We start from the raw sequence: 60,948 nt of genomic DNA on the forward strand, positions 1-60,948 counted from the left end.
TGTCAATTCCAGAGCTGCTCATTTGAACCAAAGTCTCTTGGCCCACAATCCTGTCATTCTCTTCAGAGTCGATCATGCCCCTGCTCGATTGCACTTAAAGTTCAAGGTTTGCATAAAAGTGTTAAGCAACTACAGTTTGGATCTGTAAGCATACAACACTTGTTTGTGATGTTTTGAAACTTTTGGCAGAAGAAAAATGAAAAACAGTTTGTGAATTTTTGACAATTTGAAATGCTTCCTGGTCCCACACTCAGTCCCAGCTTGTTTAATGAGGCTGCTCCTGCCCTGCCAATTTATTTTGTTTTATTTCAAAAATATACTTTATTCATAAAATAATTAGATGGTCTGTACAGTTGGTCATGCCATACATATGTAAACATTTACATACAGAGATCAGAATTTATCATTTTGTACATTTTTCTGTACATTTTTGAATCATATGCCCATATAATTAGCTGAGACGTCAGCAGAGCCCAAATGACTGCATGGGCCCCCTGTTCTTCTTTAGGCAGGCAGACGTTACACGGTGGTCTTTCCCCACCGCGCCTTGGCGGCAGCTGCCCCAAGCTTCAGCGCGTCCCTCAACACATAGTCCTGGACCTTGGAATGTGCCAGTCTGCAACATTCAGTCGGGGTCAACTCCTTCAGCTGGAAGATCAGAGGTTTCGGACCGCCCAGAGAGCGTCCTTCAGCAAGTTGATGATCCTCCAGGCACAGTTGATGTTTGTCTCGGTGTGCGTCCCGGGGAACAGGCCGTAGAGCACGGAGTCCCGCGTCACGGCGCTGTTCGGGACGAACCTCGACAAACACCACTGCATTCCTCTCCAGACTTCCTCTGCGTAGGCACATTCCAGAAGGAGGTGTGTGACAGTCTCGTCCCCCCAGCAGCCGCTTCGAGGGCAGCGTGCGGCGCGGCTGAGGGTCCAGGCGTGCATAAAGGATCTCACAGGCAGAGCCCTTCTCACCACCAGCCAAGCCATGTCTTGGTGCTTGTTGGAAAGTTCTGGCGATGAGGCATTCTGCCAAATGGCTTTGACAGTCTGCTCAGGGAACCGCTCGATAGGATCCGCCCTCTCCTTTTCCCGAAGGGTCTCAAAGACACTACGTGCTGACCACTTCCTGATGGACTTGTGGTGAAAGGTGTTTTTCTTCATAAACTTCTCCACAAAGGACAAGTGACACGGAACGGTCCAACTACTCGGAGCGTTCCGCGGCAGCGAGGCCAGGCCCATCCTTCGCAACACCGGGGACAGGTAGAACCTCAGTACGAAGTGACACTTGGTGTTTGCGTACCGGGGATCCACACACAGCTTGATGCAGCCACACACATCTGCCCAGTTTCTGCCTCACTTTGCTGATACACTCCTCCCAGGTCTTGGCGCACGCCCCAGCCCCCCCGAACCAAATACCCAGCACCTTCAGGTGGTCGGTCCTGACGGGGAAGGGGATCGAGGATTGGTCGGCCCAGTTCCCGAAGAGCATGGCCTCGTTCTTGCCTCGGTTTACCTTGGCCCCCGAGGCCCGTTCGAACCGGTCACAAATGCACATGAGTCTGCTCACGGACAGCGGATCCGAGCAGAAAACGGCGACGTCATCCATGTACAGGGAGGCCTTAACCTGCAGGCCCCCACTGCCAGGAATAGTCACCCCTCTCAGGCTCGCATCCTTCCTGATGGACTCGGCAAATGGCTCTATGCAGCACACAAACAAGGCAGGAGAGAGAGGGCAGCCCTGCCTGACTCCAGATCTGACTGGGAAGCTATCTGATTCCCACCCATTGATTGAGACTGCACTGACAATGTTGGTGTAGAGCAGTCTGATCCAATTACAGATTCCCTCCCCAAAGCCCATTTTGGAGAGAACATCTCTCATATACCTGTGTGATATCCTGTCAAAGGCTTTCTCCTGGTCCAGGCTGCTCAGGCAGGTGTCCAACCCTCTGTCCTGCACGTAGGCGATCGTATCCCTGAGGAGTGCGAGACTCTCAGCGATCTTCCTGCCCGGCACAGCACAGGTTTGGTCAGGGTGAATCACCGACCCCAGAGCAGACCTGACCCGGTTGGCAATTACCTTTGACAGAATTTTGTAATCCGCATTCAACAGTGAGATTGGTCTCCAATTTTTGAGTTCCTCCCTCTCCCCCTTCCGCTTGTAGATGAGGGTGATGATGCCTTTCCTCATGGATTCACTCATGGTACCTGCCCGAAGCATACTGACATACACCTCCAGCAGGTCCTGGCCAATCAAGTCCCACAGAGCGGAATAGAGCTCGACCGGTAAGCCGTCGCTTCCGGGAGTTTTATGCTTTTCGAAGGACTCGAGGGCCTTGGTCAGCTCATCCAGAGATAGCGGCTGGTACAGCCTCTCCCGTGTTCTGTCGTCTAAGACCTCCGTGATAGAGGACAGGAACGACTGGGAGGCCGCGCTGTCAATTGGCTTCTAGTCATACAGACTGGCGTAGAAGGATTTACTGATCCTCATGACGTCAGCCTGAGATGACGTTAGCGAGCCATCTTCTTCCTTCAGGCTGCTGAGCACAGAGCTCTCTTTGTGCACCTTCTGGAAGAAGAAACGTGAGCACGTCTCGTCCTGCTCCACCGAGCGGACCCTGGACCGGAAGATTATCTTGGAGGCCTCTGAGGCAAAGAGCGAGGCTTGCTAGCCCTTCACCTCCTTGAGGTCCTCCGTGACATCCACCTCCATCGTCTGCAGCAGGAGCAGGTTCTGCATACTTTCCTGGAGCTGGGACAGTTTTCCCCGGTTCTCTCTCGTCTCCTGAACACCTTTGAGGATGAAGAGTCTCTTGATGTTCCCTTTTACTGTTTCCCACCAGTCCGCTGGGGACTCAAAGAGGGGCTTCACGGTTCTCCAACCTGCATAGTCCCTCTTGAGCTCCTCAATGTTTCCCGGGGTCAACAGCTTTGTGTTCATCTTCCACGTTCCCTTACCAGCCCGCTGCTCGTCTGTAGGTGACATTCGGCCAGCAGGAGGCAGTGGTCAGAGAAGAACACCGGCTTGACGTCGGTGGATCTGACCGAGAGCGTTCGGGACACAAACAGGTAATCTATCCTTGAACGGATAGACCCGTCTGCCCGTGACCAGGTGTATCTACGCTGCGCTCCGTCTGCAGGGGCGCTGAAGACATTGTGCAGCTTGGCATCTTTTACCGTGTCCATCAGGGCTCTGGATGTGGCGTCCAGTTTACTGTCCCCCCCGCCGGATCGTCCATCTGCATCAATGATACAGTTGAAGTCTCCGGCCAGACTGACTGGCCTGGACGTAGCCAGCAACAGTGGGAGCTGCTGCAGGACGGCCAACCGTTCACTCTTACACACTGGGGCGTACACATTAATCAGTCTCAGGGGAGCATTCCTGTACATGACATCGGCGACGAGGAGACGCCCGCCCATCACCTCCTTAACCTCGGAGATGGTGAAATTGCCTCCTCTCAACAGGATACCCAGGCCGGAGGCGCGGCTATCGTTGCCCCCCGACCAAACTGACGACCCATGGGCCCACAACTTCGACCATCTCCTGTAGCTGCTGAGGTGCGGTATCCCACACTCCTGCAGGAACAGGACGTCGGCTTTAACGTTGGCCAGGAAGGCCATCGTAGAAACACATCGTGTAGCCGATTTGATGCTACGCACATTGATGCTGGCAATTTTAAACCCCATTTTAACAGTTTACGAGGTTAACAGTGTCCATTTGCTGCTGGTCGTGCCCCTCTGGGGTAGCTGTGTGCACCCCCGTGGTGACGGCAAACTGCTGGATCTTCCCAGGGCTGAGGTAGCTGTCCGGCTCCACGCTGGAGCCATTTCCCTGTTCTGGTGTCTTCGGGTCGGGCCCAGGCTCCGCATGGTCCAGTTCTCCATCTGACAGCGGGGCTGTCACAGGACCGCTGCTCCCAGTTACCTGGAGCTGTGGGCCGGTGGGTACCTCTTGGTTCTCACCGGGTGGGGGGAGGCCTTTACCCATCCCCTCAGAGGGATGGTCTTTTCCTGCTTGGGCGGTGCTGCCCTCCTTTTTCCCCACGGCGCTCTGTCCCTTCCTCTGGTGACGACCCTCCTTGCGCCCGTCCTCACCGTCGGAAGAGCTGCCTGTATCCTCGCCGTGTAGGTGTCGCTTCCCCCTTCGCTGGGTGGCTCTGGGAGGTTTCCTCTTCCTGCTTTTCACGGTAATCCAATCCTCTGCCTCCTTTGATCCCTTCTCTTCCATTTCCTCCGTCTGTCCTGAAGGAGCTTGGATCGGCTGCTGCACCTCCCCGCTGTCTGCCGTCTGCTCCCCTACAGCCTGCCCTTCCTTCTGGGTGCCTCCAGACACCGTTCCCGTGCTGTTTTGTGGTACCTTGCTGGTCTTACTCGGTCCACGGCTCGTGTTGCCACCTCCGGCCATCTGTGCGTAGGTGGCGGCCCCTCGTCTTGGGCAGGCCTTGTACATGTGGCCCGCCTCTCCGCACAGATTACAGTTCTTGGCCTCCTTACATTCCTTGGTCGGGTGGCCTTCCTGCTTACAGTTTCGGCAGATGGTCACCTTACAATCCGCCGCCATGTGGCCTGACCTCCCGCAGGTTCGGCACACTTTTGGCTGCCCTGCGTATGTCAGGTAACCTCTGCTTCATCCGATGGCAAAGCTGGAGGGTGGGTGGAGGATGTTCCCACTGGCATCGACCCCCAAGGTTACCCTGACCTGTCATTTGCTGGTCCAGATCCCGAAAGAATCGACCACATCGGTACTCTCTCCCTCGACCTGGACATATCTTCTCAAGAAGGTCAGGACTTGGTGAGTGTGGTGGAGGAGGATGGCCCACTTTGCCTCGGTCTTGGGAGAAGCACTATCGACTCAGACTTGCTGAGTCACCTCCATCATGGATCCCTGAGCCTGGGCTGAGTTAAACATGGAGTCTCCTTCTCCTCCCCGCAGTGTTTACAAGACTTTAGATCAGGAATGATGAAGCTGTTTGGTTTCTCCCAATCGATGTGAAAATTAAAATTCTCCATTGGAACCATTTCCCATTTGCTCGGAGCTTCTCTGATCTCGGGGTTTCTACATCCTGCTGTCAGGAGACCTGGACACAAATCCCATCAGAGTCTCCCAGACTGTGCTGCCTTCAATGTGTAAAAGATCAGGCTGGCTGTATAACAGGCGGCTGGTCAAACATCCCCCATTTCAAACTCTCCCCAAGAGACTCACATTCACCCCAGACACAGAGAGAGAGAGAGAGAGAGAATGGAAAGCTGAATTCTGTACTTACCGGGAGAGACCCGGGAAAAACACAGGGAGATGGAGAGAAGGATCAGCAACATTTTGGGAATCCACTCTCCCTATTCCCATCAGGGATTGGGAATAAAACATTCAGGGTGAGGGAATGGGATCAACTGCTGTTAGAGTCTATAAGAACAAACCACCTTCTCCCCGCCACTCCATGTCAATGCTGAGCTGCAGATCATTTCCTCAACTTCAAGCTGCAGAAGCAGAGAGTCAATGATTGGTCCCAGTCTCAGTAAAATACCCAATAAAGAGATGAACAGATTTCTGTCACCAGTTCCCAGGATGGTCACACTCAGACAGGTTGGGTTACCCTCAGGGAAACAGCTCAGTCATCACCAGGCAGGCGTGTGCTCCCTCCCAGGTGGGGAACACTTCAGCGGGCAGGGACATTCAGCTTCAGATCTTCCGGTGACCATCCTCCAATGCAGACTTCAGGACAGGCAATAACACAAAGTGGCCGAGAAGAGGCTGATAGTGAAGTTACGGAACCGGGATAAGGGAAGGGAGATAGGCAGATACACATAGAGTGTTCAGTGTGCACCCATACACAGCTCACTCAGGACTGTAGAAAGATGTACACACACGGGTAATAGGTACAATGTCAGATACATGGAGAAGTTGGACTGCAGGGTCTGTTTCCGTGCTGTACATCTCTATGACTCTATGCCCGAGGGACTCTCCTGATGTACCGTCACCTCCCCCAGTTGGAAGGACTGAGCCATATGTTTACTGTGAGAGGGGGATCCCAGGGTCCTAGTGCTGTCCTGATACTCCTTGAGCTGGTGGGGGAGGCCTCTTCTCACCCCCAGCCTTACTGGCTCAGAGCCTGAACCTCAGCCTGGCTGTGCTGGGACCGGGTCATCATTTAGCACTTGTTCCATTTTTCTGCTTCTGCAGCTTCACATCAAACAATGGATCAAATTTCTCAACAAATAGGATGCAGTCTCCAAAGATTGTTGTATTACTGGTTTTTCCAGTTTGTAAACAGAAGCTGTTTCCCCATCAGAGTGTTTAATTCCCAGTCCCTGATTGGAATAGGGACAGTGTATTCCCAGAATGTTGTGATCCTTTCCTTTACCTGCCTGTATTTTTCCTGAGTCTCTCCCGATGAGTACAGAATTCAGCTTTCCATTCTCTCTCTGTGAACTGGGAGATTAAAAGGCCATTCGTGAATCATAGAATCCCTACAGATAATCCACCCAACATACACATCCCTGCACATGTTAGCCAAAAAATAAACCCTGTACACTGGGCAATTGAGCATGGCCAATCCACCCAGGGTGCACCTGTTCGACTGCGGCAGGAAACTGGAGCACCCGGAGGAACCCCATGCAGACTCAGGGAAACTACACACAGACTGTCGCCCAAGGCTGGAATCAAACTCAGGTCCCTGGGGCTGTGAGGCAGAAGTGCTAACCACTGAAGCATGGTGCCACCCTGGGTCATGGGTCACAGGTCAGTATCAGTCACTGCTAACCCTCTGCTGGCTGGGAATCCCTTGGACCCTGGTGTTCTTCCTGGTACTGAGTCTAATTCAGGACACAGTCACAGGGGAGACACTCAGACCCTGGGAGGGGGGAGTGTGGAAGGGGGAGTGCAGAGAGAGAAACACCCAGGCTCACCCCCAGGGTCAAGGTTCTGGGTCATGTGGCAATGCGAATTGGGCTATTCTACCAGGAAAGGAAGCACCTGATGGGATTTATAAAACATTAAACAGTCTGGAAAAGGGAAATCTGAGATTGGTTTTAAACGACACCGAGAGATTCAGAACAGGAGGACACAGTTACAGTGAGAGAGATTCTTCACCCAGTCAGTGATCAATGAGCTAAACCTGACAGAGAGTTTAATGTGAGGGAACATGGAGTGGATTAATTACAGAGAGTCAGGTTGCCTGTGGGCTATTGTGAAAAGGATTTATTTCAGAATTGATTGAAACTTTTAATTACAGTGAATCCGGTTGGTACAGGTACAGAGAACCGGGGGGGGGGGGGGGGGGGTGGGAATTGATGATGAGAATCAGGTACAGAGATCCCAGTGTTGGGGGGGGGGGGGAGTTGATGGTGAGGGTCAGGTATTGAGAGCCCAGTGAGGAATGGGGGGGAGATTAATGTGAGAGTCAGGTACAGAGAACCCAGTGGGGGGGGTGATCGACGATGAGAGTCAGGTACAGAGAACCCAGTGTCGGGTGGGGGTGGGGTGGAAACAGACTGTTCACTGGCCAATAACCATCTTGTGAGAACATATTTCCCCATTAAACCTCATGGCACACCCCCAAGCCCCTCCCCTCCTGTGGGATGTGAACAGATCGAGCAGATGAAGACTGTGTGTCCATGAGGTACTGTGGGTCATCAACACCAGCAGAACTGCCATCCAATACAAACTGTAACCTCATGGCTCACCCCAACCCCCAGTCTCTCATTACCACCAAGCCAGGGGACCAACCCCGGTTCAATGCGGAATGTGGGAGGGATCACAGGAGCAGGACCAAGGAGAGATGAAAAATGATGTCTTTTTTATTCACTGCAGGGATGTGGGAATCACTGGCTGCTGGAATTTATTTCCCGTCCCTAACGGTCCTTGAGAAGGTGGGGGTGAGGTACCTTCCTGAACAGCAGCAGCTCATGTGGTGGTGGGAGACCCACAATGTCATTAGGGAGGGAATTCCAGGATTTTGACCCAGTGACAGTGAAGGAAGTGCAATACATTTCCAAGTCAGGATGGTGAATGGCTTGGAGGGGAACTTGTAAGTGATGGTGTTGGTCAGTGAAGTGACAGATCAGGACTGATTGTGCAGTAAACAGCAGAGGGAGCAGAGTCAGAACTTAGTGTTTCCACAACCGATAGATAAGATCGAAGCTCTGCTGTCCTGTCACATCCAGGTGTGAACATTGAACAACTCCCTGGAGGAGAAAGAGGCTTCTCATTCTGGAATGATACTTTGGTCACGGGATTCCTCCTCCAGAGACAATAACCATGTATCACACCTCCCCCAGTTTTTGTATTGATTCTGTTTGTGTGGGATGTGGGTGTCTCTGACTGGCCAGCATTTATTACCCGTCCCTAGTTGCCCTTGAGAAGGTGGTGGTGATCTGCCTTCTTGAACTGCTGCTGTCTACCTCCTGTGGGTTGAGCCACAATGCCATTAGGGAGGGAAATCCAGGATTTTGGCCAGCAACAGTGAAGGAATGGTGACATATTTCTGAGTCAGGATGGTGAGTGACTTGGAGGGAACATGAAGGTGGTGGTGTTCCCATTTATCTGCTGACCTTGACCTTCCAGATGGAGGTGGTTGTGGGTTTGGAAGGCACTGTTTAAGGATCTTTGATGAATTTCCGTAGATAGCAAACACTGCTGTAACTGAGTGTCAGTGATGGAGGGACTGGGTGTTGGTGGATACAGTGCCAATCAGTTGGGTTGCTAGGTCCTGGATGGTATCAAGCTTCTTCAGTGTTGAGATGGCTGTACTCATCCAGGCAAGCAGGGAGTATTCCATCACACTCCTGACCTGTATCTTGTAGTTGGTGGACAGGCTTTGGGAAATCAGGAGACGTGTTACTTGCTGCAGTATCTCTAGCCTCTGACCTGCTCTTGACGACACTGCATTTATGTGGTGAGTCCAACTGAGTTTCTGATCAATGATAACTCACAGGCTGTTGACAGTGGGGGGATTCATTGATGGTAACACCATTGAATGCCAAGGAGTGGTGGTGAGATTGTCTCTTGTTGGTGATGGTTATAACTTGGCATTTGTGTGGCGCAAATGTTACTTGCCACTTGTCAGCCCAAGCCTGGATATTGTCCAGACCTTGTTGCATTTGAACATGGACTGCTTCAGTGTCTGAGGAGTTGCAAATAGTGCTGAACATTGTGCAATCACTGGCAAACATCCCCATTTCTGACCTTATGATGGAGGGAAGGTCATTGATGAAGCAGCTGAAGACGGTTGGGCCTTGGACAATACCCTGAGGGACTCCTGCAGAGCTTTCCTGGAGCTGAGGTGACTGACCTCCAACAACCAAGACCACCTTCCTCTGTGTCAGGTATGACTCTATCCACTGGAGAGTTTTCCCCCAATATCCATTGATTCCAGTTCTGCTCGAGTTCCATGATGCCACACTCGGTCGAATGCAGCCTTGATGTCAGGGGCTGTCACTCCCACCTCCCCTCTGGAATTCAACTCTTGTCCATGTTCGAACCAAGGCTGTATTGAGGTCAGGAGCTGAGTGACCCTGGCAGAGCCCAAACTGGGCGTCACTGAGCAGGTTATTGTTGAGCAAGTGCTGCTTGATAGCACTGTTAATGACACCTTCCATCACTTTACTGATGATCGAGAGGAGACTGATGGGGCAGATTGGGTTTGTCCTGCTTTTTGTGTCTAAGATATACCTGGGCAATTTTCTACATTGTTGGGTAGATGCCAGTGTTGTAACTGGACTGGAACAGTTTGGATAGGGGAGTGGCAAGTTCTCGAGCACAAGCCTTCAGTACTATTGCCTGAATGTTGTCAGGGCCTGAAGCCTTTGCAGTACCCAGTGTCTTCAACTGTTTCTTGATATCACGTGGAGTGAATTGAATTGGCTGAAGACTGGTATCTGTAATGCTGGGGACCACTGGAGGAGGCTGAGATGACACTTCTGACTGAAGATTGCTGTGAAACCTTCAGGCCTATCTTTCACACTGATGTAATGGGCTGTATCATCAGTGAGAGTGGGAATATTTGTGGAGCCTCCAGTGAGTTGGCTGGATGTGGCAGGACTGCAGAGCTGAGATCAGGTCTGTTGGTTGTGGGATAACTTAGCTCTGTCTGTCACTTGCAGCTTATGTTGTGTGACATGCAAGTCATCCTGTTTGGTGGCTTCACCAGGTTGACACCTCATCTTCAGGTATGTCTGGTGCTGCTCCTGGCATGCCCTCCTGCACTCCCCATTGAACCAGGGTTGATCCCCTGTCTTGGTGTTAATGGTTCAGTGGGGGCTATGCCAGGCCATGAGGTTACAGATTGTGCTGGAGTATGGTTCTGCTGCTGTTGGTGGCCCACAGTGCCTCATGGATACCCAGGCTTGAGCTGCTAGATCTGATTCAAGTCTGTTCCATTTAGCACAGTGATAGTGCCACACAATACGATGGAGGTTATTCCCAATGTGACAGTGGGACTTTGCCTCCACAAGGACAGTGCGATGGTCACTCTCACTGAGACTGTCATGGACATTTGCACCTGCAGCTGCCAGATTGGAAAGATGGAATCAAGTATGTTTTTCCCTCTTGTTGGTTCCCTCACCACCTGCTGCAGACCCAGTCTAGTAGCTATGTCCTTTTGTACAAGTCTGATGTTGGTCATCAAACCCACCACACACACACACACACTCACATCCTCAGGGAATATCGATGGAATGGAAGCGATGTCCAGAATCTCCATCAGGTTCTGACACAATCTCCATTCCCTCACACTTGCGTGTTCCCACTCTCTGGGAATGGACTTTCCCTGATTGTTTTGACGAGTATGGAGTTATCATCTGGGATTTGGATTTTACAATAGAGACAGATGGATATGGTTTTAACTCCCCAGTTCACACTGATTAGATTAGATTACATTACTTACAGTGCGGAAACAGGACTTCAGCCCAACAAGTCCACACCGACCCGCCACCCATCCAGACGCATTCCCCTACATTTACCCCTCCACCTAACACTACAGGCAATTTAGTATGGCCCATTTACCTAACCTGCTCATTTTTGGACTGTGGGTGGAAACCCATGCAGACACGGGGAGAATGTGCAAACTCAGCACAGACAGTCGCCTGATGCAGGAATTGAACCCGGGTCTCTGGCGCTGTGAGGCAGCAGTGTTAACCAGTGTGCCACCGTGCCACCCAAATTGAACTCTGCAACTGCCACAAGCTGCTGCTGTGTAAATGAATATAATCGTTCTCGTGAAATCATTAATAAAAATATCACAATCAATAAGTCTATATATAACTTTTAATGATTACAAATGACACATATTGGTGTTTGTAGTTAAACAATGGTGATAAGTAGTGATAGATTTTAGTATTCAACAATAACTCAGATTTATAATATTTATATATTTATCTAAGAATTAGAATATGTAAAACTGATATTTATGTACAGAAATTTGCATAACATTTGAAATTTCTTAACGTCAGATGCAAAATCAATTTCTTTCAATATAAAAACTGTCTCCGAGTTCCCTCAGGACGTTGCTTCATTTCAGATGAGAAAGTGTGAGGGAGGAACCATCTGTGAAGATCCCTCTGACGGTGGCACTGCTCACATTTCTGAGACGGGATGGAAACACGACTTGAGAAGGTCTCACTTGAAGAACCAGGATCCAAACCTGGGGATCTGGGATCCACTGCTCAATCTGTGGAAACACATTCCCAGAAAAATTGATCTCAGTCCTGAAGGAATTGAGTGTGAACAATGAGCTGTAATTCTGTGTGTCTGCTGTGACATGGAAGGATAGACAATGGTGTCCATGTTCACACTGGAACAGGAGAATCCTGTTATTCCGCAATGAGGCTCCGGGAATATCCTGTACTGGGGCCCAGGAAACCCACAAGGTCAGGAATGGACAGACAGGAGGCAATCACTTCAGGTTGGGAAGGGGAGGGGAATTAGTCTGACAGGGTTTACCAGTGACTGGGAGGGTGGGACAGTGTCAGCAGGGGAGGGGAATTAGTCTGACAGGGTTTAACTGTGACTGAGAGGGTGGGACAGGGTCAGGGGGGGTGGGAGGGGAAATGGTTTGACAGGGTTTAACAGTGACTGTGAGGGTGGGACAGGGTCAGGAGGGGAGGGGAATTAGTCTGATAGGGTTTAACAGTGTATGGGAGGGTGGGACAGGGTCAGGAGGGATGTGAAAATGTTCCAAATAAATCGAGAGAATCTAAATCTAATAAATTTCAGTCAGAGAAAAGTTGACATGTCACTTACCGAATCATGAAGAAGCTGCACCAGAGATATCAGAAGCTGAGAAAATAAAAACAGAATGTGAGAAGTTATATCAAATATAAAATGAGACAGTGTGAGATATTCTCTATCACTCACTGGACCCAGGATTTAATCGCCCTCAGCTCTAACTAACCAGACTCTCCGAGCACCCCCAGTGGGAATTAAGTGTGAGTGAGTGGAGGGAGGGGCAGTGGGGGAAGAGAATGGAGGGTGACAGTTCGAAGGAGAGACACTGGGGACATGGAGTAGAGAAACAGGACGATAAGAGAGTGTTGGCTGAGAAACAGCATTGTGAGGAGACGGACCCATCACCCTGAGCAACACCCTGGCAAATATAACTCTACACTCTCATAGGGGCAGCACGGATGGCTCAGTGGTTAGCACTGTTGCCTCACTGCACCAGGGACCCGGGTACAATTCCCACCTCGGGTGACTGTGCGGAGTTTGCACACTCTCCCCGTGTCTGTGTGGGTTTCCTCTGGGTGCTCCAGTTTCTGCCCACAATCCAAAGGTGTGCAGGTCAGGTGAATTGGCCATGCTACATTGCACATAGTGTTAGGTGTGTTCGTCAGGGGTAAATATAGGGTTGGGGAATGGGTCTGGGTGGGTTACCCTTTGGAGGGTCTGTGTGGACTTGTTGGCCTGAAGGGCCTGTTTCCACACTGTAGGGAATCTACTCTACACTTCCCATTACCTTATCCATCATTCCCAACACTCTGTCCCCTCAGCCACTTACTGGGAGCTGTTGTGTAGGTCCCATTTGGTGAATCTGCAGAAACAAAATAAATGTCCATTAGGATGGGGAATAATCCATTCTCAGAGAGTGAGAACACAACAAGTGAGGGAATGGAGATTGATGTGGGGGTGTTGGTATTGGACTCGTGTGAACACAGTCAGAAATCACACACGGCCCCAAGTTACAGTCCAACAGGTTTGTTTGAAATCACAAGCTTTCTGAGCATAGCCCCTTCCTCAGGTGAAGTGAGAGAGAAGCTCACAGACACCGAATTTATCAGCAGGGAGATCAATGGGCAGAGAGATCAAAAGATCATCCAAATGGGGTGAGTGGAGTCTCTGCAGGTGATCACAAATGTCAGATGGTGGGAGGAAAGTGTCAACAGCTGGATAACAAGAGAAGGGATGATCCAGAATCCCATTAAATGGGGCAGAGAGATCATTCCAAAACATTAAAAATACGGTGGGACTGGAGACAAACCAAATGCCTGGAATAACATGATCGGTATCAGAGTCACACGCCGAGGGTCAAACCAAAGTAATAAGTCATCCAAAACTGCACAAACTCATTAAGGGAGAGAGAGCTTCAAAATTTATCAAGGAGATGGTGCCCAAACAAGGCAGGAAGGAAGGTTTTACAGGGATTGTGTCAGAAATCCTCATTTCCACACTCCCGTCCATCCTTACACTTAATGGAGATGCAGAAAATCCCTTCCATTCCATTAATATTCAGTCAGTGAGGATCTGATTGGGTGCAGTGGGTCTAATGATCAATATTAGACCTGTTCTGGGCTGATCACATAAAGGAAGATCAGACAGGGAACGAGCCGTGTTTATACGTGTGGATCTGTGTGTGGGAATTCAATCAGTTCCATTCCCCACAGTGCCCTGTACTCCCAGTACTGGAGATCCCCCACACTCACTCTGTCCCCTCAGTTCCACATTCCCCTCTCTCTGATTCTTACCTCTCCGTGACCATTTCCAGATGATTATTCCGACTATCCCGACAATAACAGCCAATAGAATGACCATTGATGCAATGAGACTTCCAAGTTGGGAATGCAGCCAATTGCTTTTCAGATTTTCTGAAACACATTGGAAATATATCAGGATTCTCTCTGTTCCTGGATTTATTTCTAGCTCTGTGTTGATTGGGAACAATTATAACTGCTCCGGGCTGTTGGGAATTGTTGGGATTGGTTGAAATGCTGGTTTGACCCTCTCCCGATTTCACTCTCCAGTGAAGTCACCAAGGATCCCATTGATAGGGGTATAAACATCGTGTTGTGCCTGTCCTGGGGGTTACCTCCCCAGACAGTTCAGTTCCCATTCTCCCCAATATCTCTGTGTCCTGTCCTTATTAGTGCTGGTGGGGTAGATCGGCCTTGGGTGAGGTGAAGGAGTGAGTGAATGGTTGGAGGGGTGTCGTTCGGTGTCCCAGAAAGGCACTTCCTCAGTGGTTGGGCAAGGGGCAGTTTGGGAACTCACTGGTGAGTGTTGGGGATGTTGAGTACCAATGGAATGGGGTTTGGGTGCCACAGTGGGCTGGTGAGGGGGCCTTGTTAGGGATCCAGTTGTGGAGTTCTGTGTTGTGTCCCAGTTGTCTGTCCAGGGTGATGCACTGCGAGTCTGACAGACGTCTGGAGGCGGTGAGCTGGTGTTGGTGCTGGGGAGAGTTCAAGTAATGGTTGCAGAGTATCAGGTCATAGGTTTGAGGGGATGGAGTCAAAGAGTTAAAGAGTCACACAACAAGTGTGCGTGTTCTGTCCAACTTGCCCACGCTGACCAGATATCCTCGTCAGTGTGTGAATGGAGGGATCAGCAGTACGTTTGGAGATGGTCGGTTTTCTAGTTCTCTGGTGTTAGGGACCACACCAGGCCCCCTCAAAATATCTGAAGAAGGTAATCTAGATCTGAACCGTTTCTTCTTTTAAAACTGGATGGGAAGTGCAGTGTTCCAGATGCAATGCAAGTGTTCAAACAACTCAATGTTAAGCAAAACACAATTTATTTAAACGCTGTAATTAAAATACAAACAAAAGAAAAAGGAATTTTGAATAACTTAACGATTGAAAAATGTAACTGAACATAGTACCTATTACTAATTAACTGTTGCAATATTGTAACATCCTATAAACACCTTGGCAAAAAGGTAAATTCAGACACAGATTCTTACATGCAGTTCTCCAATCCAGGAGAAACAATATCAAGAAGAAAATGCAGACAGTAGTAGCCAGGTGACATTCACTGAACCTGCCAACTCTTTTGAGACCCCAAAGGCTTCTGACGTAACTGATAAAAACCAAACTGAGAAATCTGGATCTGTGAGAGCTGGCCACGCCCATTCAGACTGCTTCTATTGTTCCAGTTTAAAAAAAAACTTCAAGACCTCACAACTTGTTTACCTCAGTCATGATCAGCAGCGAGTTTGGTGCCTCTGCCTTACAACCTCTCTTCAAAACAAAAACTAGGACACCAACAACCTTTTAAAGTGACAGCATCATCACACTAGGAGTTAAAGAAGCTTCCAATCCCTAACCTCAGAACCTGAGATCTTTCCAGAGGGTTCCAGGTACGGTTTGAAACTTCCCAGACAAATCCCATTCAGTGAGTCAGGAATTCTGAGGGGTCCAGACCCTCCTCTCTCAAGGTGTGTCCAGTCTCTGACTGTCTGGCTGCTGGACAATCTGGGCCCATGTCTGGTGCTGAAGCCTGGAATACAAGCAAATCTTCTTGTAATTCTGGTGAGATTATTCCGGAGTGAAATCGATGAGGACTTCACCAATAACAGGGCTGTGGGAATCTGGAATCCCCAAAAGGTGCTGGAAGTTTGGGATTCGGAGACCCTTTCAAACTTAGAATTGAAATCTTTAACGCAACTGAGACCAACATGACATATCAACGCAGAGAACAAGATGGGTAGTTGCAAACAAGGAAGTGAAAAAGTGTCCTCTAAATAGTTTCATCTGTCACATGTATATATATATACACACACACACACAGACACAGACACAGGCACACAGACACAGGCACAGACACACACACACACTCTCCAGTCCCTTACCCCACTGATAGAGCTTGCTCTCTGCCAGGCTGCTGTGTTCAATGTGACAGGAGTATTGCTCCTCATCCCCAGCATTGATCTCAATCTCTTTCTGGATCTGATGGGTCCCATCGTGGTTCGGTCGAACCCCCGAGGATTGGGTCTCAGACATGACCTCTCCATTCCTTAGCCAGGTCACCTCGATGTCTGCAGGATCAAACCCAGTGACCAGGCAGGAGAGAGTGAGCGGCTTTTCCTGACGGCTGGGCTCCCTCCTGGAGATGAACACTTCAGGCTGAACTGTGATGGGAAAGGGTGAAACCACAAACAATAGACAGACACTGAATGGAATGGGAGAACGGTTTCATAGATCAGTGAGGTTAGATCCGAACATGGAACAAAACTGAAATACATACCTTTCCTTGTGAAATATTCCTTTCCAACTTCCAGATATCTGTTTAAATGTTCAACAGATGTTTTTTGCAGATATGATTCCCAATAGTAGTTCCAGGATTGATCCGAATTCCATTTCTCTTTATTGATCACTGCAAAGTGATTTGCGGCAACCCATCTCATTCTGTCTGGCTCTAAACTAATGTGGTCCTTTCCATCAAATCCAAATCTCATCGATCTCTTCACAGAGCCATCTTCACTGACCTCAACAGAATGTATCCATTGGAGAGGGTGAATTCCTGTCAGTGACCAGACAGGGATCAATCATCAATAAATAATAGATAATCACACACTGTCTGATCAGAGGGAAAGGGGATCAAATATCAGATGGAAATAGGGGATGAGGGTCACAGTCTGATCAGAGGGGAAAGGGTTCCAATCTCAAGTTAAAGTTGCAGAATTAGTTGACAGTCCTCATTTCACTTTACATTCCAAGGTCAGTGCTGGGGGATAGACTGAGTGGAGTGACCCAGGGGTCAGTGCTGGGAGATGGACTGAGTGGACAGACCCAGGGGTCAGTGCTGGGAGATGGACTGAGTGGACAGACCCAGGGGTCAGTGCTGGGAGATGGACTGAGTGGAGTGACCTGGGGGATAATGTGGACAATTGACGGTGAGATTTTACCTGAAGTCTGGTTTGTCCTTTTCATGATCGATTTCAGATTCCCCTTTGCCAGCCCGGTGTGTGTGATCGCCTGATCTGTAGCATCATCCCAGAATTTCACACTGAGTGAATCAGCCAGGAACTGCTGCCTAGGAACACAGCGACGGGTATCACTGTCAAAGTAACCTGTTTGTATTCCGTTGACCATCGCAACAACAGTGATTTTAGGGAAATCTTGTTCTCCTGAGACAATTGTATATTTTATTGTTCGTGAGTTAGTCTCTGTAATATAAACAGTTCGAGGAGCTGGTTATCAAACTGCAGAACAAGCACTGGAAGGAAAACTGGGAGGGAGAGGAACTAGCAAACAAAACAGAATGTGGCTGGTGGGGGCGAGGAAGAGAGACTTGGGGGATTAAGAGAGCCAGACTGGGGAGGGATGGAGACAGGGGAGGGACAGAGACAGGGGAGGGACAGAGACTGGGGAGGGACAGAGACAGGGAAGGGACGGAGACAGACGAGGGACGGAGACAGACGAGGGACGGAGACTAGCATTGGAAAATAAATACTGGGGATGGGGGAGAGAGAGACACACTGCGGAGGAACTGGGAAATGAGGAAGAGAGACTGTACAGCATGGAGGAGGGACACTGAGGAGTGAGGAGAGAATGTGGAGGGTTTGGAAATGAGATAAGGAAGGTCAGAGGTGAAGAGAGAACATTGGGATGAGGACAAAAGAGACTGGGACCTGGAAGAATAGAATGGGAGGGGTTACAGATCGAGAAGGGCGAGAGGCAGGCGTAGAAGGCAAAGATATTGCAGGGGAGGGAAAGGGATTGGGAGGAGCAAAGGGACTGATGAGGGGATAAAGACTGTGAAGGAGGGGGAGAGAGAGATTACACAGGACAGAAAGAAACTGGGATGGGGAGCGGGGGGAGGGGTTGAGACCAGGGAGGGAAATGAGACTCTGGGGAAGGTTGGATAATAGATTGGGGAGGGGATGGGAAAGAGGCTGAGGTTAGGTGGAGAGAGAGAAAAAGAAAGAAGGAAAGAAGAAGGGAAGAAGAAGGGAAGAAGAAGGGAAGAAGAAGGGAAGAAGAGAGAGACACTGGGGAGGGGAAAGAGAGAGAGAGAGAGAGAACAGCGGGAAGGAAGAGAGAGAGATTGTTGGGAGAAAGCAAGAGACGAGGAAGTTTGCTCAATGATTTGGTTGATGTTTCCTAGTTCTGCCATTGGATGTTAAAAATGTCCAATTTCGCTTCATTTATCCCTGTCATTTAAACAGGAGCTGTGCCACATCATTTCATTCGGTATTCGAACTGGGGTTTGCTTCATTAATTGGGAGGCACTGGTGTTGGACTGGGGTGGACAAAGTTAAAAATCACACAACACCAGGTTCCAGTCCAATCGGTTTATTTGGAAGCACTAATTTTCGGAGAGCTGCTACTTCATCAGGTGATTGTGGAGAATAAGATTGTAGGACACAGAATTTACAGCAAAAGTTTACAGTGTGATATAACTGAAACCATATATTGAAAAAGACCTGGATTGTTTGTTATGTCTCACACACAGACAGACACACACAGACACTCCGACACACACATAACATACACACACGCACACCCACATGCACACATATACATATAAGTTTGTGGGTGAATTTGTACTTGCAGAATTACATTGTACTTTGCTCAAAAACTGCATGAATCCATGTAAGAGTTTGTAAATCCGTTTTTAGATTTGAATCATTCTGACCATTGTGGCACAGACATTCTCACACAGGGAGTTTACACCTTCAATACTTTATCTGGGCCGACATGACACCACTTGTTAAAATGCACTTGAGGATGTAACTTCTAAAAAAAATTAAAACAGTATTATCCCCTCAAGACTGATGACTAAACTTTGTGATCTCAGACTGAGCCCCACTCTCTGAAACTGACCTGTTTCCTGACCCACAGGCTATAATCAGTGAAGATTGGGGACAATATTTCATCCTCACTAACACTTAATTCTGGAGCCGCCCAGGGGTGTGTACTCTGTCCCCTACTGTACTTGTTGTATACCCATGACTGCGTCACCAAATACCAGACTAATGCCATTTACAAGTTCGCTGATGACACCACCACAGTCGGTCAAATCTCAGATGGCGACGATACAGACTACAGATGAAAGACCTGGAAAAACGGTGCACTGAGAATAACCAAGCTCTCAATGCCAGCAAAACCAAGGAACTCATTATTGACTTTGGGTGGGATGTTACTCATGCCCCCCCTACACATTAACAGCACAGAGCTGGAACGAGTGGAGAGTGTCAAGCTCCTGGGAATGGTCATCCACAACAAGCTTTCTTGGACTCTTCACATGGATGCATTGGTTACAATGGCCCAACAATGTCTCTTCTTCCTCAGGCAGCTGAGGAAATTTGGCATGACGCTCTGCCAACGTTTATAGGTGCGCCACTGAGAGCATTATATCTGGATGTATCACTACCTGGTATGGCAACTGTACCATTCAAAATCGGAGACGGTTACAGAGAGTGGTGAAGTCGGCCCGGACAATCATAAAGGCCAATCTCCCATCTATAGAATCCATCTACCAGGCCCGCTGTCAAGGAAAGGCCGCCAGCATTCTCAAAGATCCATCCCACCCTGGCAATGTTTTTCTACAACCCCTACCATCGGGGAGAAGGTACAGAAGCCTGAACACATGCACCAGCTGGTTTTGAAACCATTTCGACCCTAAGTTGTTAGAATACTGAATGGATTCACAAACTCTTAACATTCGCCTGTACCTGCGTTTTTGCTTTTGCTGCTGTTTACCTATTATTTACTTACCTGTGCTACTTAACTCTGTGATCTGCCTGTATTGCTCACAAGACAAAGCTTTTCGCTGTGCCTCAGTACATTTGGCAATAAATTCAATACAATTTTGCGGTCAGCCCTGAGCTGTTCAGTTCCCTGACAACCAATCACCTTGCTGTTGGCGGGCAGAGGAGCTCTGTCATTACAACTGGCCATGAGGCCACAAACCAATCAGCTTCACTTTAAACCACCCCTCAGCCCCAGTTTACTGGTGTACTGATCCGTATGTTATCATTCAGGTTTCCCTCATCGAATATGAGTTCCCTGATTGTGGCTGTTAACCTCATCCTATCAGGAAGCCCCAGCTGACAGATATAAACAGGAGGGTCAGGGGTTCTGTCCACTCGAGGAGCTGGCTCCGTGCTAGCTGAGTCACTGTCATGTGCTATGTACCTGTAAATAAAGGGTGACTCCCGTTTGAGGGGAGAAAGTGGAGTCCACACTCGTGTTCTGGAATTAAACATAGGAAATCAATACATAAGAAACAAACAAATGACAGGCAAATGTAGACATTGGACCATTTCAAACTGATGCTGGAAGCCTAGTGATGGGAGATAAGGAAATAGCAGGAGAACGTAACAAGTACTTTGCGTCAGTCTTCACAGTGGAAGATATGAGTAATATCCCAACAATTAAAGGGAGTCAGGGGACTGAGTGGAGTATGGTTGCCATCACAAAAGAGAAAGTGCTAGAAAAGCTAAAAGGTCTTAAAATTGATAAATCTCTTGGCTCCGATGGGCTACATCCTAGAGTTCAGTTTTGGTCCCCACACCTCAGGAAGGACATAATGGCACTGGAGTGTGTCCAGTGGAGATTCAGATGGATAATCCCTGGAATGGTAGGTCTAACATATGAGGAACGGCTGAGGATCCTGGGATTGTATTCATTGGACTTTAGAAGATTAAGGGGAAACTTAGAAACTTAGAGGATAATACATGGCTTGGAAAGGGTGGATGCTAGGAAATTGTTTCTGTTAGGCGAGGAGACTAGGACCCGTGGACACAGCCTTAGAATTAGAGGGGGTAAATTCAGAACAGAAATGCAGAGACATTTCTTCAGCTAGACAGTGGTAGGCCTGTGGAATTCATTGCTGCAGAGTGTAGTGGAGGCCAGGATGCTAAATGTCTTCAAGTCAGAGATTGATAAATTCTTGATGTCACAAGGAATTAAGGGCTACGGGGAGAGTGCTGGTAAGTGGAGTTGAAATGCCCATCAGCCATGATTGAATGGCGGAGTGGACTCGATGGGCCGAATGGCCTTACTTCCACTCCTATGTCTTATGGTCTTATGGAAATGAGAGAGGCATGGGAACAGATTTGGCTCGAGTAGATTGGGCGGGAAGGCTCAAAGGTAAGAGAGTGGATGAGCAGTGGCAGTTGTTTAAGGGGCTAGTAAAATTCCTCACAACTAAACTATATCCCAGTGAGTAAGAAAGGTGGTAAGGCGTGTGGTGGGGCGGGGTGGGGGGAAGGTGGGGTGGAGGGCAGGGGGTAGAAGGTCAAAAACTTCCATAGCTAAAAAAGGAAGTCAAGGACAATATAAAGTCAACAATGAAGGTCTACCATATTGCAAAGGCCAGTGGCAGGCAGGAAGCTTGGGAAACTATCAAACATAAGCAAAGGGATACTAAAAAATTAATAACAGGAGCTAAGGTAAATGAAGAAAGAAAATTTGCACAAAATATCAAAAAGGATAGCAAAAGCTTCTATAAGTATACAAAAGGGAAGAGAGCCGCTGATGTGAATGTTGGTCCCTTGGAAGGTGAAACTGGAGAGTTAATTGTGGGGACAACTGAAATGGCAGAGATGCCAAAGCAATGCTTTGCCCCAGTTTTCACAGTGAAGGACCATTCTTATTGGTTCGAGTCAGAGGCAATAGAAAGGGGAGAACGTAAAACAATCAGCATTGATCAGGAAAAGGTACTCGGCAAACTATTAGGATTGAGGGCAGACAAGTCTCCTGAGCCAGATGGCCGAGACTTGTATTAAAGGAAGTGATGGTGGAGATCATGGATCCATTCATTACAATATTCCAAAATTCCCTCGACATGGGAAAAGCTCCCATGGATTAGAAAAATACTAATCTTATTCAAAAATTATAGACCAGTTAGTTTAATATCTGTTGATGGAATCAATTATCAAGGAAGCAATATCAGGACAGGTGGCAAGTCAGAATGCGGTCCATCAGAGTCAGCATGGGTTTATGAAGGGCAAATCATGTTTGACTAATTTGCTGGGTGGCTTTGAAGATGTGAGAAGCAAAGTGGATACTGGGGATCCTTTAGGTGTAATGTATCTGGACTCTTGGCAGGTATTTGATAAGGTGCCGCACAAAAGGATAATTCATAAAGTTGGATCATATGGGATTATGGGTAATTTATTATCTTGGGCAGATGACTGGCTAATGGACAGAAGATAGAGAGTCGGGATAAATAGGGTTTTTTTGCCAGATGGCAAAAGGTTACGAGTGGGGTGCCACAGGGTTTGGTCCTTGGGCCCCAGTTTTTGACAATATACATTCACGACTTGGATATAGGGAAGGTTGCCAAAAATAGGTGGGATGGTAAATTGCAATAAGGAAATAGGAACCTTACAACAGATAGGGTAGGGGAGTCAGCCAAAATGTGGCAGATGGAGTTTAACCTGGATACGTGTGAGGTCATGCATTGGGGTCGAGCAATGGGAAGGTGACCTTTTATCTACATGGGCAGAGACTTGTGATGCTGAGGTACAGAGGGAGGTGGGTGTCCTCATTCATGAGGTACAGAAAGCTCGCATTCAGGTCCAGCAGATAGTAAAGCAAGTGAATGGAATGTTGTCTTTCCCAGCTCAGGGAATAGAATATAAAGGGAAGGCCGTATTGTTGCAGCTATACAAGGCATTAGTGAGACCGCACCTGGAGTATTGTGCACAGCTTTGGTTCCCTTATTTGAGGAAAGATGTAATGGCATTGGAGGCAGTTCCCAAGAGGGTTGGTGAGATTGATCCCAGAGATAAGGGGTTTGTCACATGAAGAGAAATTGACCAGTGTAGGCTGATACTGTCTGGAATTTCGAAAAATGAGGAGACTTCAAATTGGGTTGTCAAGATGATAAAAGTCACGGATAAAATGGATGGGGAATGGATGCTTCCCCTTGTGGGGCATCCTCGGACGGGAGGTTGTAGGATGAGAGGGAGCAAATTTCAAACAGAGTTGGGGAAAAGCGACTTCTCCCAAAGGGTTGTGAATCGGTGGGATTCATTCCCCCAAAGTACGGTGGATGCTGGGACAGTGAGTAAATTTAAGGAGGAGTGAGACAGATGTTTAATTGGTAATGGGGTGAAGGGATATGGGGAGAAGGCAGGAAAATGGGGGTGAGGAGCAGAACAGCCATGATAGAATGGCAGAGCAGACTTGATGGGCCGAATGACCTAATTCTGCTCCTAGATCTTATGAACATGTGACTTGGTGACAGGATACCAGCCTTGGTGGAGATATTTCAGCTGAAACCAACAGCTACACAAACAGGGTTCACAAAAGGTATCGAATTCCCTACTTCCAAAACATGCAGCCATCCTTGTAAATCCCTGCTGGAAAACAGGGCTTTCCCATTTCAGTCCACAATATTAAAAATCACAATAACAATACACCGTTTTTACACATTTCAAACTGAGGGCCATCCACACCACAGCTCACATTTTATTATTGACAGAGACAAAAAAACTGCAGGTGCTGGGAATCCAAACCAGAGAGGCAGGAGGCTGGAAGAACACAGCAAGCCAGGCAGCATGAGGAGGTGGAGAACTCGTCGTTTCGGTCTAACCCTTCTTCAGGACTGGGGGTGGGTGTGGAGGGAGCTGCAGATAAAGGGGGTGGCCCCTCTTGTCCTCACCTACCATCCTGCCAGTCTCCACATCCTTAAACACTTCTGCCAACTCCAACTAGACCCCACCACAAGAACATCTCCCCCTTCCCAAAGAACATCTTCCCCTTCCCACCCCTCTCTGTTTTCCACAAGGACCATTCCCTCCAACACTCCTTGCTTTGCACCACTCTCCCCACCAAACCCCCCCCTGAACTCTCAGATACCTCCCTGTGCAACCAGAAGAAATGCAAAACCTGCTCAACACACCCCTCACCTCAATCCAGGGCCACAAACCGTCCTTCCAGGTGAGACAGAGGTTCAACTGCCTCTCTTCCAACCTAGTTTACTGCATCAGGTGCTCCTCGTGTGGTCTACTCTACATCGGGGAGACCGAACGTTAGCTTAGGGAATGGTTCACCAAACGTAACAGATCATTTCAATTCCCCCAGCCGCTCCCTTTCCAACATGACCATCCTCCCAGTCACTGCCCATTTCAATTCCCCCAGCCGCTCCCTTTCCAACATGACCATCCTCCCAGTCACCACCCATTTCAATTCCCCCAACCACTCCCTTTCCAACATGACAATCCTTGGCCTCCTCCATTGCCAAAATGAGCCACAGCGCAAATTGGAGGAACGACATCTCATCTTCCACCTGGGCAGACACCAGCTCGGAGGACTTAACATCGAGGTCTCCAGATTTCAATAACCTTCCTCCCCATCCCCAGACTCACTTCCCAGCTCTCCCCTATCTCCCACTGGCCCCTGCCACCAACGGGATATGTACGTCCCATTCACCAACCAGGTCATATCCACTATCTGTCTTTACCTATCCCCACTTCACCATCCTTCCTCCACCTCCTCATTTATCTGCAGCTCCCCCTCAAATCGACCCCCAATCCTGAAGAAGGGCTATATGCAAAACCTCGACTTCTCTACCTCCTGCTGCTGCCTTGCTTGCTGTGTTCTTCCAGTCTCTTGCCGGTATATTTCACATTTTGTTATTGCCTTCCAAGAAAATGAACATATTTACTGTTAAGAAGGGTGTAGGTTTGCTCGCTGAGCTGTATGTTTGATACCCAGACGTTTCACTACCTGGCTAGGTAACATCATCAGTGGTGACCTCCAAGTGAAGCGAAGCTGTTGTCTCCTGTTTTCTATTTATATGTATGTCCTGGATGGGGTTCCTGGGGTTTGTGGTGATGTCATTTCCTGTTCGTTTCCTGAGGGGTTGATAGATGGTATCTCGATCTATGTGTTTGTTTATGGCATTGTGGTTGGAGTGCCAGGCCTCCAGGAATTCTCTGGCATGTCTTTGCTTAGCCTGTCCCAGGATAGATGTGTTGTCCCAGTCAAAATGGTGGTTTTTATATTCATCCATGTGTAGGGCTATGAGGGAGAGAGTGTCGTGTCTTTGTGGCTAGCTGGTGTTCGTGTATCCTGGTGGCTAATTTTCTTCCTGTTTGTCCTATGTAGTGTTTGTGGCAGTCCTTGCATGGAATTTTGTAGATGACGTTGGTTTTGTCCATGGGTTGTACTGGGTCTTTTAAGTTTGTTAGTTTTTGTTTGAGAGTGTTGGTGGGATTGTGTGCTACTAGGATTCCGAGGGGTCTTAGTAGTCTGGCTGTCATTTCTGGAACTTCTTTGATGGTTAGGGTTTCTGGCTGTGTTTGGTCTGCTTGTCGTGGTTTGTTCCTGAGGAATCTGCGGACTGTATTTTTTGAGGATCCGTTCTTCTTGAATACCTTGTATAGGTGGTACTCCTCTGTTTTCCGAAGTTCGTCTGTGCTGCAGCGTGTGGTGGCTCGTTGGAATAGTGTTCTGATACAGCTTTGTTTGTGTGTTGGGATGGTTGCTGGTGTAGTTAAGTATTTGGTCAGTGTCTGTCGGTTTTCTGTATACGCAGGTTTGTAGTTCTCTGTTGTCCTTTCTTTCGACTGTGACGTCCAGGAATGCGAGTTTGTTGTCGGTTTCTTCCTCCTTGGTGAACTTTATGCCTGTGAGGGTGTTGTTGATGATGTTAAATGTCTCTTCTATCTTGTTTCGTTTGTGATTACAAAGGTGTCATCTACGTAGCGGACAAAATGCCATGCAAGGACTGCCATAAACACTACGTAGGACAAACATGAACACCAGCTAGCCACAAAAAGACACGACCCTCTCTCCCTTGTAGCCCTACACACAGATAAGAAAACCCACCATTTCGACTGGGACAACACATCTATCCTGGGACAGGCTAAGCAAAGTCATGTCAGAGAATTCCTAGAGGCCTGGCACTCCAACCACAACGCCATAAACAAACATAGATCTAGATACCATCTATCAACCCCTCAGAAAATGAACAGGGAATGACATCACCACAAACCCCAGGAACCCCATCCAGGACATACATATAAATAGAAAGCAGGAGACAACTGCTTCGCTTCACTTGGAGGTCGCCACTGATGATGTTACCTAGCCAGGTCATGAAACGTCTGGATATCAAACCTACAGCTCAGCTTGAGCTACAAACCTTCACAAACCTTGCAAAACCTATGGGCGCAACACACTACAAATTGCCCGAAGATGGGAAGGGAATGCCATCCGAGAGAGTTCCACCCGCGAATATCTGTACTTCCTGTATGAATGTTTGAGAAAACAGGTACTGCCAAAATGTCTCCAATACAAACCGCCGATAAAAACACCTCAAGCCAGAGGTTTAACAGAATGAAACAGCTGCAGAATGCTCTGACAACTAATCAATGACGCCAAACACAGACTCCGAAAATACAACTGCGAAATTGCGCGCCAAAAACCGTTATTCAAACAAGCAACAAATCAAGAATGGCCAGACGCGGTAGAGCGAGCCATAAACACCAAACAACGACAAACACAGAGAAAGCAAAATCGGGACCTGAAGAAAAAACTTGACAAACTCACAAACAAAGACATAACCGAGAACACAGGGGCATGGATAAAGAACTTATCAGACCGGACCCTATCAGACACAGAAAAAGCTGTACTAGTAAAAGGACTAAATTTCAATTACCGAGACGCTGACAAGAAGGATTTCCTAGCGGCATTCGAAACCACATTGAAGGACAACAATCTCACAGAAGAAACACAACAAACGATCAGATAGACAGTTGCACCTACTCTGAGCCGAACGAGGGAAGGAAACAAATTTAACACACAAGAAAAGAAAGCCCCAGAAAACCTCAAAAAGACAAAAACATCGTTATATTACCTGCAGACAAAGGTCAGCTCACAGTCATCCTGAACAGAAGGGACGACACAGAGAAAGCCAATGCACTACTCGCAGACACCAACACCTACCGACAGGTGGCACTAGACCCGACCCCACAACCAAGAAACAAAATTACATTTCTCCTAAGTACACAGTTCCGGACAATTAAACAAGACAGAATTCCAGAAAATGCAACCAGACGGGACCAACACTCCACAATTCTATGGACTACCAAAGATCCGTAAACCAGGAGCCCCCCTCAGACCTATAGTCTCACTACCCGGAACACCAACTTACAGACTGGCCAAAGAACTACACGCAAGACTGAAATACCTAGTAGAAGAGTCACAGCACTCCATCCACTCCACCCAGGAATTCCTAAAAATCATCAAAAACACCAAAGTAGAGGAAGACGATACACCATGTGGGTGGCACGGTGGCACAGTGGTTAGCACTGCTGCCTCACAGCGCCGGAGACCCGGGTTCAATTCCCGCCTCAGGCGACTGACTGTGTGGAGTTTGCACGTTCTCCCCGTGTCTGTGTGGGTTACCTCCGGGTGCTCCGGTTTCCTCCCACAGTCCAAAGATGTGCAGGCCAGGTGAACTGGCCATGCTAAATTGCCCGTAGTGTTAGGTAAGGGGTAAATGTAGGGGTATGGGTGGGTTGCGCTTCGGCGGGTCGGTGTGGACTTGTTGGGCCAAAGGGCCTGTTTCCACACTGTAATGTAATCTAATCTAAAAATATAATGATCTCATTCGATGTAACAGCACTGTTCACCTCCATCAACATCGACCTGGCAAAGGAAACACTTACCACACTTTTAGAAGAGACCATCACACACACACCAACCACCATCAATCATGTTACCAACGAAAACATCATGAAGCTAGTGGGCCTGTGCCTCACCACCCACTTCACCTTCAACAACATCATCTACAAACAAACCAACGGCATACCCATGGGATCTCCGCTAGCGGGATTCATAGCAGAAGCAGTAATGCAGAGACTAGAACAAACAGCCCTACCAACCATCAAACCAAAACTCTGGGTCCGCTACCTAGATGACACCTTTGTCATCACAAAACAAAACAAGATAGAAGTGACATTTAACATCATCAACAACACTCTCACAGGCAGAAAGTTCACCAAGGAGGAAGAAACCGACAACAAACTCGCATTCCTGGACGTCACAGTCGAAAGAAAGGACAACGGAGAACTACAAACCTGCGTATACAGAAAACCGACAAACACTGACCAAATACTTAACTACACCAGCAACCACCCCAACACACACAAACAAAGCTGTATCAGAACATTATTCCAACGAGCCACCACACGCTGCAGCACAGACGAATTTCGGAAAACAGAGGAGAACCACCTATACAACATATTCAAGAAGAACGGATCCTCAAAAAATACAGTCCGCAGATTCCTCAGGAACAAACCACGACAAGCAGACCAAACACAGCCAGAAACTCTAACCACCTTACCATACATCAAAGAAGTTTCAGAAATGACAGCCAGACGACTAAGACCCCTCGGAATCCTAGTAGCACACAAACCCCACCAACACTCTCAAACAAAAACTAACAAACTTAAAAGACCCAGTACAACCCATGGACAAAACCAACGTCATCTACAAAATTCCATGCAAGGACTGCCACAAACACGATGTAGGACAAACAGGAAGAAAGTTAGCCACCAGGATACACGAACACCAGCTAGCCACAAAGACACGACACTCTCTCCCTCATAGCCCTACACATGGATGAAAAAAACCACCAATTCGACTGGGACAACACATCTATCCTGGGACAGGCTAAGCAAAGACACGCCAGAGAATTCCTGGAGGCCTGGCACTCCAACCACAATGCCATAAACAAACACATAGATCGAGATACCATCTATCAACCCCTCAGGAAACGAACAGGAAATGACATCACCACAAACCCCAGGAACCCCATCCAGGACAAACATATAAATAGAAAACAGGAGACAACAGATTCGCTTTACTTGGAGGTCACCACTGATGATGTTACCGAGCCAGGTAATGAAACGTCTGGGTATCAAACCTACAGCTCAGCGTGCAAACCTACACCCTAAACCTTAACCTGAGCTACAAGCCTTGCACTGTTAAGAAGGTTTTAGATTAGGAACCTGGACACAAATCCCATCAGAGTCTTCCAGACTGTGCTGCCTTCAATGTGTAAAAGATCAGGCTGGCTGCATAACAGGCGGCTGATCAAACATCTCCCATTTCAAACTCTCCCCAAGAGATTCACATTAACCCCAGACACAGAGAGAGAGAGAGAGAGAGAGAGAGAATGGAAAGCTGAATTCTGTACTTAACGGGGAGACCCAGGAAAAACACAGGGAGATGGAGAGAAGGATCAGCAACATTCTGGGAATTCATTCTCCCTATTCCAATCAGGGATTGGAAATAAAAAGTGATAGGAAAATATCTGCTGTTCAAAAACTGAAAAATTAACAAAATAAACATTTTTGCCTATCCAGAATGCCATTTCCCGATCGACAAAGTAATTTGATCATTTGCTGAACTTGAAGTTGCCGAACCAGTCTCAGTCCCAGTCTCATTAAAAATCCAATAAAGAGGTGAACAGATTTCTGTCACCAGTTCCCAGGGAGATCAGACACAGACAGGTTGAGTTACTCGCTGTGAAACAGACACAGGGAAAACTGACCTTTCTCCCATTGGCAGGACACAGGGTGTGGGGTCTTTGTGGGATACCCTTCGGTGGGTCGGGGTGGACTTGTTGGGCCAAATGGCCTGTCCCCATACTGTAGGGAGTCTATGAATCCATGATTCTAAAAACCACCGTCTCATGTTCATATGAACTTGTACCAGAAGCTGAAAGAAAACAATTTCAAAATCTAATGAAAGAACTTGGTCAAAGTTTGAAAAAAATCAAACAAAGTAACATTGCGAAGTAGATAAGGGCATGAAAATAAATCAGACACATATCACAGTCTTGGAGAGACTACTTTGTTGGAGTTCAAGAATTCACTTTGTGAAGTATTGGTAACTCATGATGAAGAGCAGAGAGTTAAAACTGCGAAGAATTTCCTTGTGTTATAAAGTGGAGGTTGACCCCACCCCCCCATCCCCAAAGAGGAACACCTCACCTCAAAATCTGTAAAAGGGGGTGTGCAGAGTGGTGTACCTCAGCAACTTCAAGTGGTTCAATAAAATAAATCCCTGACACTCACTTTAAAATCAACTCGTTACCATTTATTTATCTCACTCGAACAGTGAACAAATTAACTAAACTATTAACAAGCAGAATTAATCCCGATTAACTTCTAACTATTCCCAATTACAGCAAGATTCTAATGGTATGCTGTTCCAACAAAGAACAGTCCCACTTATACATAAAAATATTTAGTCTCTCAAAATTACATCCATGTTACGTGCCTTCTGGAATGTTCTGTGCCTTCTCCAACAATTCTTCTGTCAGGAATATTAACTAGCTGTACCACTGGTACCATTTTTATTTTAATGGCACTTTCTCTAAGACATAAATGAGGCTGTGAGAGCCAGTGATTCTCTCTTAAGAGCTGAGGGCCGTTGGCTCTGCTGGAGGGCAGTTAGCTCTGGGGTCTTTATCCAACTGCCCCCTATCTTCATCTCCTTGATGACGTATCAATATTTCACACAATATTTCACACAATCGGTTGTTAAAATCATCAGACTTAAATTTAATAGATTTTTGGTATCTAAGTACCTGTTCAAATTAATTGTCTAAATTCAAAAGCCTGTTGTCTTGAAAAAATAACTGGTGTTTAGCCTGCTAACTGCATAGCCTTTCAATATAGTGTTTCAATTTGGGTGCTGTCTGTGGATTTGCAAACCTTCAAGCTGCTGTTCACAGACATCCATTTTGAATCTCTAAACATAGAAAAAGCACTAGATTTTTAAAGGGACCAAGCAATGCTTTCCCCCACCCACCCCTAGCCTTTTACAAATACCAAATTCTAACTTTCTACCTTCCAATCCACAAGTACTCTCTTCAACTCTGCAGCACTTGTGCGAGGAAAGTTTCCTCATGTTTACCAAGACGAGTAGGAAAAGAAATTAAGATTTTTAGAGAAATGGGAGCAAGTCTTTCTTTGCTAGGGAGAGATACAGAGATGTGTAATTAGAAAAAGTATTGCTAGAATACATGGAGTCCATGGTGAGAAACATAGTGTTCTTTCATGTACGGTGAAGTTAGAGGGTCTGATGAAAAGTGGTAGATGGAGTAACAGAGAAATTCTCGGTTCCAGAACAGTTCATTCTGGAATGATTCCTGAATGTGTGATAACAAGGTCACAAAGCCACAGGTTGAACAGAAGGAGAGAACAAAGAGAAAAGATAAGCAAGTTAAAATTCAATTATCAGAAACTATATTTGTTCAATTTGTTGAGAAAAAGCAAGAACAGTTGGAGAACAAAGCATACGTTTTCTAGCTCAGAGATGTTAGCGAAATTACAACAGAAAGTTGGAAAGATAACACAGTTTTACCGAAAAGGTGAATCTGCGCCTGTCCCACAATGTCACTCTCTTAAAAATGAAATGTTGATGAGGAAATGGAGACCATCACATATTCAAGTGGGTGAAAAATGGGCAGAAGCTCATCAAGTTGTATTACTGGTGTGTGATATAAAGGAGGTGTTGTGGGTAGCACCATGAGAATTACCAGTAGGAGGTCATTTGGAAGTAAGGAAAATAGAAGTTTATTTTTATTGGCCTGGACTGCAGAAAGATGTTCGGCGAAAGTGAGGACTGCAGATGCTGGAGATCAGAGGCAAGGTTACAGTGGTGCTGGAAAAGCACAGCAGGTCAGGCCGCATCCGTGGAGCAGGAAAATCCATGGTTCTGGCAAAAGCCCTTCAAAATGTTGTTGCATTTTGCCAGACATGTCAGGCATGTCAGGTAATTGGAAAACTCATTTATTGATCAAACCAACACCCTTAATACCTATTCCAGCATTTGATGAATCATTTACAAAAGTTTTAATTATTTGCAACAGACCCAACCCTAAAACAAAAAGTGGGGATCAGTATTTGTTGACCATAATGGATGTGTCTCTGAGATTTCCAGAGGCCATTCCAGAATGAGATAGCATGGCTGAAAGGAGTGGAGAAGAATTACTCAGTATTTTTCCCTCATTACAGACAACCCGTAGAAATGCAATTGGAACAAGGATCAAATTTTACATCAAAGTTATTCAAGGAAATTATGAAGAGCTCAGGCATCTAAATAATTTAAATCAATTGTGTACCATCCAGAAATGGGGGAGCATTAGAACAGTGACATCAAACTTTAAATTGTATTGAATTTATTGCCACATGTACCGAGGCACAGTGAAAAGCTTTGTCTTGTGAGCAATACAGGCAGATCACAGAGTTAAGTTGAATAGATAAGTAAATAATAGGTAAACCGCGGCAAAAACAAAAAAAAACAGTGACAGGCGAATGTTAAGAGTTTGTGAGTCCATTCAGTATTCCAACAGCAATAGGTTAGAAACTGTTTAGTAACCAGCTGGGCTGTGTGCAGGCTTCTCTACCTTCTCCCTGATGGTAGGGGGTTGTAGAGGAGGTTGTAGAAAAACATTGCTAGGGTGGGATGGATCTTTGAGAATGCTGGTTGCCTTTCCTTGACAACGGGCCTGGTAGATGGCTTCTGTAGATGGGAGGTTGGTCTTTATGATTGTCCGGGCTGAGTTCACCACTCTCTGTAACCGTCTCCGATCTTGAATCGTACAGTTGCCATACCAGGTAGTGATACATCCAGACAGAATACTCTTGAATAAAACAACTATAAAAGACGTGCATCATACCGAATTTCCTCAGTTGTCTGAGGAAGAAGAGACGTTGTTGGGCCTTTGTAACTAGTGTGTCCACATGAAGAGTCCAAGAAAATTTGTTGTTGATGGTCACTTCCAGGAGCTTGACACTCTCCACTCATTCCATCTCTGTGCTGTGAATGTGTATGGGGAGGGGGTTGGTGGGGGGCATGAGTAACATCACACTAACAGTCAATAATGAGTTCCTTGGTTTTGCCGGCATTGAGAGCTCGATTATTCTCAATGCACCATTTTCCAGGTCTTCCACTTCCCCATCAGTAGTCTGTTTCATTGCCATCTGAGATTCGGCCGACTGTGGTGGTGTCATCAGCGAGCTTGTAAATGGCATTAGTCTGGTATTTGGCGACACAGTTATGGGTATACAGTGAGTACAGTAGGGGATTGAGTAAGCACCCCTGGGGGCCTCCAGTGTTGAGTGTTAGTGAGGATGGAATATTGTCCCCAGTCTTCACTGAGTGTGGCCTGTGGGTCAAGGAACTAAGGATCCAGTTGCAGAGAATGGGGATTAGTCCAATATCAGTAAGTGTAGTCATCAGTCTCGAGGGGATAATAGTGTTGAGGCTGAACTGTAGTCAATGAGTAGGATTCTTATGTAGCTGTTCTTGGAGTCAAGATGTTCTAGGGATGAGTGAAGGGCAAGTGACATGGCATCTGACGTGGATCTGTTGGTCCAATGGGAAAATTGGAGTGGGTCAAGAGCAGTGGGGAGCCGAGAGAGGTTGTAGATGTCCGAGAAGACCTCCACCAGTTGATCTGCGCATGATCTGAGTGCACGGCCTGGTACTCTGGTCCCATCACTTTGCTTGGATTCACACGCAGGAAAACTGACCTGACCTCTGATGCAGCGACGGTTGGGATAGGTTCATCAGGACTTGTTGGAATAGGTGTTACCTCTCCACCAGAGGTCTGCTCAAAGTAAGCATAGAAGGTGTTGAGACGATCTGGGAGGGATGTGTCATCGTCTGCTATCTTGCACTGTCTCTTTTTCAAGCCTGTGATGTCATTCAGCCTTTGCCATAGTTGCCGGGTGTCTGTCTGGGTCTCGAGTTTGGATCAGTTTTGGTCCTTGGCTGTCTTCATGGCTCTGTGAAGGTCACACCTGGATTCCTTATATTTGAGTGGGTCTCCTGATGTGAGGCCTCACACCTGGTTTTTAGCAGGTTCTGTATGTCCTGATCCATCCAGGGTTTCCTGTTGGGGAACACCCGGATTTCAACACTATTTTGAGGGCATACAGTCAAGACCATCCAGGGGATTGTGTTATGAATAGACCAAATCCCCTCAAAATATTCCGAAGATAGTCTGGACACTAACTTTTTCTTATTTTAAAGCTCAACATGAGATGCTGCATTCCAGATGCAATTTGATTGGTCCATCTACCGGATTTAAAGCAGAACACACTTTATTCCCCCACTGTAGTCAAAATACAACAAAATAACAACTCTATTAAAAACATAACAGAATAATTGAAGCAATAACTATTAGTAATTATCTGTTCCAATAGAGTAATATCCCATAAATATATTCTTGGCAAATTGTAAATTCAGAAAACAGACTGACTCACATCCAACTGCAATAACAGGAGGAGAACCCCCAGCTTTTGGCTGTAACTGAGAGAGGGATAAATAGATTCCACATCTTCAAAACCCAACAGCAACTGTTGAAAGGTATAAAAAAATCCTGGTTCTGTGGGAGCCTGACCCCACAGGGTCATTCAGGCTGCTTCTATTATTCCAACTTATAAAAACCCCAAGGCCTCACAAGCTGTTTACACCCATGGTTCAGCTGGACTGCTCAGTACCTCTGCCTTAAAATCTCTCTTCAAATAAAAACCAGGGTAAAATCCACCACTTCATGCCACAGTGTCATCACAACTGGGAGAACAAAATTGGATTTGGATATTTTTTTCAATTTGGGATGTACCTAATGAATCAGCTAAATTTGAATTTGTATTCGGACATGAGGTGGGGGGACCATTTAAATTAATTCAGGAAATGTTGAAGAGTCAATATTGAAGAGACTAAGTATTAGGACAACGTGATAAATATTAGGGAGAAATTAAATAGAGTGGGTGAGTTGGCTGAACAGTGTGTAAACCCAGCACACCACGTAGTGATTCAGGAAGCAAACAAGTGCTCAGACATGTGTAGTTTTGCTAATGGGGATAAGGTGATAGTGTTCCTGTCAGTGGGAGGTGAACATTAAAAGGTAAGGGTTAGTTGGCTTTATAGAATCAAAAGGAAATTGAGTGAGGGGAATTATTTGATAAGAACGTCAGGTAGAAAGGAATCTGGGTGGGAATTTACTCGGAAGGTGTTTGAGAAGGAAGAAAAGTGAGATGAGAATGGATACTTGTTACAACTCAGAGGGAAGACCCAAATCCAAATGAGTCTGAATTTGATTTTCCTCAAATTAAATTGGACAATGAGGAAATTTGCACTAAATTACTGAGTTCCCTTCCAGAGGAAAATCAAACTGACCTGAAAGTCTGATTGCAATCACATAAAGATATAGCTGTATGTGAGATTAATCCAGGAAGTAGTCAAGTAATTGCTCATGGTGGAAATGTAGGAAATGCTTTTCCACTGAAGTAGCATTCTTGTAGACTTAATATTCTCAAATTTGTAAAAGTTCCAAAAGAGTTTGAAAACATGCTCAGCGATGACATAATTGAATGGAGCTCACGCACAGTGATGGTCCCAAAACCAGATGGTACCCAACAATTTTGTGTGGACTATCGAAAATACAACGCAGTGATGGAACCTGCTTTGTACCCTATGCCAACATTGAAAGATTACATTGAGAAGGTGGGACAAGCAACTTACATTTCTCAGCTTGAACTACTCAGAGGATACTGGCAGGTGACTTTAACTGAAAGAGTGAAGGCAATTTTGGCTTATATGACAGCGAGCAGCCTTTACCAGTTCAAAGTGATGTCTTTTGACACGAAAAATACCATATTTTGAAGACTAACTAAGAAGGCCATTTTGGGATTGTTCGATTGTGTGGTGTACTTGGATGATCTTGTCATTTTCAGACACATGTGGAAGGATCATTTGGAGTATCTCTCAGAATTGTTTCATCAACTTCCGAAGGCGTGCTTGGTGCTAAACCTGGTGAACAGTGAGTTCACAAAAATCCAAGTCATGTTCTTCCGGCATATCATTGGACAGATGGCCCGATAAGCTGTGAAAGGAAAGGGTAATGGGGAGCTTTCCATACAGTGGACAAAAAGAGGGCTGAGGAGTAGCAGATGGAGTTTAATTCAGATAAATGTGAGGTACTGCATTTTGGGAAAGCAAATCTGGGCAGGACGTATACACTGAATGGTAAGGTCCCAGGGAGTGTTGTTGAACAAAGAGACCTTGGAGTGCAGGTTCATAGCTTCTTGAAAGTAGAGTTGCAGGTAGATAGGATAGTGAAGAAGGCGTTTGGTATGCTTTCCTTTATTGGTCAGAATATTGAGTACAGGAGTTGGGAGGTCATGTTGCAGCTTTACAGGACATTGGTTAGGGCACTTTTGCAATATTGCATACAATGATGGTCTCCTTCCTTTCAGAAAGGTGTTGTGAAACTTGAAAGGCTTCAGAAAAGATGTATAAGGATGTTACCAGGGTTGGAGGACTTGAGCTATAGGGAGAGGCTGAACAGCCTGGGGCTGTTTTCCCTGAAGCGTCGGAAGCTGAGGGGTGACCTTATAGAGGTTTACAAAATTATGAGGGGCATGGATAGGATAAATAGACATGGGCTGGAGGAGTCCAGAACTAGAGGGCATAGGTTTAGGGTGAGAGGGGAAAGATATAAAAGAGATCTCAAGTGCAACATTTTCACATGGAGTATGTTACGTGTATGGATTGAGCTGCCAGAGGAAGTAGTGGAGGCTGGTACAATTGCATTTAAAAGGCATCAGGAAGGTTAAATGAACAGGATGGGTTTGGAGGGATATGGGCCAGGTGCTGGCAAGTGGGACTGGATGACGTTGAAATAACTGTCTGTTGGACCGAACTGTCTGTTTCTGTGCTGTACATCTCCATGACTCTATAACCGGTTTTTATCCAATGATTGAGATAGATTTTTCTTGGGAATGTGCTTCCACAAATTGAACAGTGGATCCCAGATCCACTAGGTCAGAATCCTGATTTCCCCAGGAGTGGCTCCATCCAGTGTCAGCAAGGTGATGGCTCTCACAGTCGAAGGGATCTTTAGGGCTGGTTTCCCTCACCCTTCCTCATCTTCAACAACTTGTTCCCAATGACAAACATCTGTGTTGCTTTGTGTCAGAGTCACTTTGAAACAGACATTATAATCTTACTGTTCACTCTGAACTTACCCAGAAAAGACCATCTTCAGGATTGGATCCTCAGACACTGGAACCACATGAGCTGAACATTGTCACCGTGATTCATGGTCCGAGTATCGATAGCTGGTAGCTCAGCTTTTAGATGGACTTTAGTGTCAGGATCTTGTTTAACCACCTGATCTCCATTGGCAGTGTGAGGTAGCTCAGGGGAAAGTGATTCCAGATCATAATGTGGTCTGAATACACGATCCACATTTCACAGACAGAGAGCAGGATCCTGTCAGTAGGTGGATTGCACAGAGTGAGAGAGAAAAGGCAGATAATGAAAGGGAGATGGACAGATATCGGTCAGTGTTAGATATGTCAGTGTGCACTCATCCACAGCTCACTCAGGAGTGTAGAAAGATATACACGGATGGAGATAAGTACAAAGGCAGAGACATCTGTTTGCCCCCACACACAACATACAGATGGACATACACACACAGATATAGATACAGTGTTGGATAAAGAAACCCAGTGATGGTTCATTATGTGGATGGAGTTGGTCCTTCATTGTGCAATAATGGGGACGTTAGGAAGGTAAAATTCCAGTCTACAACAGAGTGGTAACCAGACCTCATTAACCTCGAGCTCTTCAAGAACACTTCCACGACTGTTTGAAGGGATTGACACCATGAACCATTGACTTTTCAGACACGTAGGGTAAGATGGATCCTCCCCACAGCTCCTCCAGTTCCATCTGAGAGATTAAATGTGACCATCCTCTTTCCTGGTTGGAATCTCCAGGACCTGGTTGGTCAAGTGGTTAGTTGAGGAAAACCACATGAGAAGCTAATGAGAACAGGCTCTTGTTTTAAACAGGACTGAGTTTACTTCATGGTAACATCTCGGTCCAGGATACACTGGCGTTGGGGAGAGAGGGGGACATTGTTTTACAGACGATGAGGGAGATATCCATGCTTGGTCTCACCCCTTCAACATCCACAGCTGATCTCTTCACCCAAGTCCATGTGACATCATCATATTGGGCAGTGCTTAATGTACTCCTCAGCATTAACCCTTTCAGAGCCAAACCTCATTTACCAATAATATGTGAGACCCAGAATGGGGCATTTCATGTAAAGGGGTTTCAAGTGCCATAGATGCTGAATGAAGCAAGGTCTTTGTCTGCAGCCCTCCCACCTCATTACAGGAAGAGATTGATGACCTTATAAAACCCCTTGAGTGAGCTGTCTGATTAACGTGATGTGTATATTGTAAAATATAACCGACAATTTTAAATGTAGTGAGGCAGCTCAGAGAGCCACAGACTGCACTGAAAGGATGTGACTGACTTTGCACTTTGTGTCATGTAAATTGGATTCAATACGGAAATTTTTTTTACAAAGCAAATATGCAAATGAGAAAACAATTGTTTCCTATTTATATCATTAAACTGACTGTAAATGCTGATAATTGTGGTTAGTCATCAATAAATAATTGTTTGTTGTTGATTGAATTCATTGCTAATAATTTCACGAGATTTTCACTCAGCAGCTTGTGGGTCCTCGTATCAGCAGTTGTCGAGGGTCAGTTCAATGCGACCTGGGAGAGTTAAGGCCATTCATGGGTCACAGGTCAGTATCAGTCACTGCTAACCCTCTGCTGGCTGGAAATCCCATGGACCCTGGTGTTCTCCCTGGTACTGAGCCTAATTCAGGACACAGTCACAGGGGAGACACTCAGACCCTGGGGGAGGGAGGGGTGTGCAGAGAGAGAAATGAAGAGTGTGGTGTGGGGTCTTCATGGAGTGGATTAATGACAGAGAGTGGTGTGGGACGTTTAGTTCCAGAGGATCCAGTATGGGAGTTGATGGTGAGAGTCTGGTACAGAGAATCCAACATGGAGATTCAGCTGGTTCCCTGCAGTCATGGGAGAACCCATCTCCCCAGTGATCCTCATGGAGCATTCCATGTGCTGGAGGCAGACCCACAATGTCATTAGGGAGGAAGGGAATTCCAAGATTTGGAGCCAGTGACAGTGAAGGAATGGATGGTCAGGATGGTGAGTGGCTTTGAGGGAACTTGCAGATGATGGTGTTCCTCGGTGAAGCTACAGAACAGGACGAGGTGTGCAGAAACAACAAGAGCAGCAGAGACAGAGCTCAGTGATTCCACAACCAACAGATCAGATCTGCTGTCCTACCACATCCAGTCATGATCATTCAACAACTCAATGTAGGAGGAGGAGGCTCCACTTGGGTTTCTGGATTCCTGCTCCAGGGACAATCCCGATGTACCGCCACCTCCCCCAGTTGGAAGGAGTGAGCCATATGTTTACTGTGAGAGGGGGATCCCAGGGTCCTAGTGCTGTCTTGATTCTCCAGAGCTGGTGGGGGAGGCCTCTTCTCAGCCCCAGCCTTACTGGCTCAGAGCCTGAACCTCAGCCTGGCTGTGCTGGAGCTTCCCCGTCACTGGGACCAGGTCATCACTTAGCACTTGTTCCATTTTTCTGCTTCTGCAGCTTCACATCAAACAATGGATCAAATTTCTCAACAAATAGGGTGCAGTCTCCAAAGATTGTTGTATTATCGGTTTTTCCAGTTTGTAAACAGAAGCTGTTTCCCCTCAGAGTGTTTAATTCCCAGTCCCTGATTGGAATAGGGACAATGTATTCCCAGAATGTTGTGATCCTTTCCTTTACCTCCCTGTGTTTTTCCTGAGTCTCTCCCGATGAGTACAGAATTCAGCTTTCCATTCTGTCTCTGGGAACTGGGAGATTAAAGGCCATTCATGAGTCATAGAATCCCTACAGTGTGGAAACAGGCTATTCGGCCCATTGAGTCAACACCGACCCTCTCAAGATTTTCCCACCCAGACCCACCACTCTATTCCATCCCGTAAACCTGCATGTTCCATAGATAATCCACATGCACATCCCTGGACAGTGTGGGCAATTGAGCATGACCAATCCACCCAAGGTGCACCTGTCCGACTGTGGCAGGAAACTGGAGCACCCGGAGAAACCCAATGCAGACTCAGGGAAACTCCACACAGTCGCCCAAGGCTGGAATCAAACTCTGGTCTCTGGTGCTGTGAGGCAGAAGTGCTAACCACTGAGGTATGGTGTCACCCTGGGTCATGGGTCACAGGTCAGTATCAGTCACTGCTAACCCTCTGCTGGCTGGGAATCCCATGGACATTGGTGTTCTTCCTGGTACTGAGTCTAATTCAGAACACAGTCACAGGGGAGACACTCAGACCCTGGGGGAGGGGAGTGGGGAAGGGGGGAGTGCAGAGAGAGAAACACCCAGGCTCACCCCCAGGGTCAAAATTCTGGGTCATGTGGCAAAGAGAATTGGGCTATTCTACCAGGAAAGGAAGCACCTGATGGGATTTATAAAACATTAAACAGTCTGGAAAAGGGAAATCTGAGATTGGTTTTAAACTAAACCGAGAGATTCAGAACAGGAGGACACAGTTACAGTGAGAGAGATTCTTCACCCAGTCAGTGATCAATGAGCTAAACCTGACAGAGAGTTTAATGTGAGGGAACATGGAGTGGATTAATTACAGAGAGTCAGGTTGCCTGTGGGCTTTTGTGAAAAGGATTTATTTCAGAATTGATTGAAACTTTTAATTACAGTGAATCCGGTTGGTACAGGTACAGAGAACCCGGGGGGGGGGGGGGGGGGGGGGGGCGGTCGGGGGGCATTGATGGTGAGAGTCAGGTACAGAGAACCCGGGTGGGGGGGGATTGATGTTGAGAATCAGGTACAGAGATCCCAGTGTGAGGGTTGGTGGGGGGGGGGGAGTTGATGGTGAGGGTCAGGTACTGAGAGCCCAGTGTGGTGGGGGGGGGAGGGGGGATTGATGGTCAGAGTCAGGTACAGAGAACCCAGTGTGGGGTGGGGAGGGGGGATTGATGGTCAGAGTCAGGTACAGAGAACCCGGGGTGGGGGAGAGGGGGGATTGATGGTGAGGGTCAGGTACAGAGAACCCAGTGGGGGCCGGGTGGTTACAGCCCGTTCACTGCACCCTGCTCCTACCAATAACCATCAGATGGGAACACATTTCCCCATTAAACCTCATGGCACAGCCCCAAGCCCCTCCCCTCCTGTGGGATGTGAACAGATCGAGCAGATGAAGACTGTGTGTCCATGAGGTACTGTGGGTCATCAACACCAGCAGAACTGCCATCCAATACAAACTGTAACCTCATGGCTCACCCCAACCCCCAGTCTCTCATTACCACCAAGCCAGGGGACCAACCCTGGTTCAATGAGGAATGTGGGAGGGATCACAGGAGCAGGACTAAGCAGAGCTGAAAAATGATGTCTTTTTTATTCACTGGAGAGACGTGGGAATCACTGGCTCCTGGAATTTATTTCCCGTCCCTAACAGTCCTTGAGAATGTGGGGGGGTGGTACCTTCCTGAACAGCAGCAGTTCATGTGGTGGTGGGAGGGAATTCCAGGATTTTGACCCAGTGACAGTGAACCAAGTGCAATATACTTCCAAGTCAGGATGGTGAGTGGCTTGGAGGGGAACTTGTAAGTGATGATGTAGCTCAGTGAAGTGTCAGATCAGGACTGATCGTGCAGTAAACAGCAGAGGGAGCAGAGTCAGAACTTAGTGTTTCCACAACCGATAGATAAGATCGAAGCTCTGCTGTCCTGTCACATCCAGGTGTGAACATTGAACAACTCCCTGGAGGAGAAAGAGGCTTCTCATTCTGGAATGATACTTTGGTCACGGGATTCCTCCTCCAGAGACAATAACCATGTATCACACCTCCCCCAGTTTTTGTATTGATTCTGTTAGTGTGAGATGTGGGTGTCTCTGACTGGCCAGCATTTATTACCCGTCCCTAGTTGCCCTTGAGAAGGTGGTGGTGATCTGCCTTCTTGAACTGCTGCAGTCTACCTCCTGTGGGTTGAGCCACAATGCCATGAGCGAGGGAAATCCAGGATTTTGGCCAGCAACAGTGAAGGGATGGTGATATATTTCCGAGTCAGGATGGTGAGTGACTTGGAGGGGAACATGAAGGTGGTGGTGTTCCCATATATCTGCTGACCTTGACCTTCCAGATGGAGGTGGTTGTGGGTTTGAAAGGCAATGTTTAAGGATCTTTGATGAATTTCTGTAGATAGCAAACACTGCTGTAACTGAGTGTCAGTGGTGGAGGGACTGGATGTTGGTGGATACAGTGCCAATCAGTTGGGTTGCTAGGTCCTGGATGGTATCAAGCTTCTTCAGTGTTGAGATGGCTGTACTCATCCAGGCAAGCAGGGAGTAATCCATCACACTCCTGACCTGTGTCTTGTAGTTGGTGGATAGGCTTTGGGAAATAAGGAGACAAGTTACTTGCTGCAGTCTCTCTTGCCTCTGACCTGCTCTTGTAGACACTACATTTATGTGGTGAGGCCAGTTGAGTTTCTGATCAATGATAACTCACAGGCTGTTGACAGTGGGGGGATTCAGTGATGGTAACACCATTGAATGCCAAGGGGTGGTGGTGAGATTGTCTCTTGTTGGTGATGGTGATAACTTGGCATTTGTGTGGCGCAAATGTTACTTGCCACTTGTCAGCCCAAGCCTGGATATTGTCCAGACCTTGTTGCATTTGAACATGGACTGCTTCAGTGCCTGAGGAGTTGCAAATAGTGCTGAACATTGTGCAATCACTGGCAAACATCCCCATTTCTGACCTTATGATGGAGGCAAGGTCATTGATGAAGCAGCTGAAGATGGTTGGGCCTAGGACACCAAGCTGAGGGACTCCTGCAGAGCTTTCCTGGAGCTGAGATGACTGACCTCCAACAACCAAGACCACCTTCCTATGTGTCAGGTATGACTCTATCCACTGGAGAGTTTTCCACAATATCCATTGATTCCAGTTCTGCTCGAGTTCCATGATGCCGCACTCGGTCGAATGTAGCCTTGATGTCAGGGGCTGTCACTCCCACCTCCCCTCTGGAATTCAGCTCTTTTGTCCATGTTCGAACCAAGGCTGTATTGAGGTCAGGAGCTGAGTGACCCTGGCAGAGCCCAAACTGGGCGTCACTGAGCAGGTTATTGCTGAGCAGGTGCTGCTTGATAGCACTGTTAATGACACCTTCCATCACTTTACTGATGATCGAGAGGAGACTGATGGGGCAGATTGGGTTTGTCCTGCTTTTTGTGTCTAAGATATACCCGGGCAATTTTCTACATTGGTGGGTAGATGCCAGTGTTGTAACTGGACTGGAACAGTTTGGATAGGGGAGTGGCAAGTTCTCGAGCACAAGCCTTCAGTACTATTGCCTGAATGTTGTCAGGGCCTGAAGCCTTTGCAGTACCCAGTGTCTTCAACTGTTTCTTGATATCACGTGGAGTGAATTTAATTGGCTGAAGACTGGTATCTGTAATGCTGGGGACCACTGGAGGAGACTGAGATGACACTTCTGACTGAAGATTGCTGTGAAACCTTCAGGCCTATCTTTCACACTGAGGTAATGGGCTGTTTCATCAGTGAGAGTGGGAATATTTGTGGAGCCTCCAGTGAGTTGGCTGGATGAGGCAGTACTGCAGAGCTGAGATCGGATCTGTTGGTTGTGGGATAACTTAGCTCTGTCTATCACTTGCAGCTTATGTTATGTGACATGCAAGTCGTCCTGTTTGGTGGCTTCACCAGGTTGGCACCTCATCTTCAGGTATGTCTGGTGCTGCTCCTGGCATGCCCTCCTACACTCCCCATTGAACCAGGGTTGATCCCCTGGCTTGGTGTTAATGGTTCAGTGGGGGCTATACCAGGCCATGAGGTTACAGATTATGGAGTATGGTTCTGCTGCTGTTGGTGGCCCACAGTGCCTCATGGATACCCAGGCTTGAGCTGCTAGATCTGATCCAAGTCTGTTCCATTTAACACAGTGATAGTGCCACACAATATGATGGAGGTTATTCCCAATGTGACAGTGGGACTTTGCCTCCACAAGGACAGTGCGATGGTCACTCTCACTGAGACTGTCATGGACATTTGCACCTGCAGCTGGCAGATTGGAAAGATGGAATCAAGTATGTTTTTCCCTCTTGTTGGTTCCCTCACCACCTGCTGCAGACCCAGTCTAGCAGCTATGTCCTTTAGTACAAGTCTGATGTTGGTCATCACACACACACTCACATCCTCAGGGAATATCGATGGAATGGAAGCGATGTCCAGAATCTCCATCAGTTTCTGACACAATCTCCATTCCCTCACACTTGTGTGTTCCCACTCTCTGGGAATCGACTTTCCCTGATTGTGTTGACAGGTATGGAGTTACCATCTGGGACTTGGATTTTACAATAGAGGCAGATGGATATGGTCTTAACTCCCCCAGTTCACATTGAATTGAAGCTCAGCATCTGCTGGTTCCAAGAGCCACAAGCTGCTGCTGTGTAAATGAATAGAATCGTTCTTGTGAAATATTAATAAAAATATCAAAATTAGTAAGTCAATAAATAGCTTTTAATGATTACAAATGACACATATTGGTGATTGTAGTTAAACAATGGTGATAAGTAGTGATAGATTTTAGTATTCACCAATAACTCAGATTTATAATATTTATATATTTATTTAAGAATTAGAATATGTAAAACTGATATTTATGTACAGAGATTTACATAACATTTGAAATTTGTTAACGTCAGATGCAAAATCAATTTCTTTCAATATAAAAACTGTCTCCGAGTTCCCTCGGGATGTTGCTTCATTTCAGGTCAATCAGTGACCCACTGAAGACAGTGAGGATGAGAAAGTGTGAGGGAGGAACCATCTGTGAAGATCCCTCTGACGGTGACACTGCTCACATTTCTGAGACGGGATGGAAACACGACTTGAGAAGGTCTCACTTGACGAATCAGGATCCAAACCTGGGGATCTGGGATCCACTGTTCAATCTGTGGAAACACATTCCCAGAAAAATTGACCTCAGTCCTGAAGGAATTGAGTGTGAACAATGAGCTGTAATTCTGTGTGTCTGCTGTGATATGGAAGGATGGACAATGATGTCCACGTTCATACTGGAACAAGAGAATCCCGTTATTCCGCAATGAGGCTCTGGGAATGTCCTGTAGTGGGGCCCAGGAATCCCACAAGGTCAGGAATGGAGAGACACAAGGCAATCACTTCAGGGTGGGGAGGGGAGGGGAGTTAGTCTGACAGGGTTTCACAGTGACTGGGAGGGTGGGACAGGGTCAGGAGGGGAGGGGAATTAGTCTGACAGGGTTTAACAGTGTCTGGGAGGGTGGGACAGTGTCAGGAGGGGAGGGGAATTAGTCTGACTGGGTTTAACAGTGTCTGGGAGGGTGGGACAGGGTCAGGAGGGGAGGGGAATTAGTCTGACACGGTTTAACAGTGACTGGGAGGGTGGGACAGGGTCAGGAGGGGAGGGGAATTAGTCTGACAGGGTTTAACAGTGTCTGGGATGGTGGGAGAGGGTCAGGACGGGAGGGGAATTAGTCTGACAGGGTTTAACAGTGACTGGAAGGGTGGGACAGGGTCAGGAAGGGAGGGGAATTAGTCTGACAGGGTTTAACAGTGACTGGGAAAGTGGGACAGGGTCAGGAGGGGAGGGGAATTAGTCTGACAGGGTTTAACAGTGACAGGGAGGGTGGGACAGGGTCAGGAGGGGAGGGGAATTAGTCTGACAGGGTTTAAAAGTGACTGGGAGGGTGGGACAGGGTCAGGAGGGGAGGGGAATTAGTCTGCCAGGGTTTAACAGTGACTGGGAGGGTGGGACAGGGTCAGGAGGGGAGGGGAATTTGTCTGACAGGATTTAACAGTGTCTGGGAGGGTGCGACTGGATCAGGAGGGGAGGGGAATTAGTCTGACAGGGTTTAACAGTAACTGGGAGGGTGGGACAGGGTCAGGAGGGGAGGGGAATTTGTCTGACAGGATTTAACAGTGTCTGGGAGGGTGCGACTGGATCAGGAGGGGAGGGGAATTAGTCTGACAGGGTTTAACAGTAACTGGGAGGGTGGGACAGGGTCAGGAGGGGAGGGGAATTAGTCTGTCACGGTTTAACAGTGTCTGGGAGGGTGGTACAGGGTTAGGAGGGGAGGGGAATTAGTCTGACAGGGTTTCACAGTTTCTGGGAGGGTGGGACAGGGTCAGGAGGGGAGAGGAATTAGTCTGACAGGGTTTAACAGTGACTGGGAGGGTTGGACAAGGTTCCGGAGGGGAGGGGAATTAGTCTGACAGGGTTTAACAGTGTCTGGGAGGGTGCGACAGGGTCAGGAGGGGAGGGGAATTAGTCTGACAGGGTTTTACAGTGACTGGGAGGGTGGGACAGGGTCAGGAGGGGAGGGGAATCAGTCTGACAGGGTTTAACAGTGCGAGGATGGGACAGGGTCAGGAGGGGAGGGGAATTAGTCTGACAGGGCTGAACAGTGACTCAGAGGGTGGGACAGGGTCAGGAGGGGAGGGGAATTAGTCTGACAGGGTGTAACAGTGTCTGGGAGGGTGGGACAGGGTCAGGAGGGGAGGGGAATCAGTCTGACAGGGTTTAACAGTGCGAGGATGGGACAGGGTCAGGAGGGGAGGGGAATTAGTCTGACAGGGCTTAACAGTGACTCAGAGGGTGGGACAGGGTCAGGAGGGGAGGGGAATTAGTCTGACAGGGTTTAACAGTGTCTGGGAGGGTGTGACAGTGTCAGGAGAGGAGGGGAATTAGTCTGACAGGGTTTAACAGTGTCTGGGAGGGTGGGACAGGGTCAGGAGGGGAGGGGTATTAGTCTGACAGGGTTTAACAGTGACTGGGAGGGTGGGACAGGGTCAGGAGGGGAGGGGAATTAGTCTGACAGGGTTTAACAGTGTCTGGGAGGGTGGGACAGGGTCAGGAGGGGAGGGGAATAAGTCTGACAGGGCTTAACAGTGATTCAGAGGGTGGGACAGGGTCAGGATGGGAGGGGAATTAGTCTGACAGGGTTTAACAGTGTCTGGGAGGGTGTGACAGGGTCAGGAGGGGAGGGGAATTAGTCTGACAGGGTTTAACACTGTCTTGGAGGGTGGGACAGGGTCAGGAGGGGAGGGGAATTAGTCCAACAGGGTTTAACAGTGTATGGGAGTGTGGGACAGGGTCAGGAGGGGAGGGGAATTAGTCCAACAGGGTTTAACAGTGTATGGGAGTGTGGGACAGGGTCAGGAGGGGAGGGGAATTAGTCTGACAGGGTTTAACACTGTCTGGGAGGGTGCGACAGGGTCAGGAGGGGAGGGGAATTAGTCTGACAGGGTTTAACAGTGTCTGGGAGGGTGGGACAGGGTCAGGAGGGATGTGAAAATGCTAAATAAATCTAGAGAATATAAATATGAATAAATCTCAGTCAGAGAAAAGTTGACATGTCACTTACTGAATCATGAAGAAGCTGCACCAGAGATATCAGAAGCTGAGAAAATAAAAACAGAATGTGAGAAGTTATATCAAATATAAAATGAGACAGTGTGAGATATTCTCTATCACTCACTGGACCCAGGATTTAATCGCCCTCAGCACTAACTAACCAGATTCTCCGAGCACCCCCCAGTGGGAATTAAGGGTGAGTGAGTGGAGGGAGGGGCAGTGGGGGAAGGGAATGGAGGGTGACAATTCGAAGGAGAGACACTGGGGACATGGAGTAGAGAAACAGGACGATAAGAGAGTGTTGGCTGAGAAACAGCATGGTGAGGAGACGGACCCATCACCCTCAGCAACACCCTGGCAAATATAACTCTACACTCTAATAGGGGCAGCACGGTGGCTCAGTGGTTAGCACTGTTGCCTCACAGCCCCAGGGACCCGGGTACAATTCCCTCCTCGGGTATTTGTCTTTGTGGAGTTTGCACATTCTCCCCTTGTCTGTGTGGGTTTTCTCCGGGTGCTCCGGTTTCATCCCACAGTCCAAAGATGTGCAGGTCAGGTGAATTGGCCATGTTGCATTGCCCATAGTGTCAGTTGTGTTAGTCAGGGGTAAATATAGGGTAGGGGAATGGGTCTGGGTGGGTTACTCTTTGGAGGGACTGTGTGGACTTGATGTGCTGAAGGGCCTGTTTCCACACTGTCGGGAATCTACTCTACACCTCCCATTACCTTCTCCACCATTCCCAACACTCTGTCCCCTCAGCCACTTACTGAGAGCTGTTGTGTAGGTCCCATTTGGTGAATCTGCAGAAACAAAATAAATGTCCATTAGGATGGGGAATAATCCATTCTCAGAGACTGTAAACAGCTGTTCAAAATTTATCAAGGTGATGTCACACAAACAAGTCAGGAAGGAAGGTTTTACAGGGATTGTGTCAGAAATCCTCATTCCCATATTCCCCTCCCCTGCATCCCCTCCAGATGCAGAAAATCCCTTCCATTCCATTAATATTCAGTCAGTGAGGATCTGATTGGGTGCAGTGGGTTTAATGATCAATATTAGACCTGGTCTGGGCTGATCACATAAAGGAAGATCAGACAGGGAACGAGACGTGTTTATACGTGTGCATCTGTGTGTGGGAATTCAATCAGTTCCATTCCCCACAGTGCCCTGTACTCCCAGTACTGGAGACTCCCCCACACTCACTCTGTCCCCTCAGTTCCACATTCCCCTCTCTCTGATTCTTACCTCTCCGTGACCATTTCCAGATGATTTTTCCGACTATCCCGACAATAACAGCCAATACAATGACCATTGATACAATGAGACTTTCAAGTTGGGAATGCAGCCAATTGCTTTTCAGATTTTCTGAAACACATTGGAAATATATCAGGATTCTCTCTGTTCCTGGATTTATTTCTAGCTCTGTGTTGATTGGGAACAATTATAACTGCTCCGAGCTGTTGGGAATTGTTGGGATTGGTTGAAATGCGGGTTTGACCCTCTCCCGATTTCACTCTCCAGTGAAGTCACCAAGGATCCCATTGATAGGGGTATAAACATCGTGTTGTACCTGTCCTGGGGGTTACCTCCCCAGACAGTTCAGTTCCCATTCTCCCCAATATCTCTGTGTCCTGTCCTTACTAGTGCTGGTGGGTAGATCGGCCTTGGGTGAGGTGAAGGAGTGAGTGAATGGTTGGAGGGGTGTAGTTCAGTCTCCCAGAAAGGCACTTCCTCAGTGGTTGGGCAAGGGGCAGTTTGGGAACTCACTGGTGAGTGTTGGGGATGTTGAGTACCAATGGAATGGTGTTTGGGTGCCACAGTGGGCTGATGAGGGGGCCTTGTTAGGGATCCAGTTGTGGAGTTCTGTGTTGTGTCCCAGTTGTCTGTCCAGGGTGATGCACTACGAGTCTGACAGACGTCTGGAGGCGGTGAGCTGGTGTTGGTGCTGGGGAGAGGTCAAGTGTTGGTTGCAGAATATCAGGTCATGTATTTTGAGGGGATGGAGTCAAAGAGTTAAAGAGTCACACAACAAGTGTGTATGTTCAGTCCAACCTGCCCACACTGACCAGATATCCTCGTCAGTGTGTGAATGGAGGGATCAGCAGTACGTTTGGAGATGGTCGGTTTTCCAGCTCTCTGGTGTTAGGGACCACACCAGGCCCCCTCAAAATATCTGAAGAAGGTAGTCTAAGATCTGAATTGTTTCTTATTTTAAAGCTCGATGGGAAATGATGTGTTCCAGATACAACGCAGGTGGTCAAACAACTCGACATTAAGCAAAACACAATTTACTTAAACGCTGTAATTAAAATACAAACAAAAGAACGAGAAATTTAGAATAACTTAACAATTGAAAAATGCAACCGAACACAGTACCTATTACTAATTAACTGCTGCAATATTGTAACATCCTATAAACACCTTGCTAAAAAGGTAAATTCAGACACAGATTCTTACATGCAGTTCTCCAACCCAGGAGGAAATAATATCAAGAAAAAAATGTAGACAGTAGTAGCCAGGTGACACTCACTGAAGCTGCCAACTCTTTTGAGACCGCAAAGGCTTCTGATGTAACTGAAAAAACCAAACTGAGAAATCTGGATCTGTGAGAGCTGGCCACGCCCATTCAGACTGCTTCTATTGTTCCAACTTAAAAAAACACCCAGAGGCTCACAACTTGTTTACCTCAGTCATCAGCAGCAGCGAGTTTGTTGCCTCTGCCTTACAACCTCTCTTCAAAACAAAAACTAGGACACCAACAACCTTTTAAAGTGGCAGCATCATCACACTAGGAGTTAAAGAAGCTTCCAATCCCTAACCTCAGAACCTGAGGTCTTTCCAAAGGGTTTCAGATGCGAGGTAATTGTCCATCGGAAGTTGAAACTTCCTGGACAAATCCCATTCAGTGAGTCAGGAATTCTGAGGGGTCCAGACCCTCCTCTCTCAGGGAGTGTCCAGTCTCTGACTGTCTGGCTGCTGGACAATCTGGGGCCATGTCTGGTGCTGAAGCCTGGAATACAAGGGAATCTTCTTGTAATTCTGGTGAGATTATTCCAGAGGGAAATCAACGAGTACTTCACCAATAACAGGGCTGTGGGAATCTGGAATCCCCAAAAGGCTCTAGAAGCTTGGGATTCTGAGATCCTTTCAAACTTAGAATTGAAATCTTTAACGCAATTGAGACCAACATGACATATTAACACAGAGAACAAGGTGGGTAGCTGCAAACAAGGAAGTGAAAAAGTGTCCTGTAAATGGTTTCATCTGTCACATGTACACACACACACACACACACACACAGACACACACTCACACAGACACACACTCACACAGACACATATATACACACACACACACACAAACATTGTGCCCAGTCCCTTACCCCACTGATAGAGCTGGGCCTCTGCCAGGCTGCTGTGTTCAATGTGACAGGAGTATTGATCCTCATCCCCAGCATTGATCTCAATCTCTTTCTGGATCTGATGGGTCCCATCGTGGTTCGGTCGTACCCCCGAGGAATGTGTCTCAGACATGACCTCTCCATTCCTTAGCCAGGTCACCTCGAGATCTATAGGATCAAACCCAGTGACCAGGCAGGAGAGAGTGAGTGGCTTGTCCTGACCATTGGGCTCCCTCCTGGAGATGAACACTTCAGGCTGAACTGTGATGGGAAAGGGTGAAACCACAAACAATAGACAGACACTGAATGGAATGGGAGAGCGGCTTCATAGATCAGTGAGGTTAGATCGGAACATGGAACAAAACTGAAATACATACCTTTCCTTCTGAAATATTCCTTTCCAGCTTCCAGATATCTCTTTAAATATTCAACATATACCTCTTCCAGGTGTCTTTTCCAGTAGTTGTTCCAGGAATCATCAGAATTCCATTTCTCTTTAGTCATCACTGCAATGGGATTGGATGCGATCCATCTCATTCTGTCTGGTTCCAAACTGATAAAGTCTTCTCCATCAAATCCAAATCTCATCGATCTCTTAATGCTGCCGTCATCACTGACCTCAACAGTAGTTATCCGTTGAAAAATGTGAATTCCTGTTGGTGATCAAACAGTCATAGATAATTAATAATTAATAACCAGAGGAACAATCTGATCAAAGGGGAAGGGGGATCCTGTTTCAGGGCCAGGGAGAGGGGGGTTACACACGGTGCTAATCTCCAGGGCCCCAGACTCGGGCAGCACTGACCCTTTCTCCAGTGGTTGCTTCACACCTCAACCTGGAGCAGATAGGGAATGTGCTCTCCGATCCGGGTCAGAATTCCAGCGCTCACATTCCCACTGTCCTGGAACGGGCCCAGTCCTTCTGGTCATTTGTTTCGATCACAGGCTGCATTCTGGGGGATGTAGTCCATGTCTGTCCGTGACCACTCTGTCAGCCTCCCACAGGCTCTGGCCCACGATCGGACTCTGTGTGTTATTTACAAGGACCCTCTCCCTGCGTGGGGCTGTGCAATCTCTTCCCCTGAGCCTGGCGGAATGGAGATGAGGATCAATCTCTTTAAGTTACTCACTACCTGTGTCCACTGCTTTCTGCCAGTTTTATAAATGACTTGGATGTGCATATAGGAGGGAATGGTTAGTAATGGTTCGTTTGCAGATGACACCAAAACAGGAAATGTAGTGGGCAGTGAGGAAGGTTATCTCAGAGTACGATGGGATCTTGACCAGATGGGCTGAGGAGTGGCAGATGGAGATTAATTTCGATAAAAGTGAGGTGTTGCACTTTGGGTAAATCATAGCAGCATTTACATAGTTAATGGTAGGGTGCTGGGGAGTGTTGCCAAACAAACAGACCTTGGGGTGTGGAGTCACAGTTCCTGAAGGTGGAGTTACAGACTGACAGGATAGTGAAGAAGGTGTTTGGTCTCCTTGCCTTTATGGGTCAGTGGATTGAGTACAGGAGTTGGGATATCATGTTGCAGCTGTACAGGACATTGATTCAGCCACTTTTCAAATGCTGTGTTAAATTCTGTACTTCCTGCAATAGGAAATGTTTAAATTAGATTAGATTACTTTAGATTACTTTACAGTGTGGAAACAGGCCCTTCGGCCCAACAAGTCCACACCGACCCGCCGAAGCGTAACCCACCCATACCCCTACATTTCCCCCTTACCTAACACTACGGGCAATTTAGCATGGCCAATTCACCTGACCTGCACATCTTTGTGACTGTGGGAGGAAACCGGAGCACCCGGAGGAAACCCACGCAGACACGGGGAGAACGTGCAAACTCCACACAGTCAGTCGCCTGAGGCGGGAATTGAACCCGGGTCTCTGGCGCTGCGAGGCAGCAGTGCTAACCACTGTGCCACCGTGCCGCCCACCAATGTGAAATGTGAAAAGGTTCAGAAAAGATTTACAAGGTTTGGAGCAATAGTGAGAGACTGAATAGGCTGGAGCTATTTTCCCTGAAGTTTATAAAAACATGAGGGGCATAGATAAGGTGAATAGCCAAGTTTTTTTGCCCAGGGTAGGGGAGTCTGAAACTAAAGGGCATAGGTTGAAGGTGAGAGGGAAAAGATTTAAAAGGGACCTAACAGGGAACTTTTTCATGCAGAGGATGGTGCAAGTATGGAATGTGCTGCCAGAGGAAGTGACAGAGGCTGGTACAATTACAGCATTTAAAAGGCATCAGGATGGGCTTACAATGGGAAGGGTTAAGAAGGATGTGGGCTAAAAGCTGGCAAATGGGACTTAGATCAGTTTAGGATTTCTGGTCTGCGTGGACGAGTTGGACTAAAGGGTCTGTTTCTGAGCTGTGCAACTCTATGTATCTACTTTCTATACAATTTCCTCTATTTATTGCAGTGTTTTTACATTTGTTCTTGTTGTTTAATCCATTCCTCACAAATTAAACAGAATGAGTTGGCCTATTTTGGGGCAGTTTCCCAGAATGCCCTGTTTCAAGTCCCCGCTGGTCCAAAGGGGTCACAATATATCTGCACAACCTGATTCAAATATATCTCCAGATCATGAATGGACCGTGACAGTCAAATATTCTCTTTACTGTCCCTTCTGTTCTCAATTCATTCGTTATCCCACTGTTTACTGATTGGCTAAGAACTAAACATGATTAATGTTAGTGATCCTTCTATCTATTTCTTCATTTTTTAATATTTCTTCATTTCTAGCTTTGTTTACTTTACAATTGTTTTTTTTCTGTTTTCATGACAACAAGTATTAGATTCCAATGCTACACTTGATATGCTGCTTTCAAACACATTCCCAGTTAATCCTAGTAACATGGGAGTTCAGAGGGAGAGTGGGCAAGTCAGCCCTTTGAGTCCACTCCACCATTTAACATGATCATGGCTGATCTTATCCTGGTCTCACCGCCACCTTCCTGCCTGCTCCCATCCCCCGTTATCCTGCTTTCCATCAGAAACGTAGCCATTTCTGTCCTGAATTTGTTGATTGGTTCTGCCCCGCTCTGGGTCAGTGAGTTCCACAGATTCACAACCCCCTGAAAGGGGTAGGTAATTCTCATCTCAGTTTTGAACCGACCTCCTCTCTCTATATCTATGACCTCTTGTTCGAGACTGTCCCACAAGGGGAACGTCTGCTAGACATCAATCTTATCAATCCCCTTGAGCATTTTATATTTCTCAATCAGATCCTCCTTCATTCCTCTGATCTCCAGTGAGTCCAGGCCCAAGCTATACAATTGCTTCTCGTACAATAACCCTTTCATCCCTGGAACAGCCTGGTGAACCTCGTCTGAACTGCCTGCAATGTCACCACATCCTCCCTTAGGTAAGGAGACCACAACTGGACACAATTCTCCAGGTGTGGTCTCACCAATGCCTTATATAATTGTAACAACACTTCTTTGCAATAAATGCCAGTATTCCATTTGCTTTTCTTGTTATATGCTGCACCTGCATATCCACTTTCTTCAATTCATGCCGAAAAATACCCAGATCCCTCTGCACTGACACACTGCAAATCTGCTTCCCAGTGCAATAACAATTTGCCTTCTTATTTTCCGGCCAAAATGAACAACCCCATTCTTACCCACATTAAACTCCACCTCTCAGAGTCTGGCCCATTCTCCCAGCCAATATCCATCTGGAAACTTATTATCTCCTCATCATAGCCTGGTTCCCCATCAATCTTAGTATCATCCATGAGTTTAACTACGATACAGAAGATTAGATTTCTTACAACATGGAAACAGGCCTTTCGGCCAAACAAGACCACACTGACCCTCCGAACAACAATCCACCCAGACCCATTCCCCTACCCCATATTTGCCCTTGACTAATGCACCTAACACTACAGGCATTTTAGCATGGCCAATTCACCTGACCTGCACATCTTTGGATTGTGGGAGGAAACCGGAGCACCTGGAGGAAACCCACACAGACAAGGGGAGAATGTGCAAACTCTGCATAGTCAGTCACCCGAGGCAGGAATCGAACCTGGGTCCCTGGTGCTGTGAGGCAGCAGTGCTAACCATTGAGCCACCGTGCCGCCCAACACTCTGTCCCTCCTTGCAGATCATTTATACAGATTGTAAATAGTTGAACTCTGACAACTCACCCAAGCAGCACAAGATAGTTCCACTTCACCACCCAGAAAAGGACCCATTTTTCCTGTTCCTCTGTTTTTTGTCAGTTATCCAATCCTTTATCCAGGCCAATACTCTACCTTAAACCCCTGAGGATCTAATCATCAGGATCAGTCTTTTATGTGGCATCTTGTCAAATGCCTTCTGGAAGTCTAGATATACCACATCCACTGGACACCGGTGAATTGAGCTTCATTTATCTAAATGTTCAGTTATTTCCTCCCTTATGATTGGCTTCAGCAACGTCCCCATTACCTTTGAGTGCAGGCCATCAGGCCCCGGGGAATATCTGCCTTTCATCCCATCAGTTTATGTAATACCTTCTCCCCAGTTACAGCAATTGCACCAAGTTCCTTGGTAGTAACTGTAGTTTTTGGGAAGACAGTGCTACCTTACACTGTGACAACAGAGACATTTCTGCTATCCCTGAATATCCCTGAATACACCAAGGAACTTGGTGCAATTGCTGTAACCCAATTGGCCTGCACCCAAAGGTAATGGGGACGTTGCTGAAGCCAATCATAAGGGAGGAAAAACTGAACATTTAGATAAATGAAGCTCAGTGGATGTGGTATATCTAGACTTCCAGAAGGCATTTGACAAGATTCCACATAAAAGACTGATCCTGATGATTAGATCCTAGGGGATTAAAGAAAGTGGATATACAGGTGCAGCATATAATAGGAAAGGCAAATAGAATATGGCACTTTTTGCAAAGAAGTGTTGTTACAATAATATAAGGTGTTGGTGAGACCACACCTGGAGAATTATATCCAGTTGTAGCCTCCTTACTTAAGGGAGGATGTATTTGTTGATGGAGTCAGTGGATGAGTGTCTTGCCTCTAGAAATTCTCTGTTTAGTTTGTCCTATGATGGTTGTGTTGACTCAGTTGAATTTGTGGTCCCTGTCATCGGTGTGTGTGGCTATCAGGGACAGCTGGTCGTGGAGTTTAGTGGTTAGTTGGTGTTCATGGATGTGGATTGTTAGTTGTTCACCTGTTTGTCCTATATTGTGTTTCATGCAGCCTTTGCATGGAATCCTGTAAATTATATTAGTCTTGAACATGGTGGGTATAGGGTCTTTTGTCCTGGTGAGTTGTTGCCCGAGTGTGCCTGTTGGTTTATGGCCTGTCATGGATCCCAGTGGGTGGAGAAATCTGGCTGTCAGTTCCAAGACGTTTTTATATAAGGGTAGAGCGGTTTGTGTTTTGGGTTGTGGCATGTCTTGGTTGTATTGTTTGCCTGTTAGGCATCTGCAGATGAAGTTGCGGGGATATCCGTTCTTGGTGAAGACTCTGTAGAGATCTTCTTCTTCTTCCCTTCCTCGGCCGGGAGAGCTGCAGTGTGTTGTAGCCCTTTTGAACAGGGTCCTCATGCAGCTTCTTTTGTGTGTGTTTGGGTGGTTGTTGTTGTAGTTCAGGACCTGGTCCATGTGCGTGGCTTTTCTGTACACTGTTGTGGTACATTCACCACTCTGTGGTCTTTCTACCGTCACATCCAGAAATGGGAGTTGGCTATTGGTTTCCTCCCCTCTCGTAAATCTGATCCCTGTGAGCATGGTGTGGATAATCCAGTGTGTGTTTTCTATCTGTGTTCTCTTAATAATTACAAAATGTCGTCCACATATCTGATTTAGAGTGTGGGTTGGATTTATGGGAGGGCTGTTTGTTCCAGTTTCTGCATCACTGCATCTCTGAGCCCGGAGATGGGTGAGCCCATAGGTGTCCCATTGATCTGTTCATTTGGTTGTTGAATGGGAAGTGTGTCCTCAAGCACAGGTCTGGTAGTTTGACTCTGCAGTCCTTGTTGGGAGGTTCCCTGTCATGTCGCCTGTTCTGTTTGTCCTGGAGGTTGGCTATTGTCTCTCTGGCTGGAGTTTTGTCAATTGAAGTGAACAGTGTTGTTCTATCGAATGAGACCGTTGCTTCATCCTTATCTCTGTTTATGTTCTTGACGTTGTCTAGGAATTCCTGTGATGATGGTATGGAGTGTTTGGATCCGCTGAGAAGATGGTTCAGTTTTTGTTGGAGTTCTTTTATGACATAAAGAAAGAGAATGGCACTCCAAAACAAAATGACTAACCAACAGCAGAGAAGACAACATGACAGACCCTTGGGTAAAATTCCATGCAAAGACTGCATGAAACACTATACAGGACAAACAGGTGAACAACTAACAATCCACATCCACGAACACCAACTAACCACTAAACACCACGACCAGCTGTCCCTGGTAGCCATACACACCGATGACAGGGACCACAAATTCAACTGGGACACCACAACGATCATAGGACAAGCTAAACAGAGGACAGCCAGAGAATTTCTAGAGGCATGGCACTCATCCACGGACTCGATTAAGAAACACAGTGACCTGGACCCAATATACCGACCACTCCAACGAACAACCGGAAGCAGGAATGGAACCAAATAAATTCCAGAGGACACAGTACAGCAGCGTTTCACAGGAGGCTCCGAAACACTGAAGATGTCACCTAAGCAGGAGACAAAATGTCTGCAAATCAACTTCCCAGCTTGGCAAACATCCAAATCACCATGGCAACTGGCACCTGAGCAACAAACCTTTACACAAACCTTGACTGACTCTCTTTCTCTCTCTATGGATGCAGTCTGGCCAGCTTTGAATTTCCAGCATTTTCTGTTTAAATTTCAGATTTCCAGCATCTGCGATACTTTCCTACCCTGTGATATGCTGCAGTGACATTTCTACTTTCGGGGTGCCTGTAAGGTGTTACTGCACAGGGCCAGGTTTGAAGAAACAGGGATACTCACATAACAGGAAGAACCACGTTGTGTGACATTGTCTGGTGTCAGGGCTCCCAGGACTGAGCGGCACAAAATGGCTGCTGGCTGCCCATGGCTAATTTATTTTTTATTTCTGCATCAATGATACAGTTGAAGTCTCCGGCCAGAATGACCGGCCTGGACGTAGCCAGCAACCGTGGAAGCTGCTGCAGGACGGCCAACCGTTCCCTCTTACCCACTTGGGCGTACACATTAATCAGTCTCAGGGGAGCATTCCTGTACATGACGTCGGCGACGAGGAGGCACCCGCCCACCACCTCCTTAACCTCGGAGATGGTGAAGTTGCCTCCTCTCAACAGGATACCCAGGCCAGAGGCGCGGCTATCGTTGCCCCCCGACCAAACTGACGGCCCATGGGCCCATAAGCTCGACCATCTCCTGTAGCTGCTGAGGTGCAGCATCCCACACTCCTGCAGGAACAGGACGTCACCTTTAACGTTGGCCAGGAAGGCCATCGTAGAAACACATCGCGTAGCCGATTTGATGCTACGCACATTGATGCTGGCAATTTTAAACCCCATTTTAACAGTTTACAAGGTTAACAGTGTCTATTTGCTGCTGGTCGTGCCCCTCTGGGGTAGCTGTGTGCATCCCCGTGGTGACGGCAAACTGCTGGACCATCCCAGGGCTGAGGTAGCTGTCCGGCTCCACGCTGGAGCCATTTCCCTGTTCTGGTGTCTTCGGGTTGGGCCCAGGGTCCGCATGGTCCAGTTCTCCATCTGACGGTGGGGCTGTCACAGGACCGCTGCTCCCAGTTACCTGGAGCTGTGGGCCGGTGGGTACCTCTTGGTTTTCACCAGGTCGGGGGAGGCCTTTACCCGTCCCCTCAGAGGGATGGTCTTTTCCTGCTTGGGCGGTGCTGCCCTCCTTTTTCTCCACGGCGCTCTGTCTCTTCCTCTGGTGACGACCCTCCTTGCGCCCATCCTCACCGTCGGAAGAGCTGCCTGTATCCTCGCCGTGTAGGTGTCGCTTCCCCCTTCGCTGGGTGGCTCTGGGAGGTTTCCTCTTCCTGCTTTTCACGGTAATCCAATCCTCTGCCTCCTTTGATCCCTTCTCTTCCATTTCCTCCGTCTGTCCTGAAGGAGCTTGGACCGGCTGCTGCACCTCCCCGCTGTCTGCCGTCTGCTCCCCTACAGCCCGCCCTTCCTTCTGGGTGCCTCCAGACACCGTTCCCGTGCTGTTTTGTGGTACCTTGCTGGTCTTACTCGGTCCACGGCTCGTGTTGCCACCTCCGGCCATCTGTGCGTAGGTGGCGGCCCCTCGTCTTGGGCAGGCCTTGTACATGTGGCCCGCCTCTCCGCACAGATTACAGTTCTTGGCCTCCTTACATTCCTTGGTCGGGTGGCCTTCCTGATTACAGTTTCGGCAGATGGTCACCTTACAATCCGCCGCCATGTGGCCTGACCTCCCGCAGGTTCGGCACACTTTTGGCTGCCCTGCGTATGTCAGGTAACCTCTGCTTCATCCGATGGCAAAGCTGGAGGGTGGGTGGAGGATGTTCCCACTGGCATCGACCCCCAAGGTTACCCTGACCTGTCATTTGCTGGTCCAGATCCCGAAAGAATCGACCACATCGGTACTCTCTCCCTCGACCTGGACATATCTTCTCAAGAAGGTCAGGACTTGGTGAGTGTGGTGGAGGAGGATGGCCCACTTTGCCTCAGTCTTGGGAGAAGCACTATCGACTCAGACTTGCTGAGTCACCTCCATCATGGATCCCTGAGCCTGGGCTGAGTTAAACATGGTGTCTCCTTCTCCTCCCCGCAGTGTTTACAAGACTTTAGATCAGGAATGATGAAGCTGTTTGGTTTCTCCCAATCGATGTGAAAATTAAAATTGTCCATTGGAACCATTTCCCATTTGCTCGGAGCTTCTCTGATCTCGGGGTTTCTACATCCTGCTGTCAGGAGACCTGGACACAAATCCCATCAGAGTCTCCCAGACTGTGCTGCCTTCAATGTGTAAAAGATCAGGCTGGCTGTATAACAGGCGGCTGGTCAAACATCCCCCATTTCAAACTCTCCCCAAGAGACTCACATTCACCCCAGACACACAGAGAGAGAGAGAGAGAGAGAATGGAAAGCTGAATTCTGTACTTACCGGGAGAGACCCGGGAAAAACACAGGGAGATGGAGAGAAGGATCAGCAACATTTTGGGAATCCACTCTCCCTATTCCCATCAGGGATTGGGAATAAAACATTCAGGGTGAGGGAATGGGATCAACTGCTGTTAGAGTCTATAAGAACAAACCACCTTCTCCCCGCCACTCCATGTCAATGCTGAGCTGCAGATCATTTCCTCAACTTCAAGCTGCAGAAGCAGAGAGTCAATGATTGGTCCCAGTCTCAGTAAAATACCCAATAAAGAGATGAACAGATTCCTGTCACCAGTTCCCAGGATGGTCACACTCAGACAGGTTGAGTTACCCTCAGGGAAACAGCTCAGTCATCACCAGGCAGGCGTGTGCTCCCTCCCAGGTGGGGAACACTTCAGCGGGCAGGGACATTCAGCTTCAGATCTCCCGGTGACCATCCTCCAATGCAGACTTCAGGACAGGCAATAACACAAAGTGGCCGAGAAGAGGCTGATAGTGAAGTTACGGAACCGGGATAAGGGAAGGGAGATAGGCAGATACACATAGAGTGTTCAGTGTGCACCCAGATACAGCTCACTCAGGACTGTAGAAAGATGTACACACACGGGTAATAGGTACAATGTCAGATACATGGAGAAGTTGGACTGCAGGGTCTGTTTCTGTGCTGTACATCTCTATGACTCTATGCCCGAGGGACTCTCCTGATGTACCGTCACCTCCCCCAGTTGGAAGGACTGAGCCATATGTTTACTGTGAGAGGGGGATCCCAGGGTCCTAGTGCTGTCCTGATACTCCTTGAGCTGGTGGGGGAGGCCTCTTCTCACCCCCAGCCTTACTGGCTCAGAGCCTGAACCTCAGCCTGGCTGTGCTGGGACCGGGTCATCATTTAGCACTTGTTCCATTTTTCTGCTTCTG

At 47.4% G+C, this 60,948-nt stretch overlaps 1 protein-coding gene across 1 annotated transcript; it reads right to left on the reverse strand.

Moving 5' to 3' along the window:
* Positions 1-12,229: 12,229 nt before the first annotated feature.
* LOC148140940 (class I histocompatibility antigen, F10 alpha chain-like) lies at positions 12,230-60,560 on the reverse strand. Its single transcript, XM_087979050.1, has 11 exons — positions 60,038-60,560; positions 51,300-51,575; positions 50,905-51,183; positions 48,768-48,887; positions 48,248-48,322; positions 17,099-17,359; positions 16,438-16,713; positions 16,043-16,321; positions 13,944-14,063; positions 12,980-13,012; positions 12,230-12,261 (listed from the first exon to the last, which is right to left on the reverse strand). The coding sequence occupies exons 1-11, from the start codon at positions 60,087-60,089 to the stop codon at positions 12,230-12,232; spliced, it is 1,803 nt and encodes a 600-aa protein (XP_087835176.1). The 5' UTR covers positions 60,090-60,560.
* Between the last annotated feature and the right edge of the window lie 388 nt (positions 60,561-60,948).

The sequence above is a fragment of the Chiloscyllium plagiosum genome, unplaced genomic scaffold, assembly GCF_037043375.1.
Source record: "Chiloscyllium plagiosum isolate Xiang-an unplaced genomic scaffold, Cpla_swu_hap1 HiC_scaffold_35, whole genome shotgun sequence".
NCBI lineage: Eukaryota > Metazoa > Chordata > Chondrichthyes > Orectolobiformes > Hemiscylliidae > Chiloscyllium > Chiloscyllium plagiosum.

Coding starts and splice junctions, on each gene's coding strand:
- LOC148140940 (XM_087979050.1), bottom strand. CDS start 60,089: ATGTTGCTGATCCTTCTCTCCATCTCCCTGTGTTTTTCCCGGGTCTCT. Junction 51,184..51,299: donor GGAATATTTCAGAAGGAAAG/GTATGTATTTCA, acceptor TTCCCATCACAG/TTCAGCCTGAAGTGTTCATC. Junction 14,064..16,042: donor GAGCAAGCTCTATCAGTGGG/GTAAGGGACTGG, acceptor AATGTGTTTCAG/AAAATCTGAAAAGCAATTGG.